The 69,937-nt window shown below is 55.1% G+C and overlaps 2 protein-coding genes across 6 annotated transcripts; both read left to right on the top strand.

The window, feature by feature from the left end:
* Positions 1-13,823: 13,823 nt before the first annotated feature.
* Positions 13,824-13,979, top strand: LOC308258151 (large ribosomal subunit protein eL39-like; the record flags this gene model as incomplete). Its single annotated transcript, XM_080688426.1, has 1 exon — positions 13,824-13,979. One exon carries the CDS (start codon positions 13,824-13,826, stop codon positions 13,977-13,979), a length of 156 nt encoding a protein of 51 aa, XP_080544552.1.
* Positions 13,980-51,715: 37,736 nt separating this feature from the next.
* On the top strand, positions 51,716-67,645 carry OAF (out at first homolog). 5 transcript variants are annotated; one of them, XM_080641328.1, is made up of 5 exons: positions 51,716-52,220; positions 65,118-65,252; positions 66,060-66,240; positions 66,554-66,676; positions 66,894-67,645. In XM_080641328.1, exons 1-5 carry the CDS (start codon positions 52,173-52,175, stop codon positions 67,154-67,156), a joined length of 750 nt encoding a protein of 249 aa, XP_080497454.1. In that variant the 5' UTR covers positions 51,716-52,172; the 3' UTR covers positions 67,157-67,645. The 5 variants fall into 5 exon arrangements, with proteins under 5 accessions (XP_080497454.1, XP_080497453.1, XP_080497452.1 ...); XM_080641326.1 differs by lacking the exon at positions 51,716-52,220 and adding an exon at positions 52,482-52,865 and having other exon boundaries at positions 66,554-66,617; XM_080641325.1 differs by lacking the exon at positions 51,716-52,220 and adding an exon at positions 52,482-52,865.
* The last annotated feature ends 2,292 nt before the right edge of the window (positions 67,646-69,937 follow it).

Raw genomic sequence — 69,937 nt, 5'->3', positions numbered from 1 at the left:
TCTCTGAAATCAATAAAAATATATTTTAAAAAGGAAATCAGAAGAGAGATGGTGGGGAGACAGGAAGCCAGGGATAAAGGTGCAAGGAGCCATAGAGGCCGGAGGCTGTGCATAGACCAGCAGGAGAGGGGGGGCCAGAAAGACATCAGGCTGTGATCAGGCCCTGAGCCACCTGGAGAATCAGACTCTGAGACAGGCTGTACAGCGGCAGATGGCCTGGATTCCAGACAGTAGGGGCAGTGACGTCTCCTTTGCTGCAGCCCTGCCAACCTCCTGTCCCCAGGACAGTGTCCCTTCCATGGGCCAGACACACCTGCCCCCAGGGAGTCAGAGAATGTGCCATTGCCTGCAGGAGAGAACCTCCCCTTTGCTCTCGCTGCTGAACCACAGCAAAGTGGGGTGCATACATGGTGGCAGGAGACTTGACCTTGGAGGTGAACACACAATACAATACACAGATCATGTGTTCTAGAAGTGTGTATGTGAAACCTATATAAGATTATTAACCAACTAGAGGCCCAATGAACGAAATTCATGCAAGAGTAGGCCTTCCTTCCCCCGGCTGCCAGCATTAGCTTCTCTCTGGCACCTGGGACCCAGGGTTCCCTTGCAGAGGGAGGCCCCGCCCACCCGCCATAGCCCACTGGTCAGTGGCCTGGGCATCTTTCCGTGGGGCGATCATGGGGCGATGGCCAGGCCCCCAACCAATCACATCACACCTGCCTTGGCTGGCCTGGTGCCAGTGGGTGTCATAGTGTGGTCTCAAATGGTCGTTTGGATGGTCGTCTGGTCTAATTAGCATATTATGCTTTTACTAGAAGCCTAGTGCATGAAATTCATGCATGGGGGGGGGCGGGGAGAGGGAGGGGGCGGTGTGTCCCTCAGCCCAGCCTGCACCCTCTCCAATCTGGGACTCCTCAAGGGATGTCCGACAACCCGTTTAGGCCCAATCCCGGATTGGGCCTAAACGGGCAGTCGGACATCACTCTCACAATCCAGCACTGCTGGCTCCCAACCGCTTGCCTGCCTGCCAGCCTGATCACCCCCTAACCACTCCCTGCCAGCTTGATCAACACCTAAGTGCTCCCCTGCTGGCCTGATTGCTCCTAACTGCCCTCCCCTGCCAGCCTGGTCATCCCCAACTGCCCTTCCCTGCAGGCCTGGTTGCCCCTAACTGTCCTGCCCTGAAGGCCTGGTCGCCCCCAACTGCCCTCCTCTGCAGGTCTGATTGCCCCCAACTGCCCTCCCCTGCTGGCCATCTTGTGTGTTGGAGTGATGGTCAATTTGCATATTACCTCTTTATTATATAGGATTATTATAGATGTGACCTAAATAAATTCAATTAAAAAAATTTGCCCTAGCTGGTTTGGCTCAGTGGATAGAGCATTGGCCCATGGACTGAAGGGTCCCAGGTTTGATTCTGGTCAAGGGCACATGCCCAGGTTGCTGCTCAATCCCCAGTGTGGGGCATGCAGGAGGCAGTCGATCAATGATTCTCATCATTGATGCTTCTATCTCTTTCTCCCTTCCTCTCTGAAATCAATTTTAAATAAGTAAAATAAAAATAAAAATAAAATGTCTTTATAATATTTTTAATGTGGTATAAGCCTTGGCCCGATGGTTCAGCATCATCCTGTGCATCAAAATGTTGTCGGTATAATTCCTGGTCAGGGCACACACCTAGGTTGCAGGTTTGATCTCTGGTCTCAGATCAATGTTTCTCTCTCTCTCAAAACCAATAAGCACATCCTCGGGTGAGGATTAAAAAGCTTTTTTTAATGTGGTACAAGCCTGGAGCCACGGTAGACAGTGAACCACTCTGCAGCCCAGCGAAACATGAGCAGCTGTCTGCCCCTGGCTGACTGCAGGTCAGGAACCACGAACCATGCCCCCGCCCACCCGCTCCCACAGGAGCCTGAGGCCTCACGCCACCGCTTGGTCTGACTGGCTCCCTGCACTCCCAGTTCTGGAGCCAGCACCTGCTCATGACCACATCCAGCCAGCCTCTCTGCGACCCGGCTTCCTCACCTGACCCAAACCTGTTGCATCTCTCCCCACTGACATGGAGTAGAACCTTAGCTGCAGGGGGCTGGGCCAGTTAAACAGACCGAGCAGAGGATGGCTGCTGTACTGCCATGCGGTGAACAGAGCTGTGAGCACCTGACGTTTCCTGGCTGGCTGAAGCTCTGCTTTAGGGTGAGGCTGGCTTGCACCCCCTGATCCTCACAGTCTCCCCTCAGCGGTGCTTTGCCGAAGAGAAGCGAGTAATGCTCGACCTGAGCAAACTGCATGAGAAAGAGGGACCGTTCCGCCACAGACAGACAACCTATCTTCCTGCATCCCGGAGCCCAACAGAGGATTTCCCAGGCATCCCTGGGGCTACTCACCTGCTGTTCCATCCCCCGATGGGGAGGAGGATGGGGAGACAGGGATGGAGGGTTGGCAATCACTTCTCCAGTCACCGTCACCCTGGAGCGATCTTGGCCAGAAAAGAGCCCGCAGTGTGCGCTCCGTCTGGACACGGCGGTTCCTCTCCTAGCAGCCGGCCCTTGCTGCATTGGCACAGACGTGCATGCATAAGGTTCCCCTTGCAGCTGCCATAGACAACCTCCATGTCCACCATGAGGGAACGAGGTCAATAAATGAGGGACATCCATCCTATTTAACACCAGGCAGAGGATGAAGTCGGGTTAGGTGTGCGTGTACATGAGGTAGGTTCCTGCGAAGACCTCTAAGACAGTGCTCAGGACAAGTCATATAGGGGAGAGTGTGTGTAACATATTTTTGGGTTTGTTTGTTTGTTAGTCCTCACCTGAGGGTATTTTTCCATTGATTTTAGGGAAAGTGGAAGAGAGAGGGAAAGAGAGATAAACATGGATGTGAGAGAAACACATCGATTGGTTGCCTCCTGCACGTGCCCTGACCAGGACCCAGGCCAGGGAGGAGCCTGCAACCAAGGTACGTGTCCTTGACCGGAATCGAACCCAGGACCCTTTGGTCCACAGGCCGACGCTCTATCCACTGAGCAACACTGGCCAGGGCTCTACTATGTTTTTTGTTGATGGCAAAAAAGAATGCACGCAAAGCCTAGAAAATGCATGGATGACACACAGAATGCTGTGCACAGTTCCTCCCAGGTTGGGAGACTGGTGGCCTTTTTTTTTTTTTTTTTTTAATATATTTTATTGATATTTTACAGAGAGGAAGGGAGAGGGATAGAGAGCTAGAAACATCGATGAGAGAGAAACATCGATCAGCTGCCTCCTGCACACCTCCCACTGGGGATGTGCCCGCAACCAATGTACATGCCCTTGACCGGAATCGAACCCGGGACCATTCAGTCCGCAGGCCGACGCTCTATCCACTGAGCCAAACCGGTTTCAGCGAGACTGGTGGCCTTTGATGCAGGGGGACTTCCTCCTCGGTCTGTTCTTAGTTTAGCATTTGTCTATGTGCTATTTCTTCCACTTAAATGAGGGCAAGTAAACTTGGGCTCAGCCACATTTCTCAACTCTGTCCACCTTCCAATTTCTAGAGTCTCACCTCTGCTTTCTTCCCCAGCAGCTCTGACCCACCCCAGCCTGCAGGCCTGTCTCCACCCTGGCCCGCCTCTGGGGCAGCTGCCCTTTGCTCTGTGAGGACCAGGGCCCTCATGCCTGGCTGCAAGCAGCTCGCGGGGCCCCACATGCTAGGAGCAGGGACACTGCATGGTGGAGCCATGAGCAAGCCACAGGCTTGGTTTCCTGTAAAGTGCTAGAAGGAGTGGCAGTGCAACACCAAGCTTCAAAGACACCAGGACTCCCAAACTTGCTTTGGGGGATATCTGGCTTTTATTGGCGGCGCAGACATTAACGAGATTTCTGGATCCTCCTAAGTGTGAGAAACGCTCTCTCCCTCTCTCCTCTGCTCCCACTCCTCCCGGCCCCTGGCCAGGCCCCTCTGATTAGTCAAGGGGGGTGACAGTCCAGGGCCTCCTGTCCCGCCCTCAGCTTAAAGCCCTCCCACTGCCACTTCCAGAAGACAGTGTTGGAGCTGAGAGGACCCCAAGGAAGGAGAGTGGGCCCCAGGGAAGGGCTGGGAGCAGCTTCAGAAGCAGCTGGAAAGGCTAGCCTCACACCCCTGCTCCCGGAGAAAGGTCTGTGGCAAATGATGAGAGGCTCCTGGGCCTGCCCATGCCTGTTGGGACGAAGACCTCCGAACCCAATGCTTCCTCTGCGAATTGATCACACTCTTAGATATTTTGAGACCCTTAAACAGAGGAGTTGTGGGAGCCTCATTTTCCCTACCATATAGCTACAAACAAGGCTTACTGGACCATGTTTTAAAAGCTGGTTCAGCCCTGGCTGGTGTTGCTCAGTGGATAGAGCGTCAGCCTGCGAACTGAAGGGTCCCAGGTTCAATTCCGGTCAAGGGCACATGCCTGGGTTGCAGGCTTTATCCCCAGTAGGGGGCGTGCAGGAGGCAGCTGACCAATGATTCTCTCTCATCATTGATGTTTCTATCTCTCCCTTCCTCTCCCTTCCTCTCTGAAATCAATAAAAATATAAAATAAAATTTAAAAAAGCAAAAAAAAAACCCAAAAAACAAAAAACACCTTTCAGTCTATCTGAAACAGAGGCCCCTCCTAAATATCTTAGGACTCACATATGCGCTCATATACACATGAGTGAATGAGCGAGTGACCTGTTTTATCTTTATGTACAACAGGAAGACATTAGATTTAACTTGAGAAATTAGACATAGACAGCAAATGACATTAGACACTTAGATTAGACATGAGAGAATACTCCTGATGGTTAGGCATTGGAACCCTTGCCAAGGCTATACCATGCCTGGCCAGCATGGCTCAGTGGTTGAGCGTCAACATATGAATTAGGAGGTGGTGGTTAGATTCCCAGTCAGGGCACATGCCCAGGTTGTGGGCTCACTTCCCAGTGTGGGGCATGCAGGAGGCAGAGATCCATGATTCTCTCTCATCATTGATGTTTCCATCTCTCTCCCTGTCTCTTCCTCTCTGAAACCAATAAGAAAAAAATATATAATTTTCAAAAGGACTATGCCATGAGTTCTTAAAGGAAAGCATCCCTATATTACTCATTTTTTTTCATAAAGGATGGAGGGTTGGGTAGATGGGTGGATGGATAGATGAGTAAATGAGTGGAGGAACATGTGGTATCAAGCTCCCTGGAGAGACAGGGGAATAGTAAGACAACCTGAGGCAGGCGGAGGGACAACATGACCTGCTGGGTTTGTTTCCAACCCAAGCACCTGCAGGTCGCGAGTGTTCAGGAGTATTTGCATCCAGACCCCGAGCATAGGCTGTTACTAAGGTTTCTCAAAAGTCACTCCTTGCTGACCTGTGAGTGGCTATCAAGGAGTCAGTCTGTCCACTGATCGGGAAGGTGGGATGGTGGTCACATTGCTGACCCGAGTCCCTGGGGAGCCACTGAGGGCCCGCGCTCATCCATCCACCTCAGCGGGTCCCTGGAGGGAGAGGTGGGCGAGTTCTGACCTTTTCTGAATCCTGGAGAGTGTGCCCCATCAGACAGAGACTGAGAGGGGGCAGGCCACGTGCGTCTTTTCTTCTCACTCAAGGGTCAGGTGGGTCTTGGCAGCAATAAAAGCAAGAAAACGTTGGAGGAAAGTTTACTTGTTCACTCCCAGGTACCAACAGAGGGTGCTGGCCCGAGGCCGAGTTCTGTCTCCGCCCCCTCCTGTCTCTTCCATTTCCTACCCTTTCCTTAGAGTCCTTTTTGTTTGTTTGTTTGTTTTTGTTTTTTGTTAATCCTCACCTGAGGATATTTTTCCATTGATTTTTAGAGAGAGTGGAAGGGAAGAGGAGCGACAGGGAGAAACATGGATGTGAGAGAGACACATCAATTGGTTGCCTCCCACACACCCCCAACCAGGGATGGGGATCAAGCCTGCAACCTGGGCATGTGCCCTTGACCGTAATGGAACCTGGGACCCTTCAGTCCACAGGCCAAAGCTCTGTCCACTGAGCCAAAGCGGCCAGGGCTAAAGTCCCTCTTTCAGGTTCCCTGGACCAATGTCCCTATTCCTTCCCTTCCCACAGAAAGCCTCCCATCTATGGCCCTGGACTTGCCCTGATGCTCATCGGGACTCCCTCAGGAGAGCAGCAGTGGGCTCCCTGGTCCCCTCCGTCTCCCCTGGACAGCGAGGCTGAGGTTTTCATTCACCAAGAAACAAGCACATCTCCCCTCATGGTGAGCACCAGTGTTTTTTTTTTTTTGTCTTATTTTCCCAGAGCCCTCACAGCCTGGTCTCATGGGAAGGAGGTCCAGTTCTCCTTGTAGCTTGTCCTTGACCCGCCCTTGTAAACAACAGCCCCAGCACTCCCGTGTCTGATCCCTGAGCTCGGTGTGCAGTAGAGGCATGCACACATCCATTGGCACCTGCTCTCGACATCTGAAATGACTCTAATTAGAGTCCTTCTAATTCCCAGCATGCCCTGGGTGCAAGGTGGGAAGGCCGCCAGGTGTTCATTTGGCCACAGTAAGAATGACAGAGAACGGTGCATCCCATAGATCTTCTCTCTGAAGGGCCTGGAGAGTTTGTGGTCCTCCAGTATCAGCGTCAGGATGCGAGGGGCGCGGATGCATCTGAGCATTCCTATATTCCCCGGGTTGGTGTGGCCCTTCACAGCTTACACGCATGCTAATGCCCAGCACATCTGCTAGTCTAACTCGGGGGAGGTTGATAGCACTTTTCTCTCCAGAGTATAACTGGTAAAAGGCCAAGTCAAGCCTAGAGCACAGGCCCCTGACCCTCTGCTTTCTCCACCTCACCTTTTTAAAATTCTATATTTCCCCCTAGAAGCCACCATCGGTGCCCAGATGGCTGCTCTACCCAGGAGGGTTACAGGGCGCTTCCCTCCTCCTGAGACAAGGCTCGTGCTAAGAGTCCTGGCGTTGCAGGCGGACACTCACACAGCACCTCTGTGTGCGGGCAGGGGACTGACCCAGCCAGTTTCCCAGCTCCGACCTTGCTTGCATGGATCTGTAGGTAAATCACCAGATTTTTCTATGTCTCTATTTTTTAATCAGCAAAATGTGGGAATTATTCCCATCCAAAGACAGCCTGAAGCTAAAAAACAAAACAAAGGTGAGCCCAGCCATAGCAGCTTGGTGGTCTGAGTGGCATCTGTGCGCCCATAGTTGCTGGTTAAACCCCCTCTGGGTCGTGCACATGCCCGGGTGCAGGCTCAGTCCCAAGTTTGGGCACATGCAGAAGGCAGCTGATCAATGTTACTCTCTCACATCAATGTTTCTCTCTCCCTCTCTCTCTCTCTCTCTCTCTCTCTCTCTCTCTCTCTCTCTCTCTCTTTCTCTGCATGTCCTTGAGTGAGGATTTTAAAATAAAACTTGAGCTCTAGCTGGTTTGGCTCAGTGGATAGAGAGTTGGCCTGTGGACTGAAGAGTCCTGGGTTTGATTCTAGTCAAGGGCACATGCCCGGGTTGCGGGCTCCATCCCCAGTGTGGGTGTGCAGGAGGCTGCTGATCAATGATTCTCTCTCATCATTGATGTTTCTATCTCTCTCTCCCTCACCCTCCCTCTCTGAAATCAATAAAAATATATTTTAAAATAAAATAAAATAAAATAAAAGTTGAGGCAGAGACTAGAGGAGAAGGAGAATAGGAGCAGAAGGAGACAGGGAGGCTCTACTGGGAGGATGTTTGAGAGCCTCAGATAAGGACGTAAGAAGTCTCACTGAAGAAACCATTCTCTAGAATTCACAAAACCCAGAAAAAAAATCCAGTTCTTTCCTCCTTGCAATGTCGGTATTCAGCCCAGATCCTCTCCTCTGAAGAACCCTTCTGTCTGCCACTGCCCTGACGTAGCCTCCAGGCTTGGCCAGAGGACCCTCCCCGTGCCTCCGTCAGCCAGGCCTTCTCTCCACCTCGCCGGAAACTCCTGTGCTCAGCACAGAAGGCAGTCCTGGGGCGCACCTCGCCTGGGCCCCAGCCGGCCTCGTGCCCCGCAGCACAGCTCGTGCCCCGCAGACACAGCCACCTGGAGAGAGAGGCTCGCATGTACAGAGGCTGACCTACACGTGGAGGGCTTGACCTGGAACAAAGATTCCATCGGGCAGGGCTCATTGCAATCACTTTGCAAAGGCCAAAGGGCAAAACTGTGAGTCAGATACTGAGGTTATTGAGCAAATACAAGTAAGCCTTGCTGAGTTCAGAGCCGAGCTAAAGGCAAGATGGGGGTGGTGGCTGAGGCTGGAAGGCCCCAAGGGCCAGAGAAGGAATCCGGCCTTCATGAGACAGAGGAACAGTCCGTTTCCAGCCACAGGGGCTCCTGGATATCAACCCAGTGGGCTGAGAGGCAGCGACCCAAGCAGAGGCATGGATAGGCAAGGGGGCTGAGCCAGGCCTCCTCGGAAAGGAGTGGGTTGTGGGCTGGGTGTGAGGGAAACCGAGGCAGCTGACCCAGTGGGCCTGGGAGAAGCACCAGTGTCAGCAGGCCCAGCATGTCGCTCTGTTCCCAGAGATGAGGCCCAGGGTGGGGACGGCAGCCTTCTGTCCACAGGGCAAGCCCTCTCCTCTGCTGTGGCTTCATTCAATGGCCCACCCTTCCCCCCATCTTCCTTGTGCAACTTCCTGGATCTTCCCCAGCTCCCAGACTCCCCACTCCAGCCTGAGATCAAACTCAGCCTCCCCTCGCACCCTGCCCCCCTACTCAAGCTGGGAGGAGGAGAGTTACCTCAGCCAAGGCTGGGAGGGCAGGAAGCGACACCCTGTGTTCTTTCTTTTCAAAAAATATGTTTTTATTGATTCCAGAGAGGAAGGGAGAGGGAGCAAGAGAGAAGCATCAATGATGAGAGAGAACCATTGATCGGCTGCCTCCTGCACATCCCACAGTGGGGATTGAGCCAGCAACCCAGGCGTGTGCCCTGACCAGGAATCAAACCGTGACCTCCAACCCCTAAGCCACGCTGGACAGGCCGGAAGGGACACCCTTTGAAGGCTTCTCCCTGAGGATGGGCCTCCCTCCCCGCTGTGCGGCTGTGCACTCAGCACGCTGTGCTTCCTTCTGGAGAGAAAGGCACCCCCTACTGGTCTTCCGTTGGCCTTCGTGACACCCGGTCCCCCAAACTGGGTGGCTAGCGTCCCCTTCATCTGGTGGACCTCAAAGCTCTCCTTCCGACAGGATGGGCTCCATTCAGCATGTTCACATGCAGAGGAGAGCCAGGCCCCACATGGGGCCAGCTCCGGGCTGTGGACAAACAAGGCGTGGCTCCTGCTTCGGAGTAAAGAAGAAGCAGGTGCAGCTGAGCACACGGGAGGGACACGCTGACACGGGGGTCCCTCTCGCTGACTTACTTGTACTTTGTAACCAAGACTGTCCCCTTCCCACTGTTCAGGCATCTCCCCACACCTGCTCCCCCACTCAAGGCCTATGGTGTTCCCTTCAGCTAGCCATGCCTAGCTCTGCCCATCTCTAAGTAGGTTTTTTTTAAAAATCCTCACCCAAGGATATTTTCCCATTGTTTTTAGAGAGAGTGGAAGGGAGAGGGAGAGAAAGAGAGACACTAATGTGAGAGAGACACCGATGTGAGAGAGACACATTGATTGGTTGCCTCCCATGTGCCCCTAGCAAGGCTGGGACCCTGCCATGGAGGTACGCGCCCTGGACAAGAATCAAACCCGGGACCCTTCAGTCCGCAGGCCGACGCTCTACCCACAGAGCCACACCGGCCAGGGCTCTAAGCAGGTCCTTGCCCTGGACCCTTTCTCATGCCCGGAACCCTGAGAAGTAGGGGTGAGCACAGCACGAGCAGCCCGTGGGCTCTGAGCCAATAAACATGAGGTCCTGGGCAGCCCTGGCCCCAGCCCGCCCTTCAGGAGGCCGGTCACCCCACGAGACTCACATACACCCTGCTTAGGACGCAGCAGCCACATTTGTGTGAACAGGAAGCACCCCCTCTCCTCCCACCCACCCCCCAAGCAAAGGTGATTCAAGCCCAGAACCACAGGGCAGGAGGTGCTGAGGCCTCTGTGGGCGGGCATTGCTGTTGCACCCGGTCTGGGGTGGCGGTGGCATCCCGGTCTGGGGTGGCAGGCAACCCGGTCCAGGGTGGCGGTGGCGTCCGGAGCAGCGCCTGCAGGGGCCTCTCGGGTCTGAGGCTGCCCGGAGGCTCAGGGCCCAGTGGGAGTGTGAGAAGCCAGTGAAGATGGGGCTGTTTTTTCCTCATTTTCTGCCCTGGGGCTCCCTCCCTCCTGGCACTGGGCCCTCCTGGGGCCCCGCTCCAGCTTGTTAGTTTAACTGGAACAATTTGCTGTGAACTCGGTGAATTAGCATCACCATGGCGATGCAGCCTCATTTTCACACATCAACCTGGTCTTCCCCCCTTAAGCAATGAGTTCCAAGGAGAAGAAGCTGAAGGAGAGGAGGAAGGAGGAAGACGAAGGGTGGGAACAGTGGGAGGAAACCAAGGGGAGAGGAAAAGGGAGAAAGAGGAGGGAAAGTCATGGGGGCGGGGCCGGGAGGGGGCCGGGAAAGATGAGGAGGGGGGACAGACCAGGAGGAGGCAGAGGCGGGAGACGTGGGGGGAGGAAGGAGGCCAGGATGTGAAGGGAGCACTCTGCCCGCCAGCCTCGCCAAGCACCAGGCAGGCAGGAGACAGGGTGCCCAGGCCTTCAAGCCTTACCTCCCTCCCGGGGCCCCGCCTCCCAGGGAGGCAGGGCACTAAGCACAGACCTGGGAGGAGCTTTCTCAGGACCCAGAAGCCCGCCCCATGCACAGCCACCACCGCCTCCCCCACTCCAGGTCACCTTCAGCCCTCCCTCCTGCAGGCTCCAGGCCCACAGAGACAAAACAAGGCTGGGAGCCTGAGGGCTGAGGTGGGCCGAGGGCCCTCCTTCCTTGCCTTGGGACCTGGGAAGCCACTGATCTCTGGCGCAGACCCCAGTTCCTCTGTGGGGTCACTGCCTGGTCTGGGGTCTCACTTGTCTGGAAGCTTCGAGGCATGGTTGCGACGAGGTGGTCATTGTTGAGTTCCCCGCACTGGCCCAACTCCGTGCCTGGAACAGTAGGCAGGCAGTAAGTCTTTTTCAAGTAAATTATGAAATAATGAACTATTGATTTTTTTTTTTGTTTAAATATATATTTTATTAACTTCAGAGAGGAAGGGAGAGGGAGACAGAGAAACATCAATGATGAGGGAGAATCATTGATCGGCTGCCTCCTGCACGGCCCTTACTGGGGATCAAACCTGCAACCCAGGCATGTGACCTGACTGGAATCGAACCCGGGACCCTTCAGTCTGCAGGCCAACACTCTACCCACTGAGCAACACCAGCTGGGGCTCACCAGCATCCCTTTGAGTCTTGTTTTTCCCACATGAAAAATGGAAGTCAACTCCTTTCCTGCCATCTTCCTTTCACCCACCCCTGTGCCTTCCAACAACAGGCCCCTTCTCCGCAGGAGGCCCCGGGGCGGCGATGCCACAGCCCGACCTGAGCAGTGTGCCTTTTTTCTTCCTTGTGATTTTCTCAACACCATGTTCCTCTCTCTGGCTCACCTTTATCAGAACACAGCATATAGTTCATAACATACATGTGTGTTAATTGACTTTTCCGATCAACAGTAGGCTGTTAGTAGTTAAGCTTTGGGGAAGTCAAAAGTTAAATGTGGCCCAGCCAGCATGGCTCAGTGGTTGAGTGTCGACCTATGAACCAGGAGGCCACAGGTACAATTCCCGGTCAGGGCACAGGCCTGAGTTGTGGGATCCATCCCCAGTGTGGGGCATGCAGGAGGCAGCAGATGAATGATTCTCTCTCACCATTGATGTTTATATCTCTCTCCCTCTCCCTTCCTCTCTGAAATAAACACACACACACACACACACACACACACACACACACACATATATATACATATATACATATATATATATATATATATATATATATATATATATATATATATATGTAAAAAGTTAAACATGTGTTTCTGACCACATGGCAGTCAGCACCTCTAGTCCCCATGCCATTCAAGAGTGAACTGTTTTTCATCTGCCCTAAGAACCCTCCTTTCCGCTCCTCATTCCTCACCTCTGGCTCCATGTACTTTTCTCCATCTGCTCTCAGACCCTCCAGGCCTCACCTGCCTCCCTCCTTTTTCCCCAAGCCCTGCCTTTGGCCTCTCTGTCTCACCCTCCCTCCCCTCTCCTCCTCTGTGGCTCATTATACAAAAGAAATCTTTCTAAATATGCCAAAAATGTACTCATACCCCAAGGGCTTCGTTCAGCACAAAGGGCTGGTTCTCCGGGCTGACCACGGGCCCCTTCCAGCCCTGGCCGTTGCGTCCTGGTCTGGTTCACAGGCTGGGAAGTGCTGACTGGGGGTTTGTCCGTGGCCGGTGGGGAAAAGGCTGAGAAGACCACGAGTGGGGTGAAGGAGGGTGGAGACCAGCAGCTTCGAACCTTCCCAGGGTTTGGTTCATCCTCTGAGTGGGGGGGCGGGAACTGCTCACTTGATATCACGAATAACCCCTGGGACCCCGAGGAATTCTCAGAGTCCTGAGCAAGATCGGTTAGACAGCAGGGAGCCGATGCCGACTGGGATGCCCGTGGGACGGCTCGTCTGGAGGACACGCAGGCTGGCCACTCCTGGGGTCGGAGCACTTTGCCCTGGGGGCTGAGGGCTCCCTGGTCCTTAGGGACACTGATGTGAGCATCTGGGATGCTTCAGGGAACAGCACGCTCCCTCTCCCCACAGCCCCACCCAGTGCTCTCTGTCCAAGTCCCGGCCCACGGCCCACGGGACACTGGCCTCCAAAGCCAGGATGACCTTGCTCCTGGGGACAAAGCAGGTCTGATTGGGGCGGAGGCGGAGGCGGAGGTCCAAGGCCTCTCTTTATGTTTGCTTTGTTACTCCTCACCAGAGAGAGAGTGGAAGGGAGGGGAGACAGAGAAAGAGAAACGTCGATGTGTGTCGATTGGTTGCCTCCTGCATGTACCCCAACCAGGGCCGGGATAGAGCCTGCAGCTGAGGTACGTGCCCCTGACCAGAATCGAACCTGGGACCCTTCAGTTCTCGTGCTAACACTCTATCCACTGAGCCAAACCGACCAGGGCCACCAAGGCCTTTCAGTCTCATAGGAATTCAACCTCCCACAGAGGCTCAGGGGCCAGCACGCCCAGGGAGCCCGTGCAGGCCTCAGCGGCCCCTGCAGAGAGGCAGTGGGAGGAGGCCTTGGCCTCAGCCTCCCCTGCCCCCTCCCCCTGCCTGCCCTGCCTGCCCCGCCCCACCACAGCAGCTGGGCTGCTGGAAGGAGACCTGTTCCTGAGTTAATCAGAAACTCCTGGACTTTGCCCTTGAGTCAAGGCTGTGTGCCTCTGTCCCAGGGCAGAGGGGCAGCTGGCTCCGCTCTAGCTGACCTGAGGTTAGAGGAGGGGAGGAGGAGGAGAGGGAATCTGTCTGCCAGGGGCCTCCTGCTGTCTTCAGCTGGCACTCGGCAGGCTGACCCCACACGCGTCCTGTGGGAGTCAGGGGTCTCCATTTTGCATTTAAGAAACTGAGGTACAGCCCGCCGGCGTGGCTCCGTGGATGAGCATCGACATGTGAACCAGGAGGTCACAGTTGGATTCCCATCAGGGCACAGGCCCAGGTTGTGGGCTCAGTACCCAGTAGGGGGCATGCAGGAGGCAGCCGATCCATGATTCTTTCTCACCATTGATGTTTCTATCTCTCTCCCTCTCCCTTTCTCTCTGGAATCAATAAAAATATATTTAAAAAAGAAAGAAAGGCTTTCTCCGCCATCGAGGTACGTGCGTTTGCTTCTCCTTCACCATGTCTTCCCACAAGACTTTCAGGATCAAGAGGTTCCTGGCCAAGAAACAAAAGCAGAATCGGCCCATTCCTCAATGGATTCGGATGAAAACTGGTAATAAAATCAGGTACAGCTCGAAGAGGAGACATTGGAGAGGAACCAAACTGGGCCTATGAGAAATCACACATGAGAGATGACTCACATATTTATGCTGTATCCAGGTTGCCTACACCTATAAATGATTGAAAAGATGCTACTGTCTGGACAGTTGGGGCATTTTAATTGGAGAATTAATGGACTTGTGATTTTGCTCTGTTGATTCCCCCCCTCCCCCCGCAATAGTAGGATGGTTCAGTAATAAATGTGTGAGACCTTTTAAAAAAAAATAAAAAAGGAAGAAAGAAACAGAGGTACAAAGCCTTAAAGAAACGAGCCCCGATATCACAAATAGGAAATGAAGGATGGAAAATGCCTCAGGCTTCCCCTGGAAGTTGGGCGGGGCGGGGGGGCACCCATGATTGGGTTAGAAGATTCCGTGCTTGTCAGTAGAGTGTGGACAGGAAGCTGAGAAGAGCTGTGACGGTCCTACTTGGAGAGAGGGAGAGAGAGAAAGAGAAAGAGAGAGAGAGAGAGAGCGCGAGAGCGAGCAGCCAGGGCTACAGACAGGGGCCCCAGGGAGCTGGGGAGACCCAGGAGGCTGGATAGTCCTTAGGACCAGGAAAGCCCCTTGTGCAGATGGAGAGGGGAGGCCCTGAGGCCAGGGCACCACTCCAAGGGCCTGAGAATCCTGGTCTGGCCCTGAGAAGATCAGAACTTTGGGGTACATTGCCAGAGAGGCCAAGGACCTCTGGTTCCCAGGGGGGCTAGGCAGACCCTTAAAATGGCTATGCAGCTAAGCAAGGGGTCTTGGGGAGCACAGCTCTGCCCCTGCTCCCTCCACACCTCTGTCCCTACCCCCCTCTCACACACACACCCCGCCCCATTTGCGGTACCCTGCAGCACCCTAAAGGGTCCCTCCTCCCTCCCACACCTGAGTAGGTGCCAGTTCTTACTGCCCTTTCGCTGTCTATTGTCCAAATGCCCTCTCTCCTTCCTTTGCCTGCTCCTCTTCCCCTCCCCACCACCGTGGGGCCTAAAGAGCAGGTTGGGACCTGGGAGGCCTGGTTTTGCAAAAAGAGAAAAGGCAGCCACTGCAGATCAAGAAGAGGCCTGAAGGAATGAAGGAGGCGAGGGAGGGGCCAGCAATGGGGACAGATGGGTTCCTGCAGGGGAGGGGCTCCAGAACCCATGAGAGGGGTGTCGTGCAGGGATGGAAGAGGCAGGTCAGAACAGGGGGCACTCCAGGACCCAGCCCTGCCCCCAGTGGGGGCGAGTGGCAGCTACACCAGCTGAGTCCCAGTCAGCCTCCAGGTTAACCCTTGCACACCTGGCAGCCTCCTCCTGTTTCAGCCACCTGTTTTTAATGTTATTATTATTATTACTAGAAGTCCAATGCATGAAGATTCGTGCAAGAATGGGCCTTCCTTTCCCTGACTGCCGGCACCGTCTTTCTGCTCCGGCCCCACCTTCCCATGCTGCCCAGAGGCCTGCGTCCCGCCCCCGCTCGCCATCTTTGTTGGGTTCATTTGCATACTCACTCCTGATTGGCTGGTGGGCGTCATGAAGGTACGGTCAATTTGCATCCTTCTCTTTTATTAGTGTAGATCAGTGATCGGCAAACATGTGGCTCGCGAGCCGAGGTTTGCCGCTCTGTTGACTAATGAGTTTGCCGACCACCAACCTAGACTCTCGATTCCAATAATTACAGGCTGTTGTTGTTCCTTGTGATTAAGCCCCTATCCAGTGGTCGGCAAACTCATTAGTCAACAGCGGCAAACCATGGCTTGAGAGCTGCATGTGGCTCGCGAGCCGCAGTTTGCCGACCACTGGTATAGATTATTGATTCCAGAGAGAAAGGGAGAGGGAGAGATAGAAACATCAATGATGAGAGAATCATTGATGAGCTGCCTCCTGCACACCCCCCACTGGGGTTCGAGCCTGCAACCCAGCATGTGCCCTGAACAGGAATCGGACCATGACTTCCTGGTTCATAGGTCAATGCTCAGCCACTGAGCCACACTGGCCAGGCTCAGCCACACCTGTCTTGTCCATCCAGGCACAAGTCCTAGTGTCACAGCACATGATGGCCTTCCTACGCCTGCCCAGCCAGTGCCTGGAGCACGGGCGCCTGTCCCATCTCCTCACACGGGCAGGCCCCAGCCTCCAGGCCTTCCAGGGAGCCTGGCATTCCTGCTTCCCCTGTGGGCCTGTGCCAGTGGCCTGTCCCCAGTCCAGGCAGCCCAAGAGAAATAGGTGTCGAGTCTAGAATGTTCGAACAGACAGGCCTCACAGGCCTCCTGCCAACACCAGCGGCACAGGTGCTGAGGGCACCTCCAGATCACCTGATGGAGAGAGCATCCAGAGTGCTCAGGCCAAGGAGCGGGGAGGCAGCCTCCAGCAGGGGAGGGCAGGAGCAGGCAGAGGGCACCCAGGCTCCCGGGCAGGCCTGAGCTGTGCCAAAGCTGCAGGCGCAGCTGGAAGCGGTGGGGCCTGGCTGGTTTGGTGGGTGTCTGCAGTGGCCGGGCTGAGTCCCCCCTGAGGGATTGCATGCCTGTGTGGGCATGCTGACGCAGAGCGTGCTGCCCTGCGTGTCTGGGGATGCCGGCCGCACATGTGTGGCACCCTTGCATGGTGGGTGCCGTGTGCCTGAGGAAGCATGCTCGGTTGGCTTCTGTGCACACCTGTGCACACAGGACAAGCGCCGGGCTCTCTGTAGAAGCAGGAACTCGCTCTCCGGTGGCCGGTTGTATGGGGACCAGAGGCTGGGAAGCACGCTGTGCCCTGAATCCCAGCGAACTCCAGTGCCTGCGTTTCCTGCTCTCCCAGCTGAGCCAGCACAGATGGGGGCTGTTGGCTGCAGCTGTAAACAGACCTCCCAGGATTTTTCCAGAGGAAACAAACATTTGGTGTCTGCTTCGGGCAGGGGGAGAGAGGGAGGGATGGGCTTGAGGGTAGACCTTCCAAACAGAGGGACCTCTAGTCCCAAGGGAGGTGAAAGGGTGGGACCATCTCTCAAAGGCCCCGGCCGGGCAGGAGGGGGAGGTGTTTGTGTGGCTTCCAGGTGCGAGGCCTCGGGCCCAGTGACCACCTGGGAGAGTCAAGTCCCAGGTGCAGAGGTGTTGGCCTCCCAGAGCCCAGACCATCCTGCTCCCTTTCCCCCCAGCTCCCTCTCTTTGATGGGATGGGCCCCCTCAGGGATCCCTCAGCAAGTGTCCCGCTGCCTGCTGGGATAACACCCCCGCACACCTCCATCCCTCACCCAGGACAGCGGTATGCCAGGTGGTGCCCACACCCACCCACGGCCCTGTCATCACACAACTGACCACACACACAGCACCACCCCATTCTTACACACACACACACACACACACACACACACACACCACACACCACACACACCACATACCACACCCCCACATGGCCCCCACATGTGCAGCACCACCCGATTTTCACACACACACACACAAATACCACAAACACACACACACACACACACACACACACACCAATATTTCAAAACCACCATCACAGCCCCCACCACACAGCCCCACACACAGACCAGCTGTGGGCTCTGACAGTGCACCCCACCCCCACGAGCACACGCCCAGGACATTGGCTTCCTGTACAGCCCCAGGCCTCTCCAAGCAAGGACCAGGCACGGGGCTGTTCTTAGGGTTCTAGTCAAAGCAAACTATTTACTTATTTACTTATTTAATACTAGAGGCCCAGTGCACAAAATTCATGCACGGGGGCTGTCCCTCAGCCAGCCTGCACCCTTTCCAATCTGGGACCCCTTGAGGGATGTCCAACCGCCCGTTTAGGCCCGATCCCACCGGGCAGTTGGACATCCCTCTCACAATCCAGGACTGCTGGTTCCCAACTGCTCGCCTGCCTCTGCCTGATTGACCCTAACCGCTTCTGCCTGCCAGCCTGATCACCCCCAAACCACTCCCCTGCCAGCCTGATTGACACCTAACTGCTCCCTGGCTAGCTCGATTGCCCCTAACTGCCCTCCCCTGCCAGTCTGGTCACCCCTAACTGTCCTCGCCTGAAGGCCTGGTTGCTCCCAACTGCCCTCCCCTGCTGGCCTGGTCACCCCTAACTGTCCTTCCCTGCTGGCCTGGTCACCCCTAACTGCCCTCCCCTGTAGGCCTGCCCCCCCAATTGCCTTCCCCTGCAGACCTGGTCACCCCTAACTACCCTCCCCTGCAGGCCTGGGTTCCCCCCCCAACTGTCCTCCCCTGCTGGCCTGGTCTCCCCCAACTGCCCACCTCTGCTGGCCCGGTCACCCCTAACTGCCCTCCCTGCTAGCCTGATTGCCCACAACTGTCCTCCCCTGCAGGCTTGGGTCCCCCCCCAACTTTCCTCCCCTGCAGGCCTGGCCCCCCCCCAACTGCTCTTCCCTGCAGGCCTGGTCCCCCCCAACTGCCCTCCCCTGCAGGCCTGGGTCCCCCCCCAACTTCCCTCCCTTGCTGGCCTGGTCTCCCCCAACTGCCCTCCTCTGCCGGCCTGGTCACCCCCAACTGCCCACAACTGCCCTCCCTTGCCAGTCATCTTGTGGCAGCCATCTTGTGTCCACATGGGGGCAGCCATCTTTGACCACACGGGGGTGGCCATCTTGTGTCTTGGAGTGACAGTCAATTTGCATATTACTATTTTATGAGATAGGACTAGAGGCCCAATGCACAAAGATTCGTGCAAGAATGGGCTTTGCTTTCCCTGGCTGCCGGCACTGCCTTCGCTCCGGCCTGGAGCCGCCTTTCTGCCTTCCCACGGAGCTGCTGGGGCAGTGGGGAATGCCTGCATCATCGCCATGGCAACGATGCAAGCACCTGCATATGCAAATTAACCCACCATCTTTGGTGTGTTAATTTGCATACTCACTCCTGATTGGCTGGTGGATGTCGCAAAGGTACGGTTAATTTGCATCTTTCTCTTTCGTTAGTGTAGATGTCTTATTGGTTTCAGAGAGTAAGGGAGAGGGAGAGATAGAAACATCAATGATGAGAGAGAATCATGGATCAGCTACCTCCTGCATGCCCCACGATGGGGATCGAGCCTGCAACCTGGGCATGTGTCCTGACCAGGAATCAAACCGTGACCTCCTGTTTCATAGGTCAATGCTAAACCCCTGAGCCATGCTGGCCGGGCAAAGCAAACTATTTAAAGGTTTAAAAGAATTTGGCCTAACAAGCCTCCAATGGAAAACTCCCCCATGCAGCTGTGCTCCCTTCCTGTTCCTCCCCAAGGGTGCAGAAGCGCTGTCTTTCCCCCACTTGCTCTCTGATTCCTTAGGTAGGAGGGTTTGCACACCCACCAATAAGCCCTTAGGGAGCTAGTACCTCTACCCACCTTACGCTGGGTCAGGGTGCTGCCGGAGCTGAAGGTGAGGCTTCCTCTGCCCGCAGGGAGCTTGCAGGTCAGCAGGGGGGGTGTGCTCAGGCCGCTGGACCCCTGGCCAGGTGGGGAGGTGGAGTGCAGGTGTGTGGGGGGCTTTCTGGAGAAGCGGCCTGTAGGCGCTGACTGATAGCAGTGTTTACCAGGGGTTGTTGGGCTCACTCCACCCCACACCACTCCCCAGCACAGCACCTGCTTTCCTGCGCCCACACTCCCCTGGCAGCTGTGGGAGCGCCAGTGCTGCTGAGTGTGGGTGTCTGCGTCTCAGGTGGAGCCAGCTGACAAATAAGCTCTCCATGTGACCGCATCCCCACACGTGGCCTCCAGCATGACAGTTTACACGTAAACCCAGGCGAGCGTTAGAGCTTGCGCCATGGGCTGGGGCAGGCAAAGGGGTCATCAAACAGGCAAGAGGGACGCCGCAAAGCCTCTCCTGAGCTGCACCCAGAGCCGCCATGCGGACAAGCCAAGACAGAGACAAGTTACCATCAGAAGTCTCGTCCGAGAAAACGCCTCCATGGCCCGCCAGTGCCTTCACCTGGTGCAGGGGCTGCAGCACGTCCCCCAGGGCTCTGTGTCTACGAGTGTGGGACCAGCCCGTGCCCTGTCTCACTCCTGCTTGAGAGCAGCTCACTCAGTTTTAGTGTAAAAGAGGTGGGTGGGCCTTACCTGGCCAAGTGGCTCAGGGGTTGAGCGCCGACCTATGAGCCAGGAGGTCACGGTTCCATTCCCGGTCAGGGCACAGGCCCAGATTTCTGGCTCGATCCCCAGTAGGGGGCATGCTGGAGGCAGCCGATCCATGATTCTCTCTCATCATTAATGTTTTGATGTTTCTATCTCTCTCCTTCTTCCTTCCTCTCTGAAATCAATAAAATATATTTTAAAAAACACGGTAGATAGAGTTGAAAGGGAATCCTTTGTGAGCTACCTGCCCACCCCACCCCCCAAGCTGGCAGGAGGGGGCTCTGGGTATGTTTTACTTTAAACTTTCTCCATGTGGAGGGGGCGCTGCCTCAGCAGCAGAGCAGCCAAGCAGTCCTGCAGGGGCAGGTGGCTCTCCAGCACCATTAGCATGTCCACCGGCGGCACGGTGTGTGCTGAGCGCCCCCCCCCCCCCCCCCGGCCCAGCCATCCAGCTGCAGCCATCTCCCACTCGCCAGCCTCCAGCTCCCAAGCCTGGCGCTCAGAGCCCAGGGCTGAGAGAAGAGGCTGGTGGAGAGGCAGAGCCCTGGCTGCACAGGAAAGAGGGCGCCTGCGTGTGGCCTGGACTCCCAAGGGCCCCTCTAGACAGAGCACCTTGAGTATCTGTTGGAGCAGCCTAAGGGGCCAACTCAGGAAGACGGAGCACTGGGTGAGGCACAATCTCGGGACTCAGCAACACATTCCAGCCCCAACTCGGACACTGGCTAGCTCTGCTGTCCTGGGCAGGCCAGTGCTGCTTCTGCACCAGCTTCCTCATCTGTGAATGGAAACAACAGTCACTGCTCCGACTGCTTCAAAGGGTACACTGGAGGTCAGGTGTGGTGGCATAAGAAAGGATGTGCGCCCACGTGCATGGAAGAGGCACAGAACATGGAGCAGGAGGGCGAACAGGCCCTGCACTCAGAATCCGTCAGGAGGCTGTTTCCCAGCAGCTGCCCAGCATGAGAGCCAGCCTCACCCTCACCCGCACCCTCACCCTCACCCTCACCTTCACCCGCACCCTCACCCTCACCCTCACCCGCACCCTCACCCGCACCCTCACCCTCACCCTCACCCTCACCCACACCCTCAACCCTCACCCTCACCCTCACCCGCACCCGCACCCTCACCCTCACCCGCACCCTCACCTGCACCCTCACCCTCACCCTCACCCTCACCCACACCCTCAACCCTCACCCTCACCCTCACCCACACCCTCAACCCTCACCCTCACCTTCACCCGCACCCTCACCCTCACCCTCACCCTCACCCGCACCCTCACCCTCACCCTCACCTTCACCCACACCCTCAACCCTCACCCTCACCCTCACCCTCACCCGCACCCTCACCCTCACCCTCACCTTCACCCACACCCTCAACCCTCACCCTCACCCTCACCCTCACCCGCACCCTCACCCTCACCCGCACCCTCACCCGCACTCTCACCCTCACCCGCACCCTCACCCTCACCCTCACCCTCACCCGCACCCTCACCCTCACCCTCACCCGCACCCACACCCTCACCCTCACCCTCACCTTCACCCGCACCCTCACCCTCACCCTCACCCGCACCCTCACCCGCACCCTCACCCTCACCCTCACCCTCACCCACACCCTCAACCCTCACCCTCACCCTCACCCGCACCCGCACCCTCACCCTCACCCGCACCCTCACCTGCACCCTCACCCTCACCCTCACCCTCACCCACACCCTCAACCCTCACCCTCACCCTCACCCACACCCTCAACCCTCACCCTCACCTTCACCCGCACCCTCACCCTCACCCTCACCCTCACCCTCACCCTCACCAGCACCCACACCCTCACCCTCACCCTCACCTTCACCCGCACCCTCACCCTCACCCTCACCCGCACCCTCACCCGCACCCTCACCCTCACCCTCACCCTCACCCACACCCTCAACCCTCACCCTCACCCTCACCCGCACCCGCACCCTCACCCTCACCTGCACCCTCACCTGCACCCTCACCCTCACCCTCACCCTCACCCACACCCTCAACCCTCACCCTCACCCTCACCCACACCCTCAACCCTCACCCTCACCTTCACCCGCACCCTCACCCTCACCCTCACCCTCACCCTCACCCTCACCCGCACCCTCACCCTCACCCTCACCCTCACCCACACCCTCAACCCTCACCCTCACCCTCACCCTCACCCGCACCCTCACCCTCACCCGCACCCTCACCCTCACCCTCACCCTCACCCTCACCCTCACCCTCACCTTCACCCGCACCCTCACCCGCACCCTCACCCTCACCCTCACCCGCACCCACACCCTCACCCTCACCCTCACCCTCACCCTCACCTTCACCCGTACCCTCACCAGCACCCTCACCCTTACCCGCACCCTCACCCTCACCAGTGAAGTCCCCTTGCATTTGCCACTCAAGCTCCCTGGACCTCAGCTACCTGATCTGTAAGCTGGGAGTGGAGGGGGTGGTACTAAACGGTCACTAAGCTCTTCATTTGTTCCCTGCTCCCCCACCCCAGACTCCAGAATTCTCCCTCCTGTTCTATCTTGTTCTCAGCCCAGGGGCCTGGAGAAGAGTGAGGTGGCTGCCAGTAAGGCCGCTGGCTGGCAGCTGAGCAGGGCGCAAATGGGCACGGAGAGTGGCAGAGGCCACAAAGGGCTTAAATGGGGCCTCCAACCACTCTTCACACAGACGGGCAAGATGCTGACTTCCAAAGCGAAGGCGACTCTGTAACTGGCTTTCTGTGCTGCACACGCCTCCTTGTCTTTTTCTTTTATATGTTTTTACTGATTTTTAGAGGGAGAAGGACAGTAAGACAGAAACATCACCCATCCGCTGCCTCCTGCATGCCCCCCACTGGGGATGGAGCCCGCAACCCAGGCCTGTGCCCTGACCAGGAACTGAACCCTGACCTCCTGGTTCATGGGTTGATGCTCAGCCCCTGAGCTACGCGGCCGGGCTTCCTTTTTTTGGCAAGCATAGAAAGTTATTTGAACCAACATTTCCACCGTCATGAAAATTACTCTCGGAGAAACCAAGATGGCGGCATAAGGTAAACACCTGTACGTGCTGCCTCTCACAACCACACCTAAACTACAACTAAAAGACAAAACAGCTATCACCCAGAACCACAGGAAAGCTGGAGGAGTAGAAGTTCTACAACTAGAAGGAAAGAAAAAAGCTTATTGAGACTGTGTAGGAGGTGCAAAGCCGCGGAAAAGCAGAGGTACGGAGGCACACGAATCAGGCTGGCGACTGGGTGTGCTGTTTTTTTCAATTGGAAAGGAGATACAAGCTCCCTACTGCTCTGAACTCCAGTTTCCGGTGAGACTCTGGGGTAGAAGCTGGACTGGCTTCAGGTCAGAAAGTGAGGGTGGTTTTCTCGCAGAGGTGCATGCAGTAATCATTGTTTACTGTGCTAGGGTGCAGGACACGGAGATGCGGAGACACAGAGACTGCTGACTGGCAGCCATCCCTGTTTGCTACACCCTGGTGATTCACTGAGACCCTGCCCCACCCAATTTACAAACCCACCCAAACTGTGCGCAGCGGCTTTTGCATATGAATGGCCTGCCCTTTCGCAGATTAACCTAACAAACTGCAGCTGGGTCAGACAGCTCCAAAACTTCCAAACCCCAAGCAAAGAGGAGAAATCTGCAGATCTCTCTGTAGCTCCTGATGGGTGGCCTCAGACAGTAGCTGACTTGCACCTCCTTGGAGATCCAGGACCAGTGTACTTAGTGGTCAGTGTGAGACAACACCAGATTTCAACTCCTCACATCCATAAGTGACACACTCAAGAGGCAGACTCAGTGAGCACCAAAGCCCCACTGAAGCAAGTCCTGCCCCATAAGGGTGTCTCCAGCACAGCAGTTCTTCCATTATAGACACAGCCAATCCTCACAGCCAATTGGCCTGGAGATCAATTCCTCCCAGTGATACCAATAGCAATCAAGGCTTAACTACAACACTGTGCATACAGCCCACAAAGGGGTGCACCAAGAGTGTCCACCTCTAGTGATTGGGGAGGCTGAGCCACTGGGCCCTATAGGTCACCTACCACACAAAGCCACTCCATCAACACAGGGAAGCAGCCAAAATGTGGAGACAAAGAAACATGTCACGAATGAAAGAAATGGAGGAAAGCAAACTACTGGATATAGAGTTCAAAACCACAGTTATAAGGTTACTCAAGAATATTCTAGAAACATCCGAGGAACTTAGTGAGACCTTCAAGGATCTTAATGAGAATGCCAAAAAAATGGAAAAGGACCAGTCAGAAAAAAAGCATACACTGTCTGAAATAAATAATATACAGAAATTCAACAGTAGACTAGAGGACCTCAAGAATCAAACCAAGGATTTGAAATATGAGGAAGCAAAATACACCCAGCCAGAAAAACAAAAAGAAAAAAGAATCCAAAAATATGAAGATAGTGTAAGGAGCCTCTGGGACAACTTCAAGCATACCAACATGCGAATTATGGGGCTGCTGGAAGAAGAGAGAGAGCAAAATATTGAAGACCTATTAGAAGAAATAATGACCGAAAACTTCCCCCACCTGGTGAAAGAAATAGACTTACAAGTCCAAGAAGCACATAGAACCCCAAACAAGAGGAATCCAAAGAGGACCACACCAAGACACATCATAATTAAAATGCCAAGGGCAAAAGACAAAGAGAGAATATTAAAAGCAGCAAGAGAAAAACAGTTAGTTACCTACAAGGGAGTACCCATACGATTGTCAGCTGATTTCTCAACAGAAACTATGCAGGCCAGACAGGAGTGGCAAGAAATTTTCAAAGTGATGAATAGAAGAACCTACAACCAAGATTACTCTACCCAGCAAAGCTATCATTCAGAATTAAAGGTCAGATAAAGAGCTTCACAGACAAGAAAAAGCTAAAGGAGTTCATCACCACCAAACCAGGATTATATGAAATGCTGAAGGGTATTCTTTAAGAAGAGGAAGAAGAAGAAAAAGTTAAAGATAAAAATTATGAACAACGAAGTGACAACAAATATATACCTATCAACAAGTGAATATAAAAATCAAGTGAATAAAAAACCTGAGGAACAGAATAAACTGGTGAATATAATAGAATCAGGGGCATAGAAAGGGAGTGGACTGACAATTCTCTGGGGGAAGGGGGTGTTAGGGGTGTGGGAAGAGACTGGACAAAAATCTTACACCTATGGACGAGGACAGTGTGGGGGTAAGGGCATGGGGTGGGGGGAATCAGGTGGAGGGGAGCTATGGGGGGAAAAAAGAGGAACATCTGTAATAATCCGAACAATAAAGATTTATTTTAAAAAAAGAAAAAGAAAATCACTCTCCAACGCTGATCCAAGCGCCACGTCTGGAGGTGAGGGGACATATGTTCTCACTCGTCCACCTGCTTCTGCCATACGCCAGGCACCAGTTTGGATGCTGAAAACAAAGAGCATTCACGGCCTAGTGGGAGACAGCAGGCTGGGTCCCCCAGTGTGAGGGGCTGGAGGGGGGGTGCGCCTGGTGCTGGGGCCAGAGCGGGAGGCTGCGCCCAGTGAGTGGGAGGGGGGCTTGGACCTGCAGGCCCGGTGCTGGGGCGCGGGAGCCTCTTGGCACCAATGCCTGGGCGGGGAGGGACAGGGTGCCGAGAGAAAGCTACTGGGTGATAATTAGTGTTTTGCGAAGGAGGAAAATATAAGTGTTGCTGCTCAGCACGCAAATACCTCAACTGACAGAACCGCTCGGAGAAAACACACGGCGCCCAGGATTTTCCTCACAAAGACACAGAGAAGAGAGGGAAGAAGCAGCACAGGCAGCAGCCCACACGGGACTGGCCGGCCGCGGTGGGAAGCGGGCACGCACCAGGCTGGGAAGCGGAGGCCGGCTCTGCCGCTGCCCTTCCACCGCAGGGCCTGCACCTCGGCTGCTGAGGGGAGGCTGTGCACGCACACGGGGAGCATTTTGAGGAACAAGCGGTTCCTGTTCCTTAGGGCGTGTCCAGCAGGTGTTAGTCCCGGACCCTGGCCCCGACCTCGGAGGGCCCACCTCCCTGAGGAAGGCTAGTGTCTATGCTCACAATGTGAGGAGCCGCCTGGCAGGAGAAGAGAGGAGAGTTACCTTGTTTCTACGCATGTGACCTATAAGTACGGGTTCAGAATCTCCAAGTGACAGGACGGGCCCAAGTGGGCACTTTCTGAGTGGATGCCAAAGTCCGACGGGCCTCAGCGCTCGGGGCCTCCCAGGTGCAGGTCCAGGTGCGCTGCCCCCCAGTACGGCTGCTCTAGCGTCGTCTCCCCTTTAGGTGGGGTCTGCGTCTCAAGAGACAGAGCTCAGGAAGATGCTTTCTCCAGGCCACCTCGGAGGCAGGGCTGCTGGGAACTGTGTGCGAAGGCTGCGGCTGCAGCTCCGAGCAGCTGGTGGGACCGTCTCCTCCGCGCAGCTGGAGCAAGGCTGGCCTCGCTGTGTGCCAGGGAGCTGCGAAACTGGCCGTTCCCCCACAGGCCCGGGTGGGTGCCAAGCCTGCCCCTGTGGCTGCCTCTGGCGGGGGCTGGCGGTGTGTGCGACTCTGGTCCTTGGCCTGGGGCCGGCCTGGGACCTGTGTCGCCCTGGACCCGTGGTCAGCCTGGGGTCTCCCTTCGCTAGAGCTGCCCTTGGCCATCAGAGCTGCCCTGACTGCAGCTGTTTCCCTGCCTGCGTGCCTTCATCTGCACCCCCGTGTGCACACCCTTTGGTGGGGTTTGCATCTCTAGTGGGACACAAGAGGCTGTCTTTGGCCCCCCTGCTCCTTCCGCGTGGACCCCACGGTGGACCCCATGTTCTGTGGGTGGCAGCGCTCTTCCCAAGTCTGCGGGGGTCTCTGCTGGCGTCCCAGCTTGCCCAGGTGCTCACTTTTGGTCTTGACAGCTTCTCCAACTTTTCCTCAACAATAGAACAGCAGACACACTTGTTTCGAGATGCATTGCATTAAATGAGACAGTCTTTTTAAAAAGCACTTTGTTGCTTGATGTTGGCTCCCCTCTCCTGCTTCCTCCGAGGAGACAGACTAAGAGGTGTGTGGGCCCTTCGCAGTGCTCTGGGGGACCCTCTGTGGGGAGTGAGGAAGCAGGAGTGTGCGAGAGGGAAGTTGGACTTTGATGCAGTGGCAGCCAAGGCCTCAGCTAACCCGCGGAGTTCTGGGACCTGAATGGCCCTGCACAGATGTCCCACCCTGAGGCGGGGGCCACCCCGCCTCCACCTGCCCCGGGCGCGCGCTGCCCCTTCCCAGGAGGGCATGACCTTGGTCAGTGAGCTCATCCACTGAGAACAGCTGTGGCGACAGCACTGAGCCTCTCCACTCCAGCACCCACACTCCAGCCTCCCCTCCCGCACACCTAGTACCAGCCTCCAGTGGTGTGGTCGGTTCACCCCGAGGCTCTGTGACACATGATGGGGCTCCGTCCTGATAAACTCGCTGGAAGCTGAAAATATCATAAGTTGAAAATGCATTTACTACGTGGCCTGGCTCACCTTCAATGTACTCAGAGCACTTCCATCAGCCTATCGTTAGGCAATTATCCTGAGTTTCATCTTTTTTAAAAAATATTTTTTTATTTTATTGATTTCTGAGAGGAAGGGAGAGGGAGAGAGAAACATCAATGATGAGAGAGAATCATTGATCGGCTGCCTCCCATATGCCCCCCCACTGGGGACCAGCCCACAACCCGGGCATGTGCCCTGACCAGGAATTGAACCGTGACCTCCTAGTTCAGTGGTCGACGCTCAACCACTGAGCCACACCGGCCGGGCCTGAGCTTCATCTTAAGAGTAACTGCCTTCCTCTTCCTTTCACCAGAAGCAGGAGACACAGTTGTGTGTTTTGTGGCCACAATGGATGTGAAAATGCAAAACACGATGCCCAGCAACCACTAGCAACGCCATGCACTGTGGAGGATGGTCGCTTACCCTCACGCCACGTGCCCACTGGGAGCCGCGCCCTGCTGCCAGCACTACAGAGCATCGCACCGTGCGTTGCCAGCCAGGGAAGATCACATGCAAAGTGCAATCTCTACTCAGTGTGCATCGCGTCCATACAGTTGTAAAGTAGAAACATCGCAAGCCAGGTGCTGGCTACATGAGGCCAGCTGGGAATGAGAAGGCCGTCTCCCTGTCAGAGCCCAAATCGAAATGACTGCGGGCAGGGGGTGGGAGCATAAACGTCATGATGCAAACTGGGAAGTGCTCTGAAACCCGTGGTTTTATTATTATTATTTTGTTGTTAATCCTCACTAGAGGATATTTTTCCATTGATTTTTAGGGAGAATGGAAGGGAGAGGGAGAGACAGAGAGAAACATCAATGTGAGAGAGACACATTGATTGGTTGCCTCCTGCATGTACCCCGACCAGGGCCGGGGAGGAGGCTGCAAGTAAGGTACGTGCCCTTGACCGGAATTGAACCTGGGACCCTTCTGTCTGCAGACTGTCACTCCATCCCCTGAGCCACACCAGCTAGGACTGTTATTATAATTCCACGGCAACCACACATACTATGAACTCTGTCAGTGCTGATTCCGGTTATCTGCGTGTGTGGCCCATAAGCTTGCTCCTCCCTGTCAGGCTGGGAGGTGAGGAGAACGGGTTGCCATAGCCATGCCCACCCAGAGGACCTGAGCTGGGGTTCTCTCTGTGCCAAGGAAGCTGCTGCCGCCAGGCGGGAGGGGTGGGGGTGCAGGCAGCAGGTGCCTATGCCTCCCAGGCTGGTCTTGGAGGGGCCCGGCTCAGGCCTGGCTCTTCCACAGAAAGCGCTGGTGTGGCAGCAGCAGGGCGGCCTCACATGCCTTCACACCATGGCCTGGGAGTGAAGCAGGTGGCCCTCAGCTGCTCCCCGCCCCCCCTCTGCTCCTGACCCTAGGAAGGCTGAGCTGCCACGTCCATCCATCATCAGCTTCCTTCCAGGAGGGGAGCGAGGCCCCAGAAGCATCTTCAAATCAGCAAGGCTGCCCGGCCAGCGTGGCTCAGTGGTTGAGCATCGACCAGGAAGTCAAGGTTCCCAGTCAGGGCACAGGCCCGGTTTGTGGGCTCGACTCCCAGTGTGGGGTGTGCAGAAGACAGCCGAACAATGATCCTTTCTCATCACTGATGTTTCTCTCTCTCTCCCTCTCCCTTCCTCTCTGAAATTAATAAAAATACACATTTTTAAAAATCAGCAAGCCTGCCTCCATTACACTGTGTCCACCTGACCCTCCACAAAGTCAACCACGTCCCCTGGCCCAGCTCTGGGAGTTATTTCTGAGTGTTCAGAAGCCGGGTCATTGCTTTTCCTTTCAAATGATTGTGTCAACTCCTTCACCGAGACCTTTCACCCAATTTAGTTCGTTTTTTCTCTTTCCGGGTCATTTTTTCTAAATCTTCTTGGTGGGGAGAAGGATGGGGCCTCCCAGGGAACGTAACTCCCAGCACCAGTGCCCTCCGCGGCTGAGGAGCTGGTCCAAGTACAGGCCCTCCTCTCGCCGGGGCTGGTGCTCGTCACTTAGGCCTCAGTGCCGGCCTCGCCTCGGGGAGCCCACGCCAGCACCTGAGCCTCGGCCTGCGCTGTCTGCTTCCTGCTCTCACTGCAGGTCTGTGGGCCACAGAGAGGAGAGGAAGCCCAAGTCTCAGGACCACGCTCACTGGTGCAGCAGCAGCACCTGTGAAGTTGCTAAATGCATATTCTCATGTGCGGCCGGGTGGCTCAGGGGTTGAGCATCAGACCAGGACCCAAGAGGCTGTTGGTTCGATTCCCGGTCAGGGCACATGCCCCGGTTGCGGGCTCAATCCCCAATAGGAAGAGGCAGCCAGTCAGTGGTTCTCTCTCACCGATGTTTCTGTCTCTCTCTCCCTCTCCCTTCCTCTCTGAAATCAATAAAAACATATTTTTTAAAAGAATGCAAATTCTCAGGCCCTGCCTCAGACCCGCTGAAGCAGAACTCTGGGGTGGGGACCGGCCCTCTACAAGGTGACTATGGCCGCTCTGAAGAGGGGCACACAGCCATGCTCCTTCCCTCAGCCTCAGGAGGGTCTGGCTGCCCGGGCTCTTCCTCAGAGCAGGCCAGCCCCCAGTGCCCGCCGCCAGGTCTAAAGGGCAAGAGGGGTGCTGCCTCTGGGCAGAGTGTCCAGGGTTCCTGAGTCAGTGGTGAGGAGAAAGCTGACACGCCCTGGGAAGGTGCTGGCACCGAGCCCATGGATTATGGGACCCTAAAGGCCCCACTGCTCCACATGCCCCAGGGCTCACAATGGCGGAGGGCAGGGCCTCCTCCTGCAGAAAGCACCGTCCCCCAGAATCAGCCTCCTGCAAGGCTTCATTTCCCAAAAAGCCCAAAGCCCTGGAGAGGTGATCACTGCCTGCAGGCTCTCCCGATGGCTCGTGGCTGAGCCCAGACTCAGGAAGAAGGGAACTGAGCTTCTGGGGTTACAAGGATTTGTTCATTCATTTAGTCATTGACAGACAGCCCTCGGGCAGCCAGGCAGGCCGGGTACCTGCACCTGCCAGGTGGAAGGGGACCGTTCCCTCTGCGAGGAGGCTCCCAAAGGAGGAGCAATCTCCGAAGGCCCACAGCTTGGAAGCAGGGAGCACAGTGTGACCAGAGTTTGACCCACAGTCGATTTCTTCTGTGAAAAAACTCCTCATGACCAAAGCCAGCAGCTCCTCTGGGAAAGCCCAGAGCAGAGTGTGTCCCAACAGCTCCCCAGGGACACAGCAGCTCTGTCCCCAGCAGGAGCCAGCGAGGGCAGAGGAGGGTCCCTGGGGAGGGTCTTTGGCTGAGCCCTGCATTTCAGGAGGCCGAGGGCCTGCTCAGCGCCCCTTCCTGGCCTGCAGTGCCCCCACGTCCAGCCCTGCGTGGGCCCATGAGCTCCAGACGCCACGTCTCCTCCAGTTATGGTTTTTCCTCTGCTTCTGGGGTTCTCCCTGGACGAATGCCCCTTCCCCGTATTTACAGCCGCCTCCGGCCTGGGCTCGATGTCACTTTAATGAGAGTTACAGCTGCCTTCACTGCGGCTGCCGCATTCCAATCCCTGCCGGCCTCCAGAGCCCAGCAGGCCTCCCCGGCTGGGAGGGGTAGAGGGTGGAAAACGGCAGTATCCTCTGTGTGCGGGGCAGCTGGCCCAGCTCTGCACCAGGGCTTCAGACCTGGGTGGGTCCTGAGGACGATAAGAACTGAGGTGACCGGGAATCTTAACACTGGGACAGGGGAGCTGGGTGAGGGAGTGTGTGTGCAGAGGTGTCCCCCTCTCCCGGCCCTTCTCCCAGTCCACCCCTGTGAGAACCAAAGTCCTGACCAGGAGGGCCCAGGGCGGGAGAGGGCAAGGCGCTCACAGAGCCTGTTGTTCCCTATTGAATCCAGATGTGGTCGGTAGGAGGGGAGGGAGGGGGAGGGGGGGGGAGGAGGGCGGTGCTGGAGCCCGCCCTGTGGGGGAGGGGAGCTGGGAAGGCTGTGCTTCTGCAGGAGAGCGGAGAAGCTCTGAAGTCATTTCTGGATTCGGTGCCTCTGACTGAGTGTAAAACTCAACTCAAATCGGCCCGCAGTCTCTCGTGAATAATGGGAGATGCTGCCCATGGCTCACCACCTATCGAAAGCTGCTCCACTCATACCCGCGCCTCTCACCTGCAGCTGGGCGTCCAGCTCCGGGCAGGGCTTCCTGGGCCCGCATTGCTGGGACGGTACCTGGCCCTGACCAGAGATGCTACAACATGGGCGGCAGGGACACAGGCCTGCACTTCATCCTCCATCGGCCGATGAGCAGGGAGAGTGCATCCACTGTACAGACAAGGAGTGGAGGCTCTGATTCTTTTTTAAAATATATATATTTTTATTGATTTTAGAGCAAAAGGGAGAGGGGGAGAGAGAGAGAAACATCAATGATGAGAATCATTGATCAGCTGCCTTCTGCACGCCCCCCACTGGGGATGGAGCCTGCATCTCGGGCATGTGTCCTGTCCAGGAATGGAACCGTGACCTCCTGGTTCTGTTGCATTGTACCCTGAATCTTACAAAGGACGCCTCAAGAAGTCGAATTATGGAGTCATTTATTAAAGGCCGGCAGCATACAAGGGGCAAAAGCTCCAGATCTCACAGTGCCGAAAAGCTCGCCATATCTGGCTTATATGCAGAATATCACAAAGGTATCAATTACATCTTTGGGTTCTGGAATGAGGAACCTGGTTTACACAAAGCAGTTACAGAAGCAAAATTGAGCTAGTTAGTTATCTATAGTTTTTGGGTCTACGGATCACTGAATCAACAGAAACACATTATCTGGGGTCACCGAGGCAACTTAGAATAATTGTGCTGTCCAGATTCTGGGACCACTGAGTCAACCGGAATGCATTATCTGTAGCTACTGAGGCAATTTGGGGTAATTGAGCTGTCCTGGTTCCCAGAAGAATGTGCTTCAATAACCAGTGAGATCACAATCAATGGGATATTCAAACCACCATGAATGGAGTATTCAATTGATTGGGATAGCATACATAAGTTCAGAAAATCAAAATGACTTTTCTATTGTTTTAGCACGCAAATAAGTACAGAAGCCAAGCAGCAGGGTTAAAATATTAAACAGCAATGTTTACCCAAACATGTTGCTACCATGCTTCAGTTCATAGGTCAGTGCTCAACCACTGAGCAACCCGGCCGGGCTAGGCCCTGATTCTTAAAGGGTTAGTCCCATGTGCAAGGCCACATGGCTGGAAAGTGGCATCCAGGCTTGGTGCTGAGGAATGCTGCTGCCCATGCTATGCTACCCATCTTGGAGCGAGGACACACGTTTCTCTTTAAACAAGACGGGCATGTGGGGGAGGCCTCCGGGCACCATTGAATGGCCAAAGACCCCCTCCCCCCGTTCCTAGAAATCTGAAATAGTCTCAGAGATGCCCCACAGTCACCTAAAGAAAGGCTCCTGGGGCCAGGCCTTGCCCACACATGGACAATGCCCCAGCCAACTCCCCCCTCCACCATACCCTCCTGGAAGGTGGACGGCTCCTTCCCGCAGCTGGAGAGGGACCAGGCTGTCCAGGAGGACATCGGGTGCAAATTTTCCCAGAGGCTGTTGACCTGGAGAGGGAATGACCTGTCCCTGCTCTGCTCTGCCTTCCTGTAGCCTCCACCTGCCCAGGAACAGGAAGTCCATGGCCAGGTCCAGGCCAGAGAGGAAGCCAAGGGCTGCAGCCTCACAGCACCCCCTGGGCCAGCCCCTTGATGGAAGCCAGTGTGGAATGAATACTTGTCTCTGGGGGAGAGGCCACGGCTGAGGGGGGTGGGAGGACTTGGGGTGGGTGAGTGCAGAGGGCTCTGGGGAGCAGGGTAGGAGCTCACGCTGTGGAGGCAGGTGGTTGGAGGTGGCCCCAGCTCTGCCACCCTCGCTGCGTGACCTTGGATAGACTTGTGCCTCGCGGTGAAGCGGGGAGGCGGATCTCTCTCTCCTGGAGGCCGTGCGCATGTTCCCTGCTTGTTTTAGACTCCACTTCCTGGGTCACTGCTGACTCTGGCCTCAGCCTCCTGCTGCTCATTGTGGGTGGAAAGATACTTTCCATTTCCCAGGTCTCCCCAAACCTTCATTCCAGAGTCCCCAGGGATCCTATAGGTGTTAATAGCAAGGCCTGGAGACCCAGGTGGGGAGGGAGTGTGGCTGACCCTGCTTGGTTCTCTCAGGTCTTCGCCCAGCAGGCAGGACGGAGCAGGGCAGCCTGCAGCCTGCTATAGGGCCTTTGAGCTGCGGGTTACACTTTGCCCAAGACTCACCCCAGAGCAGCTGGGGTGGGTAGCTAGGCAGGCAGCCCCTCCCCTGCTCGCCCTCACAGGCAAGGGAGAGGGAGGGATGGGGTGCAATCTCCTACAAAAGGGAGTGCAGCCAATGTGGAGGATGGCCCTAAACTCATTCAATGTGTCCAGGAGCCTGTGTGAAATGCACAGCCCCAGGCCATGCCTGAGCGGTTGAGGTCCGGGGCCTATGCTTGTCCCACACACCCAGAGGTTAGTGAGGCTGGTCTGTAGGACCACATTCTGAAGAACCTCTGGCTTTAGTCAGTGTGGCTCAGTGGATAGAGCGTCGGCCTGTGGACCAAAGGGTCCGGGGTTCGATTCCAGTCAAGGGCAGATTCCTCGGTTGCAGTCTCCTCCCCAGCCTGGGCCCTGGTCAGGGCTCATGCAGGAGGCAACCAATCGATGTGTCTCTCTCACATCAATATTTCTCTCAGTCTTTCCCTTTCTTCCACTCTCTCTAAAATCAATGGAAAAACATCCTTGGGTGAAGATTAAATAAACAAACAAAAAAACACTGGTCAGATATTTGAATGCCCAATATCACCTATTTAGTGTGGGGCCAGGCACACTTTGGGTGCATAATAAATGCTGATTATGGAATACACAAATGAGTGAGGGAGTGGATGAGCATGGCTGGGTGATGGCCACAGCTCCATGGTGCTGGAGCAAGGGGGCCTCCGGTGGGAGCCTCCCCGGGGAGAGGCGGGCTTTCCTCTCCAGGTCGCTGTGTGCAGCTGGGATGGGATGCTCCCACTGAAGCTGCCAGTTCCTGCTGAGGGTCTAAGGCAGCCGTGGGCAAACTATGGCCCGCGGGCCGGATCCGGCCCGTTCAGCTGTTCTATCTGGCCCGCGGAGCCGAAAGAGCAGAGGGTTCTCTTGCTCTCCCCTCCGCTCCTTTACTTTGAATTTATATTAGTTCACACAAACACTCCATCCATGCTTTTGTCCCGGCCCTCCGGTCCAGTTTAAGAACCCATTGTGGCCCTCGAGTCAAAAAGTTTGCCCACGCCTGGTCTAAGGGAAGTCCCAGCCCACAGGAGAGAAGACCCACAGAGTCCCCTCCTCCCAATCTGTGCAGAGAGGTCAGGGCCCCTCAGGAGTCTATTTCCAGAAAATGCAGCTACACACCAAGGTTTGCTTGTGGGGTCAGAGCTCTGGATCCTCAATCCTCGGTCCTGGCTGGGCTGTCCCTTCCTCTGAGTCACAGCAGGGAACAGGCAATGGGGAGGGCCTGAGAGGAGGCCGGGCAAAGGCAGCCAGGGCTCGCCCCTCTGGGGCAGAAAGTTAAGGTTTGGGACGCTGGTTTCCTTGTTCCTGTAAGAAGTAAGACAAGCCCCCCAATCCAGGGGGTCCTGGTGGAACACAAAGCACACCCGGGAGCCGGGCAGCAGGCAATATCTTTCCTCCTGCAGGAGAGCATGCACATGATCTGGGCCCACTCAGTTTCTTAATTCTGTAGCACGTGACCTGTCCCTCACTCCTGATTGGAGCTCAGGCGCACAGTCTTTCCTGATTGGCTAATTCAAAGGGAGGGGTTGGCCTTTGCAGTTTCAAGAGGGTGGCCCCCAGGGAGCTGCAAGCCATGCAGCCAATGTGGCGGCTGTCTAAACTGTTCTTTGACAGGAAAGGTGACTTGTTTATTCTCATAATTCCCCCCTTTTCTTTACTTAAACTCTTCTCTTCAAACTTTGCTGACACCCCCGACTTTCCTGCTCTGCAGTGTCCAGGAGGAGACTATTTTGCTGTTTGGTCAATGCGGTTCCAATTAGCCTTTGGGTAAGATGAAATGACGTGACACCCCATCACGGTAGCTCCTAATCAAAGGGGTGAGGTGGACACCATCGCTCCTTCCACTTACCAACCATTGCTCCAGTGAATTGGAGAAGGAGCCTCGGTTCCAGGCTCCAGCTCACGCATCACTGAAGCTGCCAGTGCCTTAGGCTCAGTGACGGTCCGTGTGCTGTGTTGTCAGGGACGAATGTGCAGCACTGGCCCCAACATTACACATCTTCCTCCTTTTCTGCCAGAATCATATCCAAGGTCAACCTACTCTCCCAAGTCATCCTGCTGCTGGCATCTAGCTGTTCACTATCCCTTTAGCTGCATCTTGAGTGCAGTTAACAAGCCTTTGCTGATTTAGTAAATATAATTAATCTTAAGAAATTTGGTCCCTAGTTTCCATTGTAGGAAGATCTTGAGGCATTCTAGGACCTATTGGAATCACCTACAGCCAACTCTAGGTAAAAAAACACACATCACTTTTCTTAAAATATAAACCCTAGGAAGGTTATCAAACCCATTCTACCAAAAGATTATACAGCATTCAAAGTGACAAGAGGGTATTAAACACAAACATAACCTAGTACAACTTCAGTTCCCACAATTAAGATTACTTTTTAAAAAATACCTGATTAATATAACATACTAGAGGCCCAGTGCACGAATTCATGCACCAGTGGGGTCCCTTGGCCTGGCCTGCGGGGATCGGGTTGAAACTGGCTCTCTGAAATTCCCCAAGGGGTCCTGGATTGTGAGAGGGTGCAGGCCAGGCCGAGGGACCCCACCCAGTGCAGGATTGGGGCCAGGGATGGATGTGGGAGGTTGGCCAGCTGGGGAGGGACCGCAGGAGGGCTCCAGGGCATGTCTGGCCCATCTTGCTCAGTCCCAATTGGCCGGACCCCAGCAGCAAGCTAACATGCTGGTTGGAGCATCTGTCCCTGCTGGTCAGTGCACGTCATAGCGAGCGGTTGAGTGGCCTTAGCATATCATTAGCATATTATGCTTTGATTGGTTGAATGGACAATCAGGCACTTAGCATATTAGGCTTTTATTATCTACTAGAGGCCTGGTGCACGAAATTCATGCACTCGGGGGTGGAGACCCTCAGCTCAGATTGCGAGAGGGCACAGGCCAGGCCGAGGGACCCCACCAGTGCACAATCAGGGCCGGGGAGAGATGCAGGAGATTGGCCAGCCTGGGAGGGACCACGGGAGGGCTCCAGGGTATGTCCAGCCCATCTCCCTCAGTCCCAATTGGCCAGACCCCAGCAGCAAGCTAACCTACCAGTTAGAGTGTCTGCCCCCTGGTGGTCAGTGCATGTCATAGAGACTGGTCGACCAGTCAACTGTCTGCCCCTGGTGGTCAGTGCACATCATAGCAAGTGGTGGAGAGGCCTTAGCATATCGTTAGCATATTATGCTTTGATTGATTGAATGGCCAACCAGACAACCCGGCACTTGGCATATTAGGCTTTTATTATATAGGATATTTTTAAAAAGCGACCAGAATGTCGTAACAACTAGAACGACCGGTCACTATGATACCCACTGCGGCCAGCAAACCGGCTCGATTGGGGTGTGGGGCCACCAGCCAACCTCCTGCGGCCCCTCCTCTGGCTGGCCCCACTCCTGATGGACCCCCAGCACCCCAATTGGCCCTTGGCCCCTTACCCCAGCCAGCTCGACCCCCGATCTGCCCCCCAACTCCAATCAGGGGCAGGGCCGGCCAGCCAACTTCCCATGGCCCCTTCCCCAGCCACTGACTCCCAATCAGCCCGCCCACCCCATTTGGGGGCAGAACTGGCTGGCCCACTGCCCACAACCCCTCCCCATGGCCGGCCCTGCCCCCAGTTGCCCACCCACTCCAATCAGGGGTGGGGCCCGCCAGCCAATCACCCTCGGCCCCTCCCCGAAGCTGGCCCGGCCCTTATCAGGCCCCAATCAGGGCGGGCCAGCTGGCCAACCTCCCACCATCTCCTCCTCCCGAAAGGCCGGGCCCAGATCTGCCCCAATTGGGGCCGGGCTGGCTGGACCCCACCTTTGCATGATTCGTGCACTGGGCCTCTAGTATAGGATAATAATTTATAGAACTTTTGCTTCAGAAAAGGACTAACCAAAATAAGGTTTATTTTCTAACTTCATTTGTCCTTGGATGCGGTCAACAAATGATACTAATTGGATTTCTGCTATCAGTCTCCCTGAGTACATTGGGAGGCAAAATGCAAATCATTTACTCTTTTTTAAAAAATATATATTTTTTATTGACTTTTTACAGAGAGGAAGGGAGAGGGAGAGAGAGTTAGAAATATCGATGAGAGAGAAACATTGATCAGCGGCCTCCTGCACACCCCCTACTGGGGATGTGCCTGCAACCAAGGTACATGCCCCTGACTGGAATCGAATCTGGGAGCCTTGAGTCCGCAGGCTGACGCTCTATCCACTGAGCCAAACCGGTTAAGGCAAATCATTTACTCTTAAGTGGCCTTGGTTTAGGGAAGATAGGATTAATTAGATGGCTCCAAATTACTGTTTATTTCAATTTCCCTATTCTACTTATTCTGGCTTACTGGCCTGTGTCATTTATTCAACTTCTTTTAAACATTTTTCTTTACAAATGTTTTATAACTTTCACAAATCTTTCTTTAGAAATCTTACAACTTTCAGAAATAACTAGCTTTAGAAACCATTTTCTTTCTCCTTCAAATGCTTTCTCTATTATACCAAAACCATAATTTATTTTCATGATTTTTGAATTCTTAACCCTTAGAAACCTTAATTTTTAAGTGGCATGTAAATAATTAATATTCCTCAGATTAGCAATACATTCACATTTTAAGAGATATTTTACTAATAAAAGAGAAATATGTAAATTGACTGTCACTTCAAGACACCCACAGCCAATCAGGAGTGAGGATACAAATTAACCTGAAAGAGAGAAACCAAGATGGCGGCATAGGTAAGCACCTAAACTGCTGCCTCGCACAACAATTTCAAAACTACAACTAAAAGACAGAATGGACACCATCCAGAACCACAGGAGAGCTGGCTGAGTGAAAATTCTACAACTAGAAGGAAAGAGAAAAGCTCACAGAGAATTGGAGGTACAGCAAAGGGTCTTTGTGCATGCAGAGAGGAGGGGCGGCTGAGAGCCTGGCTGACTTTCTCTGGCGGAAGGGGGAAGGAAGCCCCCGACCACACTGAACCCCAGTTCTGACTGCACTGAACCCCAGTTCTGACTGCACTGAACCCCAGTTCCGGGCGAGCCCCTGGGGACCCACGCTCTTACGGGGGGAGTCTGGACTCTCGGGCGGAGACTCCAGAGCTGGGGAAGGCAGAAGTCTGAAGGCACGCGCGTGCCAGTGCGCACAAAGGCTGCGGAGGTTGCCACAGGCTTTCCCTAGTGGAAGGGAGTCAGAGGCTCCTGACTGCACTGAGCCCCAGTTCTGACTGCAGTGACCCCCAGTTCCAGGTGAGCCCCTGGGGACCCACACTCTTGTGGGGGGAGTCTGGACTCTCGGGCGGAGACTCAGGAGCCGGGGAAGGCAGAGGTCTGAAGGCGCGCACGTGCGCGCAAGGGCAAGGCTGACGGGAAGCCAAGACTGAGACTCCACCCCATCCAAGCTGAGCACAGAGGCTATTGCAATTTGGCAAGTCTAATCCTATAAGGCTGTCTCCAGCACCGAACTTCTCCCAGCATAGACACAGCTGATCCTTACAGCCAACTGGCCTGGAGGTCAATTCTTCCCAGTGATACCAACAACAATCAAGACTTAATTACAACAAGGCTGTACACACAGTCCACAAAGGGGTGCACCAAGAGTGTCCACCTCAGGTTAATTGGGGAGTCCGACCCACTGGGCCATATTGGAAACCTAGCACACAAATGTACCCTACCAACTCAGGGAAGCAGTGAAAATGTGGCGTCAAAGAATCAGATCACAAACAAAAGAAATGGAGGAAAACAAACGACTGGATATAGAATTCAAAACCACGGTTATAAGGCTTTTCAAGAATATCCTAGAAAAGGCCGATAAATATAACGAGACCCTCGAAGATATGAAAAAGGACCAACTAGAAATTAAACATACACTGACTGAAATAAAAAATATTATACAGAGACCCCAAAACAGACTAGAGGAACACAAGAATCAAGTCAAAGAATTGAAATACAAAGAAGCAAAAAACACTCAACCGAAAAAGCAAAAAAAAATCCAAAAACTTGAAGATAGTGTAAGAAGACTCTGGGACAACTTCAAGCGTACCAACATCAGAATTATGGGGGTGCCAGAAGAAGAGAGAGAGCAAGATACTGAAAACCTATTTGAAGAAATAATGACCGAAAACTTCCCCCACCTGGTGAAAGAAATAGACTTACAAGTCCAGGAAGCGCACAGAATCCCAAACAAAAGGAATGCAAACAGGACCACACCAAGACACATCATAATTAAAATGCCAAGAGCAAAAGACAAAGAGAGAATATTAAAAGCAGCAAGAGAAAAACAGTTAGTTACCCACAAGGGAGCACCCATACGACTGTCAGCTGATTTCTCAACAGAAACTATGCAGGCCAGACGGGAGTGGCAAGAAATTTTCAATGTGATGAATAGCAAGAACCTACAACCAAGATTACTCTACCCAGCAAAGCTATCATTCATAATTGAAGGGCAGATAAAGAGCTTCACAGATAAGAAAAAGCTAAAGGAGTTCATCACCACCAAACCAGTATTATATGAAATGCTGAAAGGTATTCTTAAAGAAGAGGAAGAAGAAAAAAGTAAAGATAAAAATTATGAACAACAAATACATATCTATCAACAAGTGAACCTAAAAATCAAGTGAATTAAAAACCTGAAGAACAGAATAATCTGGTGAATATAATAGAATCAGGGGCATAGAAAGGGAGTGAACTGATAATTCTCAGGGGGAAAGGGGTATGGGGGGTTCAGGAAGAGACTGGACAAAAATCATACACCTATGGATGAGGACAGTAAGGGGGAGGTAAGGGCAGAAGGTGGGGTGGGAACTGGGTGGAGAGGAGCTATGGGCGGGGGAAGGAGAAACAATTGTAATAATCTGAATAAAGATTTATTAAAATAAAAAATTAAAAATAAAAAGAATTAAAAAATAAAATAAAATAAAAAAACAAATTAACCTGACAAAGATGGCGGCGGCACCGCCCCCCCTCCTCCCCTCCCCCCCAGACACTCTGGGCCTCTGGGCAGCACGCCTCCTCAGGGCCTCCCTGCCACGGGCTCCGCACCTGTCAACCGCCCTTGCAGCCTCCCTGTGGCCCAGCCCCGGCCTCAGAGGCAACCCGCTGGTGCCTGAGGTCGTAGCTCCCCGTGTCTGGCGTCTCCCTCTACCCCACCCCTGCCCTGCTGCTCTGGTAAACAAAACCCTAGCGTTGGAGCAGCCTCTCGGGCACATACGTGAATGGGAGCTAGCTCAGTGCACAGTTAGCGCATCCTGGAGCCCCAGGCCAGCCAAGGGGCGATGGTGGTGGCGATGGTAGTGGCTATGGTGGCAGCAGCAGGTGGCTCAGCTTTGTTTTGAATAGATGAAAGAAGCCACCTACACAGTAACCCAAATTATCAGATCTCCCTCCTCCCTATCTCTCCAAATCAAGAGGGAAGGGGTGATGATGGGTGTGAAGGGAGGGAGGGCTGGAGGCGGAGGGCTGAGGAGGAAGAGGATGAGGAAGGGGGCTAGTTGTATCCCACTTTCACAATGGGAAACTGAAACGCACAAGAGCACCCAACCTCTCCAGTCCTCCCCGCCTGCCTCGCTCCCTCCACCTCTTCCCCTCCACGCCTCCTCGGAAGCACCAGCGCTGCACAGAGGAACTCTCCGAAGAATGAGGGTGAGGAAGAAGCAGCACTGGAGCATGCAGGGCTTGCCGCCGCTGCACAGGCTGCTGGAGCGAGCCCACCACGTGCCGGCAGCCAGGGGAAGGAAGGCCTATTCTTCCACGAATCTTCATGCATCGGGCTTCTAGTTTCAAATAAAATACAAGACTTATTCATTAATAGATTCAAATCCATCCTCTAACTCAAATTAATTAATGTTTCAGTATCCTGTTATTTAAAATTATTTAGATGTTTATTATTTAACCCAGCAATGCTCCAAAGCCTTTAAGTTATCACAGACTTTGGAAAATTGTGTATAGGCTTATGAGGCTGGAGGAAAGGAAGGGGGAGGAGGGAGCAGGCCCCATAGCCTGTTCCCAGACCTCTAGCAGCTTGGATTCAAAACTGCCACATTTTTCCTTAGGTTTGGGCGATACTGCTGTGGCTTCTGTTTCTGGCCCTCAGGGCCAGCCCTTCTCTGGGCCACTTGTTCTACAGTTGTGAACATTATGTTATCTTTCTGTTTCTGCCTTTCTTATCTTTATATATATAGACCTTCTGAGCCTTTTTTTTTTTTTTTTTAACAGTTCTTCTGCACTTCTACTTTTCTAGCTCTCCAACTTTGTAGTTTTCTTGAAATCTCAGGTCAACTATTGGTGACAAAATGGAATTTTTAATATTTCTTGGCCCAACAGGTCCTGGGGTCTGGCCCAGAGTACTTTCTCATTTGATCTTTTAGTCTTGGTAAAATTTGGAAGGCCCTTCTTCTTTGCCCTGCTGAATATTGAAGGCCTTATTTAGGTTCTGAGACTGGGGAACTGCTCCCCTAATCCCTTTAATTATTAGTTCCCTGAGATCTCTCATGTGTCCCCTATGGGTCTTGTTGGTAAGGTCCCACTAGGGATCCCGGGTTTGGAAATCTTACATCTGCTGGAGTAGCACACCAGGGCCAGCCAGGTGCTCCCTTTCCCAGATAGCCATAGCCAACTTTCAAATCACTCCCCCTTCTTTTCCTGAGAATAGTATTCCCAAAATAGACATTAACTCGGGTCTGTGAATACACTTGTGGGCCCAAAAATGGGTCTAGCTGATCAGCTAAGCCACGTGGGTCTTTCAGCAGAGGTTTTAACCCTCTTTTTTTTTACTGCTCCAACTCCTTTCGAAACCTAGGAAAGCTGGTTTCTGGTGGCACAGTGGCCTCAGGGCTGGTTGGAACCTTATTAGGAGAGCTCTCCTCCCAAGGGGAAGGCTGGGATTATAAATCACCACCTTGGATGTTCCCTCAGGTCATCCCCCCAGTTGCATAGGGAGGGGAAGGCAAGGCAAGGGATCTCATTCCTCTGTCTGCCCTTGTTCTCTTTTAGGCTTCTCTGCTTTTACAGGGAGAAGGACGACTGGCCCCTTCCTCCAACAGAGAGCACAGTCAATCTCCTCTTGAGGACTGGACTTTTATTATTAACATATTTATAATTATTACTGAAAAGCTTTATCATAAATCCTTCATTTATGTTGCATATATTTATTATATCTTAACAACTTTGGGATTTTAAAGCCAATTATTACCTAAAGCATTTTCTTGACCAATTTTGTAACAGGGATAACTCAATGAGAAAGTACCATTTTATTTTTCTTTATAAAAACAGGAGTGCCCCTGTTTCACTGCTAGAGGGTACTTCTACAGATCTGTTCCTCCCAGGGTTATGGGGAAAAACAGAACATTGGGGACTAGTTATGGTTATGGGAAATATTAATTATGCTGTTAACCATGATTGCCCTTTCTGTTCAAAGAAAGGACATGCCAACCTGGCTGGGAATCCCACGCCCCTGGGACCTAGGAGTCACCCTTGGACTGCGGTCCATCCTCATTCAAGAACTGCCCACTATCATGGAAGCATTAACCGTGTTGCCCAAACCAGCCTGCATAGCTTACTTCCCCATATCCATAAACCAGGGAAGAGCAAACTAAAGTCCCTAAAAGACAGAAATCCAGCATTACATTATAGACACACAGACAGAAATCTCACTAGCTAAGAGTTTCTGGTGGCTAACACCCTGAGAGGGAGAGCAGGAAGGGTCCCCAAGATAAAAAACTCTTGGCAGCTGCTGGGACTTTCCTGCAGTCTCTGTCACATGGTCAGCCTCACCACACATAACTGGGCTTCCCCAAAGTAGGACTTGCCCCTTCTTTAAACAAATTAAACAAATAACAAAGAGACATAAAACATCAATAGAAAAACTCTTATACAAGCACGTGCAACACTAAAAGTTTACACCACACTATCCTCTGCATTAAGAACCACTAAAGCAGAGCAATGCCTTCTGTCCCTGGTGCAGAAACTTGATTCCCCAGGACCTCAGCATTCTCCCAATGGACTATTCAGGGGAATGTATTCCTAGGCCTAGAATTTCTGTTTCCCATCCTCAGCAGGTCCTTTGTGACTATGTACTCAAGACCCCATGTTGGAGGTTTCTCGTACTCCCCGAGATCTGCTTTGTTCTTCTCTGGCCGCTTCCCTCTCAGAAGAATGGAACCACAGATCAGAACTCCGCACTTGCTTTATGTCCAAGACACATCCCAGTCACATACACCCAACCCTCGAGGACACCCAATCACCAAAATAGTACTCCGTCTAATTCCCACCTTGGCTAATGCATGAGGTCACTGATTGCCATGGGTCTTGCTTGGGCCCTTCATGTGTTGCTGGCTGACTCTCGATCCCGAGCTCGTAGTCAGCCCATGGGTAATGGCTGTCCCTCCTCACCAAGGCTGCCACAAGTTGGCCGCAGGGCATACCTCCTTAGGAGAGGGGTCCAATTTCCCTGTGACGACAAACTGTATCTAGGATGAGCCCCAAAATTGTAAGAAATAAGGCGAGCCCCTCAATCCAGGGGTCCTGGTGGAACACAAAGCATACTGGGGAGCCAGGCAGCAGGCAATATCTTTCCTCCTGCAGGAGGGTGCGCACAGGGTCTGGGAGCACATGCACGATGAGCAGGTGGTCGCTCTGCTTTTTAATCCTGACGCACGTGACCTGTCCCTCACTCTTGATTGAAGCTCAGGTGCACATCTTTCCCGATTGGCTAATTCAAAGGGAGGGGTTGGCCTTTGCTGTTTCAAGAGGGCCAATGACCCCCAGGGAGCTGCAAGCCATGCGGTCAACATGGCAGCTGTCTAAACTGTTCTTTGACAGGAAAGGTGACTTGCTTATTGTTGTGGGGTCGAACCCTGGAGTCAGAATAAGACCACCGGAGGCTGCTAATTGATTAAAAAAGCAGGCAAGGATTTATTGAGCTGGCCAGGATGGCAACGAGAGCACCACATGCAGGTGGAGTCCACCCTCACGACCGCGCCGTTTCAGGTGTAGGCAGTCCTTTTAAAGGTCTAAACCACAAAAATTGTCCTTTGTTCTAAACGAGCCCCCAGCCACATCCTGCTGGACATTGGATTGGAATGTGGGCCTATCTTGCGAAAGCAGATTGTACAGAAGCAGAATTGAGCGAAGTTAATAATCTCTGAAAGTTGTCTGCAGTTTCAACTCCTGGAGCTACTGAGTCAGTGGGAATCAATCTCCTGTGGTTCTGGTCCACAGGCACAGGAAAATAACCTTTGTGATGTGGGATGGATTTATTTGCTGAGGTAACTACCCTATTGTTTAAGCAAGTAAGTGTGTGCAGAAGCCAGAATAGCAGGGTTAAAATTTAAACGGCAGTTTTTACCCAAGTATGGTTGCTACCATACTTCACTTATTCCCACTCTCCCTTCTCTGTTGTCTGGGAGAAGGAAGGGCAACTGGGTAGCCATCAATGCTGGGGTCTGAGGGCCAGAGGGCAGCTGAGACTCCACACTCACCCGGGCACCAGGGCGGGAAAGGCAGCAATGAGAGGGGAGGAAAAGGACCTCTGTGAACTGCAGGGTGCAGGCCCTGGCTGCTGTGTGGTGCCCTTCTGACGCCCTCAGCAGGAACTCCTGCGGAGCAGATACCCCAGTGGGCAGTGTCCCAGGCCCAATTTCACAGCCAGCAACGGGCAGAGCCAACATCTCAAAGCCACAGCCAGGGCACCCTCCTGTCCATGGGCTGCGGTAGACTCGGCTCCTGCAACCCTCCTCCTCCATGGCAGCTTTTACTCCATCCTCCACGTGCCCTTCCCCAGCTTCCCTGCGGCTACTTGCAGGAAACAAGAGTTTCTGAAGGGGCGGTGGGGGCCAATCCCTGCTCTCCATGCTCACCCCAACAGCCTGGACCAGCCCCCCAGCCACACACTCTGCACCCCTCCACCCAGCTCTCCCCCACCCCTCCACCCCCCACCCACTCCTCCAACCCCCTCTACCCAGCCCTCCACCCAACCCTCCCCCCCATCTCCATCCACCAGCACCCACCTGAACCCACCCTCTCCACCCATCTCTCCACCCAGCTCTCCCCCATCCCTCCACCCCCCCACCCACTCCTCCACCCCCATTCACCCAGCCCTCCACCCGCACCCACCCAAGGCCTTGGATTTGAAAGCTGCCCGGGTCCCGTCTGGCAACCACAGCACAGAGAGGGACTTTCAGATCCTCAACTTTCAGGAGGAGACAAAAAGTTGTGTGTTGGTTTTTTTTGTTTTTTGTTTTTTTAAATCCAGTGGGACCCAGGCAGCATGGCTCAGTTGAGCATCGACCTATGAACCAAGAGGTCAGGGTTCAATTCCCTGTCAGGGCATGTGCCAGGGTCGTGGGCTTGATCACAACCCTGGCAGCCAATCAATGATTCCCTCTCATCATTGATGTTTCTATCTCTCTCCCTCTCCCTTCCTCTCTGAAATCAACAAAAACATTAAAAATATAAAGTGTAAGTCTGAGCATGTCATGCCCTTACACAACACCTGTCACAGACTGTCCTTGGCTCTTAGGACCACCAAACAAAACAAAGCCCGCGTCCTCCTATGCCCTGCTCGGCCTGCCACACTCTCGCATTATTCCAGCAGCTCCCTCTCTACATCAGGCTGCGGGCAGATGGCGCTGTTTCTGGGGAGCCCCCAGACTCAGACCCACGCTGCCCCTTGGCCTGGAGTGTCTTTGCTGATCAATCCTGATCATCTCTAGGTCGGCCTGGACACACTGCCTCCCAAGGCTTCCCGGAGGAAGCCAGAGGTTCCTCTGATTCTGCGTGGTTCCAGTTACAACAGTTGTAATTTAAATACTTGGGTTTGCACTTATTTTTTTTTTAATGCCTGCTCCTTTTGCTGCTGTGGGTTTCATTGTAGGATAAGGAATTGTCACACCTGCCTTGTCTGACTGCTGTAACGGCAGCAGCTAGCACAGTGTCTGACTGACTGGGTGACGGATGGAGGAATGAAGAATGAATGAATGATGAATGAATGAAGAATGAATGAATGATGAATGAATGAAGAATGAATGATGAATGAATGATAAATGAATGAATGATGAATGAGTGTCCAGGGAGGGCGCAGGAAAGGCCTCCTGGAAGAAACAGCAGCGAGAAGGAGACGGTCATGTTTAAAAGCTGCAGCAGGAGTCACACACGGGCCTGGAATAAACGAGGGTAGAGGCACCTTGCCATTCCCATCATTTGCCCTTCCTTTCCCTTCTAAGGCACTAATTCAGCCCACCCCATCTACAGTCCCTCAGCCCGGCTTTCTGACGGGGGGAGAATGGCTCCACCAGCTGTCCCAGCTGCTCTTTCTGTTCCACTCACCACGCAGGCCCTGCCCCTGAGCCCACTCGCCCGCCACACCCTCAGATGTGTGTGTCTGAGGACTATGATGCCTGCACTTCCCGTGGGCAGTGAAGCAACTGGCCTTGAGGGGCAGCTGGCCTCGAGGGGCAGAGGAGAGTGCCACCCCATTCCCAGCACCCTCATCCCCAGCACCCTTATTCCCAGCACCCCCATCCCCAGCACCTTCATCCCCAGCACCCCTATTCCCAGCACCTGCATTCCCAGCACCCCATCCCCAGCACTCCCTTCCCAGCACCCCCATCCCTAGCACCCCATCCCCAACACCCCCTTCCCAGCACCCCCATCCCCAGCACCCCCACCCCTAGTACCCCCATCCCCAGCACCCCTTTCCCAGCACCCCTAGCACCCTCAGCCCCAGCACCCCCAGCCCCGGCACCCCCACCCCCAGCACCCCCGTCTCAGTACCCCCACCCCCAGCACCCCTCAGCACCCCCATCCTCAGCACCCCTTCCCAGAACCCCTATCCCCAGCACTCCCAGCCCCAGCACTCCCAGCCCCGGCACCCCCAGCCCCAGCCCCTCTCTGTCGCAAAGTACAGCAGCCAGCCCATCTACAAGGGGCAGTGACAGGACCATGGCAAAACCCAAGCCAAATGCCAGCCACAAAAAGAAACTGGAAAAAATCTTCCCACAGTGGAAAGATGAGGTTCCCATTGCACCCTGCCGGCCTCCTAACAGAGTTCATTTCCCTTCCGACTTCCAGGGGACCTGCCCGCACCTGCTCTCTGGGTCTGGGATTGGGAGGTGATGTGTCATCCCTCTTCCTGCAGCTCACGCACACTAAGAATGAAAGGCAAAGGGGGTGCCTCCCAAGGCTTGGCTGCCCACTTCCCCGTTTCAGAGGTTCCAGGCAGCATGAAACTAGAAGACCAGAAGAGAACAAAGAGAAAAGGTGTTCCCAAATGAGTGAGTGAGTGAGTGAGTGAGTGATGTGTGTGGAGGATGGGCCAGGGGAGGAGGGGGATGTGTGTAGATTACACAAGGATGTAATATTTGATACAATGGGAAAGAAGAAACAATATCTATACTAATAAAAGGGTAATATGCAAATTGGTCAGGACACCGAACAGCAGGCTGCGTGGGGCAACCAGGCCAGCAGGGCAGGGGGCAGTGAGGGGCGACCAGGCCAGCGGGGGGGGGGGGGGCAGTGAGGGGCAACCAGGCTGGTGGGGGGGCATTTTGGGACAACCAGGCTGGCAGGCAGGCAGTTGGGGGTGACCAGGCTGGCAGAGGGGGGCAGTTGGGGGCGACCAGGCTGGCAGGGGGGCAGTTGGGGGCAACCAGGCTGGCAGAGACAGGCAGTGAGGGGCGACCAAGCCAGCAGGGGGGGCAGTGAGGGGCAACCAGGCTGGCAGCGGGGGCAGTTGGGGGTGACCAGGCTAGCAGGGGGGCAGTTGGGGGCTATCAGGTCGGCAGGCAGAGGCAGTAAGGGGCAATCAGGCAGGCAGGCAGGATCAGGCCTAAACCAGCAGTCAGACATCTCCCGAGGGGTCCCAGATTGGAGAGGGTGCAGGCGGGGCTGAGGGCCCTCCCCCCTGCACAAATTTCATGCACCGGGCCTCTAGTTAAGTAATAATAGGCCTATTTATTGGGCCTTTCCTATATGCTGTGAAGTGTTTTGTACTCAATATTTCATTTACTTTTCCAAACAACTCAGTGAGGGCAGCATCTATGTGCCCCTTTTACAGATGGAGACATAGGCCTACTGAGTCCCACAAGCTCATGAGTGGTCAGGCTCCAGGATCGAGATCCGAGGCCCTTGCTGGGAAGCACTCCCTGCAGCCGCTCTCCGGGGCTGCAGAGCAGAAGGGAAGGGAACTGGTTTATGGCAGCAGAGGCTGCAGCCAGACACAAAGAGCCTCTGACAATGGGGCCTCTGGGTTGCAGTCGGGGTAACAGGCGTGGAGAGCACTCCCTCTGAGGGTCTTCACAGTCATGATGAATGGACGCCTCTGTGTCTGGCTGGGGTGAGGGAAGCTCTGTGCTCTGATGTCAGCCTCACTGGGCACAAGATTGCCCGCAGGAAGCCGTTAGATCTCAGAAGACAGCACAGGATGTGTGCCGAGTGGGCAGGAAGAACAGAGGGCTGCGGGCAGGCAGGTGCCACTGTGTTCAAAAGCGAAAGCGCGTGGCCCGGGGCCTTGGGTTTTCAGTCCCTGCTGGCTCTCCTGCTTGTACGGCCTTGAGTACGTCACTTAACCTCTTTAAACCTCATTTCCTAGGGCAGTAAGGAGAGGCTAAGAATAGAACCTACTCTGGAGGGTTGCTATGAACATGTTTTAAAAGATGATACGTGTAAAGTGCCTGGCACAGAACTTGAACACAATAAGGATGCAATGAATGGGCGTTACTATGACAATTGTTGGAGTTATTGCTGGAGTCAGAGGTGGAAGCGGCCAGTGCAGGGCAGGGCTGTGCCTTCATCAGGAGCCGGGAAAGTCTTCCCAGGAAACTCGTGTTTTGTTCTGAATTGTGAAGAGCTGGTCAGGTACAATCCAGCGGAAGGAGTAGGGACAGAGGTCGGGTTCACATAGTGAAGTGAGACTTCACATTTCCTAATGTAGTTTTATCTTTGGTTTAACTAAGTAAGATGTTGATTATGGGGGAAGAGGTGGTAGAAAGAGAGGAGGTGGAACCTTATCTCCAAACACAGAATTTAAAGAGACAGAGACAGCCGGAGGGACCGAAACAGGAACACAGACACAGGGGGCTCTCTGCTTCCTTCTTCTGGGATCCCATTGGGAATATGGCGGGGGCAGAATTGATTGATGAAGGAAGGGGGACAGAACCTGAAACTGTTAGAGAGTGGGAATTTTTGAGCATGCTTACTACTACCATTCCAGAGAGGCCGTGGACTAAGCCCCAGATAGAGCTGTCAGTGCTGACACCAGGCCAGGCCTTGAAATATGGTCTCATGGCCCCTTCCCAGCACGTAGGCCTTCTTTCATAGAACACTGTCAGCTTTCTGAAGAACAGGATGACCCTGTAAATGACATGGTCATCAATGGCATGATCCTGACGTTGCTTGGGAAAAACTGTTTTGTCTTGGGTTACTTGCTCTGCAAGAACAGGATGTGGTTAATGTGCTTAAAAGTGGTCCTGCACAAAGGGTCGGGGCTGCTCTCTGGACTCCCTGCATGGAGAAAGGCAGAGCAGTTGCTGGCTGGCTGGCCGGCTGGCCGGCTAATAAAGGCTCCCTAACTTTTAATTTGGTCTGAACTCCAGTGGTCGTTCACTCGCGCTCGTTCCACAACAAAACAGGGGAGGAAAGGCCCCCGATAGGTGAGGCCCTGAGAAGTGTGGGGGATCCCGTAGGAAAATGTAGCAGCAGGGTTTTCCCACCGGGTATCCGTCAGGCACGGGGCCTCTTTGAGACAGCTCTCAGTCCTGCCAGCTCAGGGGCCTCTGGGAGAAAAGACTGTTCTGTGCCAACCACCCCTCCCTGACCGCTGCCTGTCTCCGGCATGGAGGTAAAGTCCCAGAGCCAGCCTGCTTTTCAGGAAAGATGTTTGCTTTATATTCTCTATCCCTAACCCTCAGACAAGTACCAACTTTCAAACCCTTATATCACGTATCACTGGGGATTTTGTTAAAAAGCATAGTTTCAGGGTTTTCCCCAGGGAGTTTAATTGGCTAGATTTTGGGACCAGGTTTTTTTAAAAAAATCTATTTTTCTTATTGATTCAGAGAAGAAGGGAGAGGGAGAGAGAGAGAAACATCAATGATGAAAGAGAATCATTGATCGGCTGCCTCCCACACGCCTCCCCCCACCATTGGGGATTAAGCCCACAACCCAAGCATGTGCTCTGATTAGGAATTGAACAGTGACCTCCTGGTGCATAGGTCGATGCTCAACCACTGAGCCACGTCGGCCGGGCCGGGACCAGGTTTTTAACAGGCATCCAGCACATGTTGGTGAGGCAAGCTCAGAAAACCCCAAGCTAGGTAAGCCTGAGTCCCCTCCATCCTGAACGCAGGCAGCATGTGTCCAAGGAAGAGCCCTGAGTGAGTAGCGAGAGGTGGTCTTGGCCTGACTCTGGCCCCACAGTCCCAGGAAGCCGGGCCCTGCTCTCGATGCCTGCACAGCGCCTGCAGCCGGGGCCTGTTGGCATCTCTGGTCCTGACAGGAGCCTGTGCTGGGGAGCCATGGAGGGGATGGAGGTTTAGGGCAGAGGGTGTTTACTTATCTGCACTCAAGATCTCAGAATAAAATATGGGGACACAGCCCTGGCCAGTGTGGCTCAGTGGATAGAGTGTCAGCCTGCTGACTGAAGGGTTGCGGGTTTGATTATGGTCAAGGGCACATGCCTGGGTTGCAGGCTTGATCCCTGGCCTTAGTTGGGGCACGTGCAGGAGGCGCCAATCAGTGATTCTCTGTCATCTTTGATGTTTCTCTCTTGCTCCCTTCCTCTCAGAAATCAATAAAAATTAAAAAGATTAAAAACGTTGGGACATAGAATAAACAGAAGAGATCCATGGACATCAGGGAACAAGAGTCTAAGCATCACCTTGGGGCTTCCCCTCGCTGGGATTGGCGGACCTCAGCCACTCCCACCCCCACAATACGTAGGCCCAAAGACTGTCTAAAACACGCCCCAATCACACAGATAATCAGAGGAAGCAGGCACCTAGGCTCCCAGCCTTCACCAAGTCCATTGTTGGGGTGCATGGCAGGGCAGTCCTGTTTTCTTGGGGGTTGTGGAGACCCCTGATGGTGGAGCCCCAGTGTCCTGAGTCCCTGGACAGTCTCCAGAGTGGCCTGGAATCTAGCCTTTCCCTGGATGTGCTCAGACAGTGACAGAGAACGGGGTCTGGAGAGCGGGCAGGACGGAGGAAGGCCCTGAATGGGGAGGAGGGGGCTGGTGGGAAGGAAGCCAGGCAGGGGCCAGAGGTGCCCTAACCTCCCAGGATGTCACCCTGAGGGCGTGGAGCAGGCAGCAGCCTCAGTCCCTCTCCTTCTAGGTCAGAGAGAAGCTGCCGCGAGTGAGGTCTGGTTTTACAGGAGCCTTTAGAAATCCGCTTTGTCAGAGAAACTCAGAGACCAAACCAGACCCTGCAACTCCAAGCCCCATGACTGCATCCACGTGGCACGAGGACCAGCCAAAAAAGAGAGGCGGGGTGAGAGTCCCCAGCCCCGCCCCTGCTGGGAGGACGGGATTTACCCAGAACCAGCCCCTGACACAGCGGGCCGCCGGCGGAACGGCGGGGAGGGGGAGCTCCAGAGGCCTCCCCACAAAGCGGGCAACGCTCCCCTCTGGCCAGGCGGGCGCGGGCCTCGCGGGCCCTTTAAGGCGGAAGGTGCGCGGCCTCTTTAAGGCAGGTCGGGCGGTTTGTTTTCCGAAGGAAGTGACGGGGGGCGGGATTGAATGAAAAGTGCAACAGGGAGTCCCGAGCGCCCGAGTCGGGAGCCGCGGGACCCCAGGGCCCGTCCGCTTCGGAGCGCCCCCTGCGCCCGCGCGCCCCAAACTCTCCTCCAACTTTGAGCGAAGTTGGCAGCGCCCCCGCCCGCCGCGAACCGGGCCGGGGATGCGCCTGCCGGGCTACCGCGGGGCCCCCCCTGCGCCCCGCGCGCTGCTGCTGGCGCTGCTGGCGCTGCTGGCGGACGCGGGGGGCGCGCGGGCCGAGCTGCGGGTGCGCGTGCGGCTGCCGGGCGGCCGGGTGGCCGAGGAGCGCCTGCAGGCGGACAGCGCGGGCGACAGCGTCGGCCTTGAGCTGCGCGAGCCCGACGGCGCCCTGGTCTCGCTCACCGCCGACTTCAGGAAGGTGAGCGCCGCCCGGGGCCTCGCGCCCCTACCCCCGACCCCGCACTCAGGCTCGCGGACCTCAGGCCAGGCCGGGCCGGGGAGGGGCGCCACCTACCCACCTGTGTGCAGGCTGCTCTCTACCCCCCTGTGCCTGGTCCCCAACGCCCAGACGGCCCATCCTTCTCCCGGGACCCCTCTGCTCCCTCCGAGCCCTCCCCGCCCCCATTTCCCCTCTTTACTCTGTGCGCCAAGCCCTATCCCGCTCCCCCTCCTCCCAAGTGCAGACCTTGTTCAAGTCCGTCCCTGCCCCTGCTGCCTCTTGCGGTCACGTCTGGGTGCTTCTGCGGGAAATCCAGGCCGGGAACCAGAGACCCGGGTCCTAGCTGTGATCCGGACAAGTCCTCCTCCGGACCTGGACCTCCTTTCTCACGTGTCCTGGACAACTGAGTGGCTCCAGGCCCTGCGGCCCCCACTTGGAGTCTGTGAACCACCTTCTGCTCCGCTCTCCTGGGCTGGGGAGGCGGGAAGCGGTGCGGGCAGGGCTGGGCCCTTGGTCTCGCAGGCCCAGGAGAGCTATCTCTCCGTGCCGGGCTGGGACGCTGGGAAGCCTGCAGCAGGCTGGCCTGGGAGAGGCCTCGGAGGGTCCCTGTGCTGTGGGGGAGATACCACCCCTTTCCAGGCCTGGAGGTTTGGCTGGCCGCCCCCATGTCTTGACCCTGATTGTGGGAGGAGAGGAAAGACCAGCCTCTACTCAGGTGTGTGTTGTGGAGGGAACAGAGGTGGACCTGGCTCCCGGGGTCAGGTGAGGGCCTGGGGAGTGGAGGTGCTGGGGGTCATCAGCAGAGGGCCCTGAAGGGTAATGAGTGACTAACAATGACCCAACAAGGGGAGTCCTGAAGGAAGAGGTGGGTGAGGGATAGCACTCACAGGGAACCTTCTGATCGCCTACATCCCCCCAGCCCCTCTTCTGATCAAAGGAGGCCCTGCTGTGTCCAGGGCAGGGGACAGTGAGCCAGCGGGCAGCTGGGCCCCAGGGCAGGTCAGGCTGCAGGACCCTGGCTGAGCCCTCTTCTCCTCCCTTGTAGAGTCTGGAGCGTGAGAAGTGGCAGAGTTGGGAGGCAGCCGGGGACTAAGCCACAGATAGCCCGGGACGGAGACCCCGTGGGCAGCAGAGGCCAGCCTGATGCTGGCCTGTCATCGGCATGTGACTTGGGGGGTGGGCGGGTAGGACCCTGTGGCCTTTCTTACTCAGCAGGATGTGGGCCAGTGAGGTTCTCCTTCAGGGGGTCGATGCGCGCGCGCGTGTGTGTGTGTGTGTGTGTGTGTGTGTGTGTGTGTGTGTGGCCAGAGGGAAGCCATGGGGCAGACACCTCCTGCTCCCCCTCCTCCTGCTCCCCCTCCTCCTGCTCCCCTACCTCCTGCTCCCCCATCTCCTGCTCCTCCTCCTCCTGCTTCCCATCTCCTGCTCCCCCTCCTCCTGCTCCCTCACCTTCTGCTCCCCCTCCTCCTGCTCCCCCTCCTCCTGCTCCCCCATCTCCTGCTCCTCCTGCTCCCCCTTCTCCTGCTCCCTCACCTTCTGCTCCCCCTCCTCCTGCTCCCCCACCTCCTGCTCCCCCTTCTCCTGCTCCCCCATCTCCTGCTCCCCCTCCTCCTGCTTCCCCATCTCCTGCTCCCCCATCTCCTGCTCCCCCTCCTCCTGCTCCCCCTCCTCCTGCTCCCCCATCTCCTGCTCCCCCTCCTCCTGCTCCCCCTCCTCCTGCTCCCCTACCTCCTGCTCCCCCATTTCCTGCTCCTCCTCCTCCTGCTTCCCATCTCCTGCTCCCCCTCCTCCTGCTCCCTCACCTTCTGCTCCCCCTCCTCCTGCTCCCCCTCCTCCTGCTCCCCCATCTCCTGCTCCTCCTCCTGCTTCCCATCTCCTGCTCCCCCTTCTCCTGCTCCCTCACCTTCTGCTCCCCCTCCTCCTGCTCCCCCACCTCCTGCTCCCCCTCCTCCTGCTCCCCCATCTCCTGCTCCCCCTCCTCCTGCTCCCCATCTCCTGCTCCCCCATCTCTTGCTCCCCCTCCTCCTGCTCCCCTATCTCCTGCTCCCCCATCTCCTGCTCCCCCTCCTCCTGCTCCCCCACCTGAACTCCAGGGTGGTGTTGTCAAGTGTGCTCTTTTCCTAGAAAATCCAAACCGTGGCTTGACCCCTCAGGAAACAGACCCAACCTTCCCTTTCCACCCTCCATGGAGCCTTTGCCCGAGAGTGAGCCTCTGGCCACGCTGAGCCCCTGCTGTCCTTTACCCTGCCCAGTGCCTGCCCAGCGTTCTGTGAGCTGGAACCTGGAGACCTCTCGCCAAGGGGACTGCTCCAGCAGCCAAGGCTGTGGCTAGGACATCAGTGAGGGAAGCAGCAGGGGCTGAACGGTATAGCCTCTGGCTGCAGCATGAAGCATGGCCTACTCTCTCCGGGAGGCCAGGAGAGGGGAGAGCTCGGGGCATGGAGGACTGAAGGTGGGCCCGGTGTGGTGGGAGGGCCCACTGCCCGGTTAGGGACCTGTTTGTGGCCAGTTGCAGGAGTCCGTGTTAATTCCCACAGCCGCTCAAACCTCCACCCAGTGTCTGCCATTCTTCTCAGGTTAGCCTCTGCCCCAGAAGCTGCTGTGCACCTGCTGCTGGCATCTCCAATTTCACCAGCGAGGGCGGGAATGGGGAGTGGACGGCTCAGAAAGGGAACCTCCAGCTACCGGTGCTGGGTCAGCCCTCAGGGTGGAGCTGGGGAATGCCAGCGCCCAGGTGTGTGCCATGTGGACTAGCGTTCACTCCCACCCGCTTCCAATCTCCACCGCCCAGTTCTCAGGCCTCAGAGCCTGTGGTGGATGACCACAAGAAGTTCTGTCCAGAAGTAATTAATTTTTCTTGTAGGAAAAAAATGCCTGGACATAGTGTTCCTTTTGTTTCCTGTACCAAATCTATTAGGGGTCGTTTGGGGAAAGTCCCTAGTCTGTTTGGGAATAGTGGTGTTTGCCATTTTATCACCTTTGGGAAATAGTCCAGATTGAAATGAGACAGATTTAACGCTGGGCAAACTACTTGATCTCTGCAAGCCTTCATGTATCATCTGAAAAATGGGGATAATATGGTACAAGCCCTGTGGCTATTGTGAGAACTAAACAGGAATGCATGCAAAATGCTCACGTGTGTTGGCTGTTGTGCCAGTACTCAAGAATAGAAGCCATTCACTGTCATAGTCATGGCTCACATAGCATCTCAGCATGGACCCTCCCTGCTAATCTTGGGCTCAAAGAGGTTGAATGACAGACCCAAAGTCACACAGCAGTCGGCACCAAGCCTGGAGCCCCTCGCAGTGACCTCTTTTTGAAGCACCATGTGTCAGAGTTTCAGAGTTCTCCAGGGAAACAGAAATAAGACACACACACACACACACACACACACACACACACACACACACAGATATATAGAAAGAGATTTTCAAATATCATGACATTTAAAATTTTTTTTATTCGCTGGGTATTAAGGCAGTTCCACTTTTAATTTTTGAGGTATCCCATCCTGTTTTCCATAGAGCTGCACCAGTCTGCATTCCCACCAGCAGTGCACAAGGGTTCCCTTTTCTCCGCATCCTCACCAGCACTTGTCCAGTTTGCTGATTTGTTGACTAGCCATTCTGACAGGTGTGAGGTGATAACTCATTGTGGTTTTAATTTGCATCTCTCTGATGGTCAGTGACTTTGAGCATTTTTTCATATGTCTGTTGACTTTCTGAATCTCCTCTTTGGAGAAGTATCTGTTCAGGTCCTTTGCCTGCTTTTTAATTGGATTGTTTTCATTTTGGTATTGAGTTACATAAGTTCTTTATCAGTGTTGGATATTAGCCCCTTATCAGATGTAACATTGGCAAATATCTTCTACCATTCACAGGTTGTTTTTTCATTTTTTGATGGTTTCCTTTGCTGTGCAAAAACATTTTAGTTTGATGTAGTCCCATTTGTCTATTTTTTCTTCAGTTTCTCTTGCCTGTGGAGATATATCAGCAAAAATATTGCTAGGAGAGATGTCTGAGATTTTGCTGCCTATGTTTTCTTCTAGGATTTTTATGGTTTCAAGTCTTATATTTAAGTCTGTAATCCATTTTGAGTTTATTCTTGTGTGTGGTGTAAAAAAGTGGCTTAATTTCATTTTTTTGCACATCTGTCCAATTTTTCCAGCACCATTTATGGAATAGACAATCTTGATCCCATTTGTATTCTCGCCTCCTTTGATGAATATTAATTGACCCTAGGGCATGGGTTTGCTTCTGGGCTCGCTATTCTGTTCCATTGGTCTGTGTCTGTTTTTATGCCAGGGCCATGCAGTTTTGATTACTGTGGCCTTGTAGTATAGTTCGATATCAGGTAGCATGATAACTCCAACTTTGTTCTTCTTTCTCAAGATTGCTGTGGCTATTTTGGGGTCTTTTGTGGTTTCATATATAATTTTGCAATATTTGTTTTAATTCTGTGAAATATGCCATTGGTATCTTGATAGAAATTGCATTGAATCTATAGATTGCTTTAGGGGGTATGGACATTTTAATTATGTTAACTCTTCCTATCCATGAACATAGTATATTCTTCCACTTATTTATATAGTCAATTTCTTTCTTCAGTGTCTTATAATTATCTGAGTATAGGTCTTTTACATCCTTGGTTAAATTTATCCCTAGGTATTTTATTTTTTTCATGCAATTGTAAATGGGATTGTTTTCTTAGTTTCCCGTTCTGATAATTCATTATTGGTGTATAAAAATACAACTAATTTCTGGATATTAATTTTGTGTCCTGCTACTTTACTGAACTCATCAGTTCTGGTAGTTTTTTGGTGGAATCTTTAGGGTTCTCCACATAGAGTATCATATCCTCTGCAAATAATGACAGTTTTGCTTCTTCCTTCCCAATTTGGATGTCTTTTATTTCTTCTGCTTGTCTGATTGCTGTGGCTAGGATCTCCAGTACTATGTTGAAGGAGAGTGGTGAAAGAGGGCATCCTTGTCCTGTTCCTGGTCTTAAGAGACACACTTTTAGTCTTTGCCCATTGACAGTATGATGTTGGCTGTGTGTTTGTCATATATGGCTTTTATTATGCTAAAGTATGTTCCCTCTAGTCCCACTTTGCTGAGGGTTTTTATCTTAAATGGGTGCTGGATTTTATCAAATGCTTTTTCTACATCTGTTGATATGATCATATGGTTTTTACCCTTCATTTTGTTTATGGTGGTGTATTATGTATAAACCTTCCATTCCTGGAATAAATCCCACTTGATCATGGTGTATGATTTCTTTAGTGTATTGCTGTATTCAGTTTGCTAATATTTTGTTGAGGATTTTTGCATCTATGTTCATCAGCGATATTGGCTTATAATTTCCTTTCTTTGTAGTGTCTTTAACTGGTTTTGGAATGAAGATAATGCTGGCCTCATAAAATGAGCTTGGGAATCTTCCTTCCTCTTGAATATTTGGGAATAGTTTGAGAAAGATAGGTGTTAGTTCTTCTTTAAATGTTTGATAAAATTCACCTGTGAAGCCATCTGGTCCTGAACTTTTGTTTGTTGGGAGTTTTTGGATTACTACTTCAATTTCATTAATTGTAATCTGTCTATTCAGGTTTTCTAATTCTTCCTGATTCAGTTTTGGAAGATTGCATGTTTCCATGGATTTGTCCATTTCTCCCATGTTGTCCAATTTGTTGGCATATCGTTTTTCATAATATTTTCTTACAATCCTTTGTATTTCTGTGGAGTCAGTTGTTACTTCCCCTTTTTCATTTCTGATTTTATTTATTTGGGTCCTCTCTCTTATTTTCTTAATGAGTCTGGGTAAAGGTCTGTCTTGTTTATTTTTTCAAAGAACCAGCCCTTGGTTTCATTGACCTTTTGTATTGTTTCTTTAGTCTCTATTTGTTTCTTTAGGCCCTGTGCTTTATTATTTCCTTTCTTCTATTCACTTTGCGCTTTGTTTGTTCTTCTTTTTCAAGTTCCTTTAAGTGTAAAGTTAGATTGTTTATTTGAGATTTTTCTTGTTTCTTGTGGTAGGCCAGTAATACTAAGAATTTCCCTCTTAGGACTGCTTTCTCTATGTTCCATCTTTTTTGAGGTGTGTATTCATTTTCATTTGTTTCAAGATATTTTAATTTATTCCTTGATTTTATTGTTAACCCATTCATTGTTTAGTAACATGTTATTTAGCTTCCATGGTGTGTTTTTCAGTTTTTTTCTTGGATTGATTTCTACTATCGTACCATTATGGTTAGAGAAGATGCTGGGCCCATCTCACAAGCTGGTAGCCAAGGTGAGATTTTTAAAATATGTTTTTATTGATCTCAGAGAGGAAGGGAGAGGGAGAGAGAGATAGAAACATCAATGATGAGAGAGAATCATGGATCGGCTGCCTCCTGCACACCCCACACCTGGGGTAGAGCCCACAACCCAGGCATGTGCCCTGACTGGGAATTGAACCCTGACATCCTGGTTCATAGGTCGATGTTTAACCACTGAGCCACGCCAGCCAGGCTAGCCCAGGTGAATTTTGAATATCAACCCCTTGGCATCTTTGCACCTGAGACTGGTCCCTTCCTTCCTCTTCTATAGCCTCTAGAGCAGGCGTCCTCAAACTACGGCCCGCGGGCCACATGTGGCCCACCGAGGACATTTATCCGGCCCGCCGGGTGCCGCTGCCTGTCCTGCTTAGCAGCCGACTCGTCCCGGGCCCTCAGTGCGCATAGGAATTTGTTCATAGTTTTTTTTTTTAAACTATAGTCCGGCCCTCCAACGGTCTGAGGGACAGTGAACTGGCCCCTGTTTAAAAAGTTTGAGGACCCCTGCTCTAGAGAGACCGCGGCAGGCTGTGGGGCCCACCTTCACAAGGCTCACTGATGCTATGGAGCATGCTCTGTGCACCTTTCCACCCTTCACCAGCCGTGGGACTTGGCAGCCATAGTCTCTCTGCGCCCCAAGCTCAGACTTGTAGGCGCACAGCAGGCCCAGAGTGCGGGGCTGCAGGCTTGTCGTGGGAGGTGCAGGCGAGGCCTTTGCCCAGCAGATGTGGTGGACGTGATGGGAAGTGGGGTGCCCGCCAGGCCCGCTCTCTCCTCGCCTGCTGAGCCATTGTCCCAGCTGCTGCTGCTCAGGGACCAGCGCATTGGGCGCTTCTATCCTTTAGGTTGAAGGTGTTTCCGTTGCTGCCCCACTGGGGGTCTCAGTGACGGAGGGAGCAGGGGGGGTCTGGCTGGGAATCCGGGTGAGAGGCAGCTCTGAGCCCCATCCTAGAAGCCTAGTCAGCAGGTCGTTGGGCCTGACTGGGTCAGGGCATTGTCCCCACAAGGTCAGGGGTCAGGGCAGTGGTGACCTTGGGGATTTGGCTGATGGAGCCCTAGGGCTGAGGGCAGGGGTGGAGGGCAGTGGACGCAGCCCTGTGATAAGAGCCCTGTCCCCAGCCGGGCCCGAAGAGCGTGCACACCTCCTGATGGTGGGCATGCCCTGGGCTGCAGTCTGGGATGTGCTTGGCCAGCTGGCGGGGGACTCCACTCCCCGTGTTCAAGGGCCCTGGGCAGGGCAGCCAGCACGGGCTGGGAGGCGTGGATCCCGGCCGGCCCTCTTCACTGGCCTGAGCAGCCCAGCCAGGGGCAGAGGAGTCAATATTTAGGTTGGCTCAGTCCCGGCCTCAGGATGGGATTCAGGTTTGTGCACCCTGATGTGTGTGATGAGAAGAGGCTGGGACAGGAAGCTCCAGGGGAGGGTGCTGGCTGTGGAGAGCATGGAGGAATTGGGGAATAGGGGGGCCAGCTGCTTCATGAGAACCCCGGGGAGGGGGGCATGAAGAAGGGGCAGGGCCTCATCCTGTCTCTTTAGTCCTCGGCTCCCTTGTGGTGGAGGCTGGGGGCACAGCCAAGTCTCACCACCCCCCAGGTGGGCTTTCTGGAGAAGGGCTCCCAGAGAAGGGGGGCAGCGGGAGCTGGGGAAGGTGTCAGCAGGAGGGATGAAGGGCAGAGGAGGAGAGACCCCTGACTGACGCTGAGTGCGAGGACGTGGGAATGGTGTGGGGACAGGTGCGCTGTGCGGGTGTGACTGGGCCGGAAGGCTGTTGGGCTGGGAGAAGGGGTGGGGGGACAGAGACTTAGTGAAGGGAGGGGCGGGGATCTGCGGGAGGACAGTCTGGGAGGGAGGCTGCCCCGTGACCGTGACGTGGAGGGAGGAGGGAGGGACGGGGCTGTATGCGCAGCTGTGCGTGTGGAGAGTGGGGATGTGCACTGAGCCACAGGGAGCCCGGGGCAGGGGTGCAGGAAGAGCCGTGGGGCCGGGCCCCTGCTCAGATGCTGAGCACCTGGGTGTGAGTGTTTGCGAAGAAGCAGGTGTGTGAGAAAGATGTGGCTCCAGGCGCAGGTGGAGCCAGGCCGTCCCTCCGAGGAGGCAGCTCACGGAAGGTCCTGGCGTGGCTTGTGGCTGGTGCTGGAAGGGCCAGCGCCTGGGTTTGGGGCCCCAGGAGGGTGCGGGTGCTGTGTGAAGACCCCGGTGCCAGGACCCAGGGGCCTCTGAAGGCCCTCGCCTCGTCCCGCCCGCCCTCCCGCTCCTTCCTGGCTGTGCAGGCTCTCCCGCTGGCTGGCTGGTTACTTCCAGGCCCAGAGCGTCACCCGCCCTCCGGGTCTCGGGTGCATCTCCATGGGAAAACGCGCCTCCTGCCTCTGCAGGTCAGAGCCAGCAGCGGGCAAGGCCAGGGCCGCAGGTCATAGAGGTCAGCCACTGTCCTGGGACCTCTCACTCCCCTCCTCCTCGCCGTCCCCTGAGGAGGGTGCTGCTGGTTGTAGTCACCCACAGATGTGGGGACTCAGATGCTGAGATTTGGAAATCCCTCGAGGTCACCTGGGCAGGTGGCCCTGGCCCCAGGGCCTCTGTTCACATGTACCCGCCCTGTGTCGCACTCAGACCCACAGGACTTGGGCAAGGCTCTCTCCATGGCCCACTCACCAGGCCTCCACCATCCCAGACCTCACCCCTGGCCCCGGGGACCACGCCTCCTCCTGGTGGCCCGTGCCTGGCGAGCGGCAGGTTCCAGGAGCTTGTGGGAGAGGCACCCTTAGTCCTAGGTCTGAGGACCTGCTTCGAGCCTGCCGTGAGCTCTTTGCCAGCTGTGCCATCTGCCTTGGGTGCGAGGCTGCATCCAGGTGGGCCATCCCAGGACATTTTCCATGAGGAGAAAGCCTGGGCGTGGAATCTGGCCAGATGTTCTCTGAAGCAGGGTCCTCTCCCCTAGACCCCCCTCCTTGTGCTAGAGGGAAAGGGCCTCTGGAACCTCAGTAGTGACCCTGAGCGAGAGGGAGGAGAAGGTAGGAGGCCCCTGGTTGGGTTGGGAGAGTCAGAGTCCCAGAAACTAGGGCTGCCCCTCCTCTCCCATGAGCCAGAAAGTGGGAGGTGGTTTTCAGGAGAAACAGGACGGAGAAGAGGGGCAGGTCGGGGTTTAAAGAGACTGGAGGGCAGGCAGGTCACGGTTGTTCGGCCTCGTCTTGCTCGATTTGTGTCGGATGCTGCTGTTCATTGGTCACACAGAGGTGTGTGTGTGGGGCGGGGGGGGGGCTGCCGCATCCCCAGCCAGGTGACTGGTGGGCAGGCATGGCCGGAAGAGGGTCCCCTCCTGGCTCTGCCCCCGCCAGCTGTGTGGCCCAGGCAGGCAGCACGACCTCTCTGGGCCTGAGCGTCAGTTTCTGTAGCTGGGCATCCAGGAAAGCAGACCTCGGCCTCCGGGTCAGGCTGCCTCCGTTAAACGCTGGCTGCGTTTCCTCTTGTCCCATGACCTGGAGCAGTCACCCTTCCCCATCACAGTCCTGCTGCAAAGATGTGACACAGGACAGGCTGTCCTTTCTGACTCAGCGTGACAATGACTTGTCTCTCCCAGGTATGAACCTCAGTGAACCTGTGTCCTGCACAAATAAATGAGACACCGAGGATGCCCTGTTTCAGCGGAAAGTCCCTGCTCCCTCTCTTCACCCCCCGCTGTGCTCCCATTGGGTAGCGTTTTGTTGTTGTTGGCACTGCTGTTTAGTACGGATACAGGAGGAAACTTGGATCTCTTTCCTCCTCTGCCTGGTCTAAGAATTCAAACAGATGAGCCCTAGCTGGTGTGGCTCAGGGGACGGAGTGTTGGCCTGCAGACCAAAGGGTCCCGGGTTCAACTCCAGTCAAGGGCAGGTACCTTGGTTGCAGGCTCCTCCCTGGCCTGAGCCCTGGTTGGGGCTCCTGCAGGAGGCAGCCAATCGATGTGTTTCTCTCACATGGATGTTTCTGTCTGTCTTTCCCTCTCTTCCACTCTCCCTAAAAACCAATGGACAAGTTCTTGGATGAGGATTAACAGCAACAACAACAGTTGCTTTCTGTTGCTGGTGGGCAGGTGATGTCCCAAAGCGGGGGTCCCCAGCAGTGCGGATGGGCAGGAGGCGTGGATGGGAAAGACACTCGGAGCGTTCTGGACCAGGCTCCAAAGGCCCCTGCTGAGAGTTCCCGAGGAGGCGGCAGGGAGTGGGCAGCGCTCTGGGCTCTGAAAATGCCCAGGAGTGGGGTCCGTGTGAAGTCTCCCGGCAGGACTGAGCCTCCAGTGCCCCCTCAGCTGACCCCGGGGCAGAAGGCCGGGTGGCTGGTGGGACCCGAGGACAGATCTCCTGCTGAGCAGAAGCTGTGAGCCCAGCCCTGACTCGCCCTTGGAGCCGCAGCGCTGAGCCTCCGTTTCCCTTTCTGTGCGATGTGTGGAAAACCTCCCGAGACACTCCCACAGCTCATTGTCCCCCGAGATCACTTCTGGTGAAAGGAAGTGAGAGGTACATCCCAGGGAAGCCGAGGCTTCAGAAGTGCAGATTTATAGAGTCACCCGGGGGCCACCACACCCAGCTCTCTGAGCCCCTCGGCAGGCAGGCACCATGCCTCCTTGCAGCCCGTGGAGTCCTCCCCACAGCCCTGCCGCGCCCCGCTCATCCCCGCGTCACAGAGGCTGAGGGAGCGGGCGGCACCACGGCCCTCGTGTGGGGCCTGGGATAGACTGTTCTCAGAGCCCTTCCGCTCGAGCAGGTGGACAGCAAGCCCCTATGGGCCTGTCCAGTGCGTGAGGCCAGGGCGCTCCATCCTCTCGTGCCAGGCGGGGCATCAGCCCTCCTAGACCAGGACTGTCATGGTCACCAGGGTCTCTCCTAGGCAGGGGGCCTTGACAAGGTTTTTTAAATTGACTTCAGAGAGAGAGAGGACGGGAGAGGGAGAAGGGGGGAAACATCTGTGTGAGAGAGAAACACTGATATGTTGCCTACTGCACGTGCCCTGACCTCGATCAAACCTGCAAACTGGTCAGGTCCCCTGACCAAGAATTGAACCTACCACCCTCAGTGCATGGGAGGGACTATGCTCCAACCACTGAGCCGCCCTCAGGGCAGGGCCCTGACAGATGTAGGCCACTTCTGGCCGGGACCTGGGAACTCCTCCCTGGGGGCCGTTAGCAAGGCACTGCAGGAGGTGAGGGCAGGGTCACCCCAGGTGCAGGGGGGCTGTGCTCAGGGCTCAGCAGGCAGTTAGGAAGGGGATCCCATCCCACAACCCCACCTCACCTCCCCCGTTCATGCAGTGAGTCAGTGACAGGAAGCAGCCCTCCACCAGCAGGCGGGTAGTCACCACGTGGGGAAAGGGGAAGTGAGGAGGGAAGGGAACAGTGAGCCATTCGGTTCCCTCGGACCAGGAGGCGGCCACAGCGGCAGGCAGCTCATGGGGGTGTCGGCCAGAAACCTCTCTTGCCCCCACGACCGCACCTGAGATGGAGTGCAGGAGCCGGGGGACAGCAGTCTGGGGACATTTTGAGGAGTACTCACATTCAGGCATTTCTGCGAACTTGGATAAGGACGTCAGCAAGAGAAACTCTGCATCTGTACCTGTGCGTACAGCCCCTGCCTGAGGCCTGGCCCCCCTGCTCGGAGCCCGGTGCCCGGCCGCGCCGCTGGCCACGATCCGGTGTCTGCAGGGAGGCTCTGCATCAGTGGCTCTGCTCTGGCCAGCGCTCTGGTGGTTCCTGTGGGAATTGTCCAGGTGGCCACGGCACACCTGGGTGTGTTCTTTCTCTTAAGTCACGGGGTTAAATGGGGAAGATAATTCCTACGCCTGCGGGAGGGGGGCGTCTGTGAGGCTGGGTCCATGTGGTGGCCTCATGGGCCGCACTGAACGCTGGGTGGGCTCTGGAGCCCCCTCCAGTCAGCTGTACCTCCCCTCCCCCCAGCACGTGAAGATCCTGCGGGCGCTGGTCCTGGGGGAGCTGGAGAAGGGCCAGCGCCAGTTCCAGGCGCTCTGCTTCGTCACCCGGCTGCGCGACCACGAGATCATCCCCAGCGAGGCCATGGCCAAGCTCCGGCAGGTGAGGCCACCACGCCAGCCCCTTCCGCCCAGCATTCCCCCTTTCGCCCAGAGCTCCCACCCCTGCAGCCAGCGTGGCCCCAGCCTGCACCCCCCTCATCCTGCCAGCACCAGGCCTTAGCACTCAGACCTGTACCCCGCTCTCCCTCTAGGCCTGAACCCCCCGACTCTGCCCTGGCCACACCTGAACTCGTACCCCAGATCCCTGGTCTGCACTGAGCCCTCCACTCGCTTCCCTCTAGCCCCTAAAGTCAGCGCCCCCACTATGGTGCAGCTGGGTGCTCGCACCCTGAAGGTGGCTCTGCCTTCAGACCCAGTGCCACCTTCACTGTCTGGGTTGCATTGGGCACATTACCTACCTTCAGAGCCTCCACCTCCCTGGCCTGTTCCCTGTGCCTGCCCCTCCCAGAGAGACTCATCTCCTGGGAAGCATGGAGCCCCGGAGGTCACTCTCCTCAGACAACCTGCCCCCTGGTCCCTGGGACAGCAGAACTGGGTGCTTCATGGGCCGCAGAGGACAGCGGGGGTGGCTGCGCTCTGGGCATCAGTGTCCCTGCAGCTGGAGGAGGGCCGGGTATTCCTTGAATGCCCCCTCAGATTGGCCCAGGCGCTAAGACCACCAGCCTGGGCCTGTCTGGCTCGATGATAAGGGACATGGGCAGGTGATGGGGGACGTGGGCCAGTGATCAGCATCCCTGCAGCTGGAGGAGGGGCTGGGTATTCCTGAATGCCCCCTCAGATTAGCCCAGGCGCTAAGACCACCAGCGCATCCAGAGACCTGGTGGGAGTGGCCCTTCTCCTCCCACAGAAGAACCCACGGGCGGTGCGTCAGGCGGAGGAGGCGCGGGGCCTGGAGCGGCTGCACATGGATGTTGCCGTGAACTTCAGCCAGGGGGCCCTGCTGAGTCCCCACCTGCACAACGTGTGTGCGGAGGCCACGGACGCCATCTACACCCGCCAGGAGGACGTCCGGTTCTGGCTGGAGCAAGGTCCGCTGGGATGCACGTGGCGTGTGGGGTTCAGGGAAGGGACCTCCAAACAGGCTGGGCGTCAGCCAAGGGAAAGGGACCTACCCAGAACGATGGCTCCACCAGGCCCAGGAAAGATATTCCCAGCCACCCCTCCTCCCGATCTTGGTGAGGGCACAGATGGGCCCAGGCACGAGGTGGGGGGGGGGGGGGAGGGAGGCAGACTCGCGTGGGCTGCACCCCAAACTGAGCCACCAGCCTGACATGTCCCCAGAGGCTGGTCCCCAGTGGCCACTGTACTGAGCCCGGGCCTGGGCCCTGCCGCCTCCTGCAGCCCGTGTGCCCATTCCGTCAGCCCCACGCCCTGGCATCCTGAGCTCCCTCCTGGTCCTCCTCAGGTACCTTCCCTTGAAGAAGCATTTCCTGATTTCCTACTTGTGCTGCCCGCAGCCAGCAGGTGGGCAGTCCCCACTCCTTCCTGCTGTGTGAGGGCTGACACTCCCCGCTGGTTTCCTCACCAGCAGCAGCAACGGGATGCTTAGCTCCTGGGGGTGATGAGGTGCCCAGAGTCCTGACGGAGGAGCCCTCTGCCAGGGGACGCCCCTCCCCTGACCTCCCCCTAACCTTGCCTCTCTCCCCCTGACCTCCCCCTGACCTTGCACCCCTTCCCCCAGGTGTGGACAGCTCCATGTTCAAGGCTCTGCCCACGGACATAGAACAGGCGCTGCCTCGCTGCGGGCAGGCGGGGGACCGGGGGGCGCCCTGTGTCTGCCACTACGGCCTGAGCCTGGTCTGGTATCCCTGCATGCTCAAGTACTGCCACAGCCGGGACCGCCCAGCACCTTACAAGTGCGGCATCCGCAGCTGCCAGAAGAGCTACAGCTTCACCTTCCTCGTGCCTCAGCGGCAGCTGTGCCCCTGGGAGGAGGACCCCTAGCTGGGGAGTAAGGGGGGCTCACCATACCTCCCCCAACCCCCAGGAGGCCTTACTCCCCCTCCCCTCAGCCAGAGCCTCTGGCCCGTCACTCATGACTGTGAAGAGGGGTGTGGTAATGCGGGGTAATCGTGAAGGCAGCCCCACTCCCCGCTGTGTCTGACAGAAGGGGCTCTCTGCACACTGCACCCCTCCTTCAGCCCCCCGATTTCAAGCCACCAGATGCCATGGCCTATGATTCTCCTGTGAACTCTGAAGGTTTAGACCCTACAAAGTGCCTTTTCCTGTGACCCCTCCCCATAGCAGCCACCTGTGCCTTTCCCCAGACTGCCCTGGCCACAGGGCAGGCGGGCACCTCCTTCCCTCTGAGCAGAATCCTGTCGGCGGGGTTCTGGGACAGGGGGGCACATGAAGCATGAGGAAAACTTGAATTCCAGATTTTTAGTGCAAAGTATTTATCGTTTCTACCAGAAATTAAACGTTCCATTTCTACTTGACCGGCCTGGCCAATGATGCCCCTGGTGTCGGACCAGTGGTGTGGTGGGGCGAGGAGGTGGGTGGGATGTCACTGGGGTTACAGACAAACCCTGCACTAGGAAGAGGAGACAGACACAGGTGAGCAAGCCAGACAGTGGCAGGCCGTATGGAGTATATTCAGTCAAGAGAGACGACGAACATTCTAGAACCAGACTTCAAGGCTTCAAATCCTGAGGGTCTGGCTTCTTATTTGCTGTGCAATCTTGGTCAAGTTGCTTTCCTCTCTGCCTCAGCTCTCTCGGCAGTAAAATCAGCTTAATTGTGAGACGTAAGTGAGTTCACACATGTCGGTGCCCAGCACGTGTGTTCACAGTGTTAGCTATTATTACATCACTAGAGGCCCAGTGCACGAATTCGTGCACCTGTGGGGTCCCTCGGACTGGCCTGCGGGATCGGGCTGAAACCAGCTCTCCGACATCCCCTGAGGGGTCCCGGGTTGCGAGAGGGCACAGGCCAGGCCGAGGGACCCCACTGGTGCACGATCGGAGCCGGGGAGGGACGCAGGAGGTTGGCCAGCCGGGGAGGGACCACAGGAGGACTCCAGGGCGTGTCCAGCCCCTCTCACTCAGTCCTGATCTGCTGGACCCCAGCAGCAAGCTAACTTACCAGTTGGAGCATCTGCCCCCTGGTGGTCAGTGCATGTCATAGAGAGCAGTTGAGCAGACTTAGCATATCAGCATATTACGCTTTGATTGGTTGAACAGACGACTGGAAGACTGGACCCTTAGCACATTAGGCTTTTATCATATAGGATTTCTGTCCATGAAAGGAGCAGAGGTCCTCATCCACAACCCAGATCACCAGCCCACACTCCTGAAGCCCCTCCCTTTGAACGTGCCACCTGCGTGAAGAGGCTGTCACTGCCGTGCCGGCCGGACACCACAGGACTCCCAAGAGGATGCATGGCACCTGAATCTATTGCCCAAAGTGCCCTGGATGCGAGGGGATGTGGGTGGAGGCTGAAGGGTGGTGAGAGTTGGGCAAGGTGGAGGGGAGGGGGGGCTATGCTTCAGGGGCTGGGAAGTCCTAGGGTCCCGGCTCCTCAGGAAGAGGGGACAGGGAAGTCAGCTTCCTCACAGGCCATGAAGAGGAGGCAGGGAGGGACACAGGAGGTTGGCCAGCCGGGGAGGGACCACGGGAGGACTCTGCTCCCAGCACCCCAGAACAGGCTATGGCTGCCCCTGAACCTGTACAGGCTGGAGGGGGGCTGTGAGCCAGGCTTGGCCACAACCATAGTTAGGAGGCTGTGGGGAGACCTCCTCAGGCGAGTGTTCCTCTCTCTGAACTTGTTTGCAAAGATAAGATTCAGCCGCGCTGGAGCGGGGCGGGGGGGTTGCGGGGAGGGGGGCGTTGCTCCCTGGGACTCTCCAACCTCCCCTCCTGCACATATGGCCTTGGGCCTAAGCCCTTAGCCCTCCTCGGGATAAGGGAGGCACTACTTGGAGAAGGCACCTTCCACCCTGTGTGTCTGCCTTTTTGTTTGTTTTAAATCCTCACCTGAGGATTTTCCCATTGATTCTTAGGGACAGTGGAAGGGAGAGGGAGAGACAGAGAGGAACATCGATGTGAGAGAGACACATTGATTGGTTACCCCCTGCACGTGCCCCAACCAGGGCTTGGGGCTGGGGAGGAGCCTGCAACCGAGGTACATGCCTTTGACTGGAATCGAACCTGGGATTCTTCAGTCCACAGGCCGACGCTCTGTCCACTGAGCCACACCAGCTAGGGCCTATGTGTCTGCTTTTATTGAGGAGGTGGGGTCCCCAAATCATATGCCTTCCCTACTCACTTTCAAAGTAGCCAAAATCAATACTTTTGTAAAAAGTAATATTTTTAAGACTTGGAGTGTTTTTCTGATATTCCTTTGGGACTGCCCCCTGCCTGGGGCCCCTGCTTGGTGTCGGTCATGGGGATGAGAATTAAGGTCCCCTGAGACCTGGGGCCAAGCCACCAGGGCACCCCAGTTCCACCACTGCAGCCATGTCCTGCTGACAGGTTTCGTGGCGTCGGGGCCCTCGGAGCTTGTTAAACAGACATAGGCTGTCAGCTAGTGAGCACGGAGGTGCGGCTTTGCTGACCTCCGAGGCGCTTGGGGGTGCGGAGTCCTGGGAGGTCACCCGCCCACAGGGGTCTCCTTCCTCTGGCCCCTCAGGTTTTATAAAGTCCCTCAGTGGGCTCCTAGAAGTGATTCCGGGACATCTTACGGGCGTGGCTCTGTGCTCCCCAGCCGTCGCCCCATGACCAGCC

The sequence above is a fragment of the Plecotus auritus genome (genome assembly GCF_963455305.1).
Source record: "Plecotus auritus genome assembly, chromosome: 9".
Taxonomy (NCBI): domain Eukaryota; kingdom Metazoa; phylum Chordata; class Mammalia; order Chiroptera; family Vespertilionidae; genus Plecotus; species Plecotus auritus.
Note: the sequence above shows the minus strand (reverse complement) of the source record. Positions and strands in the feature narration are given on the sequence as shown.

Bases quoted from the DNA above. Each gene is read 5' to 3' on its own strand.
- OAF (XM_080641325.1), top strand. From the start codon at position 52,629: ATGCGCCTGCCGGGCTACCGCGGGGCCCCCCCTGCGCCCCGCGCGCTG. The intron at 66,241-66,553 runs GTCCGCTGGGAT...CGCCTCCTGCAG, and splicing joins CCGGTTCTGGCTGGAGCAAG to CCCGTGTGCCCATTCCGTCA. The intron at 66,677-66,893 runs GTGGGCAGTCCC...CCCTTCCCCCAG, and splicing joins GTGCTGCCCGCAGCCAGCAG to GTGTGGACAGCTCCATGTTC.